The sequence below is a fragment of the Choloepus didactylus genome, chromosome 10 (assembly GCF_015220235.1).
Source record: "Choloepus didactylus isolate mChoDid1 chromosome 10, mChoDid1.pri, whole genome shotgun sequence".
Lineage (NCBI taxonomy): Eukaryota > Metazoa > Chordata > Mammalia > Pilosa > Megalonychidae > Choloepus > Choloepus didactylus.
The window spans coordinates 61,130,530-61,202,618 of NC_051316.1; the positions used below are offsets into that span (position 1 = coordinate 61,130,530).

Consider the following 72,089-nt stretch of genomic DNA (forward strand, 5'->3'; position numbering starts at 1 on the left):
TGTTGTTTTTTTAAAAAAATTCTTTTTGTATTATGGTTCACTTTAGGAGTTTCTTTACAACTTGATGAACTTTGTAACCTGATTTCAACCACATTTAGAAGGTGTTTGATGACCAAAATAAATCAAAGTGAATTATTTCCACTAAAAACCAGTAGGATGTCTTCTAAGTGTGTTTCATATTTACATAGCAGCTTTCTGCCAAAACTTGAAGGGAAAAATCTTATTTTCAAGGTAAATCTCTTTTCTCTGTTCTGAGTCCAGAACAGCAAATGCAGCCATATTTTCAGAATTTTCTTCTATTCATGTTAACATAACAGGGTTGTCCAATTAAAGAAAAAAAAATAAAAAGGTAAAAAATGCATTTTGAAAGAAAAAGAGCTATGCTAAGTTAATAGCACTATATATCCAAGTTTATATACTTCCAAGTGGAACTGTGCAAATAGATATGCAAACAGGAGTGCAGCGTGATTTTTTGCATAGGTATCAGAGAAAATAGATTGAGCTACATATTGAAAACAGACTAACTTTGTGGAAACATATTTATAGCATCCTATTAAGAAATATAATACAAAAGAAAAATATTTGAATAATAACTGATTTTTATAGGAGAAAATTAGCTGTCCATGATATCCTGTTTATAATACATATCATTAAACAATGATACATAATAAGCATAATTTTATATATAATCACAATGAAGTTTTTAAAGACTGATGTAACCTTAACAAAATATATGCTTCTAATAGTTTTAGGAAGGTAGAAACATTCAATATATTTTTCCAAAATGTAATGATTCTTACCTTGAAGCAGCCTCATGTAGCCAGCTGACAGGTAAAGATATCACCAGTACAGTTACTCATTATTGGCTGTGTCCTCTTTCCTGTCTGCTATAATAAATACTGCACAATGGGCTGGCTTAAAAATAGAAATTAATTGGCTCACAGTTTAGAGGCTAGAAGGCTTGCTTTTTTGTGGATAGGTAGCATCCCAGCTGTCAAGCAACACTTCTGTTCCTTGGCTTTCCCATGACATGGAGGTGTCCTTTCCTTTCTCTTCCATTCCAGGTTTCCTTGACTTCCAGCTTCTGTTTCCTCCCAGTGATGGTCTTTTTTTTTTTTTAGTAATTTTTTTTTTTCCAAGAGAATTTGTAGCTTTACAGAAAAATTATACATAAAATAGAGGTCCCACATATTGACTCCTTGCATTAATGTGGTATATTTGTTGCAATCCATGAAGGAACACTTTTATAATTGTACGATTAATGATAGTCCATTGTTTACTATAGGGTTCACTGTGTTGTATAGTCTTGTGTTTTTGGTGTTTTTACATTTTTATTCCAGTGATAGGATTAAGACCAATCCTGATTCAGTTGACCACACTTTAACTAAAAATAGCATCTTCAGAAAGTACTATTTAAAAGGGGTTAATACATGTAGGAATGGATTAAGTTAAAAATGATTTTTTGGTCATTAAAAAAGTAACAGAAAGAATGTGCTTATCTCTGGAAAAAAAAAATATCTTGTTTGGTACTTTTGGGTGCCCTCCATCAGAACTTCTCAGTTGCAGTTTTGTGGTTTGCATAGTTTGTTTCCTTTCCCAAAGACCTCTACCTTTTCCCATTTACCTATTTCTCAGATTCATGCCTATTATTTGCTAATGTGATAATAGGTAAAAATTGGTGCAAAAAAAAACACAAGTCTTCCCTTTAAAGCCATGTATTCACATTTTAGTTGACAAATTAGCTCACATACTAACTGTGGCTCTGTGACAATCCAGAGAATGGGAATCAATTTTGGATCTTTTAAGCCATACCATATAGTTGGCTGAATACTTTACTTCAGCGAGGTCCAGAATATCAGGTTTATGACAGGTCTCATTACTGGTTAAGTCTAAATGAGAAAAACTTATGACAATGTATACCCAATATCAAGGATTAGTATTGAGTATACCAACAGGGATATTTAAAAGTAAATAAATCTAAAAAAATTGTCTTAAAAAGCCAAAAAGTAAATAAATCTCCCTGACCTCTTTTCTAGCTATTAATCTGACCCAACTATCAAATATACCATTTCTTTATTTTTCTGGTGAATTGTAGGGTAACTTGCATTCTTTTTATCACAAATGAGCAGTAACAGAAAAAGCAACCAATGATTTTTAAGTCTGAAGATTGAGCCAGGTGACTTAGGATCACATTTTATGATTATAGAACCACCTGCTAAAGATATTGGTATTTCCCTAGTCCATATCCTCCTGGGAATAGAGCCATATTGTAATACAGTAATAAAACTCCCAGTTTTTGTGGGGTTTTTTGGTGGTGTTGCTTGTTTTTTTCTTTGTTTTTTTAATGAATCCAATAAAATCCATGCCCAGGCTGCTGACTGAGAAGGCATAGGTAGGCCATATTCCTTTAGGCTCAGAAGTCACAGAAGTAGCTTTGATTGTTCATGGTAGACCTGAGTATTTATCACCTTTCTGGAAGGTAATTAAACAATGTATCAGTTCTGGAGGCAAAACAGTTGGATGTAAGAATCCATGGCCAAGTGATTTTATTTCAGAATATAGGATAATTATTTGAAAAAAGAAATTTAGATTTCTACCCAGTATTATATGGCACATGGATTTCCAGTGGGTTAAACACTTAGTGGATGACAAAAATAAAAATAAAAAAGAAAATATATTTTAATAAGAAGGATCTTTCTAAGCAAAAGTTTATGAGAAGACATAGTGAAGTAAATTCCTAGTAGTTGTGACTATTTAAAATGCACATACAAATACCACAAAGAAATCATAAACAGAAAATTACAAACTGGGAATTATATTTGAAGCATAAAAGACAGGTATATCTTTACTATCCTTACCATACAATGAGTGCTAATAAATTGATTACAAATGATAAGGATCCCATTAGAATATTGAACCAAGAGCTTGAATAGACAATTCACAAATGGTAAAACAAAAATGACCTTCATAAAGAAACCATCTTATTCAACTTGGCTAAGGCAATGAAAACCACAAAGGTTTCTAGTTGACTTCAGGTAACATCAACTGACTGCTATGTGAAAACTTTAAAATATTCAATAACTTACACGTGTCTTCCAAAAGAAGCCTTTAATCTCATTGATTTGTAAAACAAAATATAAAAGACAGGTTAAGAGATATGGAGTATAGATGAGAACATCCAGCATATGTCCAATCATAGTCCCAGAAGAAGTAAACAGCATATAGAGATAAGGCAAAATTTGGAGACAAAATGGCTGATTAATTTCCCAGAAGTGACAAAACTCATGAATTCAAAAATACATGAAGCAAAAAAGTAGATTAAGTATAATAAACAAACATAAATTCATTCCTGAACATATTCTATAAAAACAGAATATGTTTTTATTCTTTAAAACATGTTTTATTTCTTTAAAAGAAAAGACATCACTTGCAGAGGAACAACAGGTAGAATGACAGCTGGCTTCTGAACAGCCACAATGAAAACCAAAAGACAGCACAGAAAATAACTCTCACCCTAGAACTGTCACCTCTGACAGTCCTCACCCTAGAACTTAGTATTAAGTAGAACTATCACTCAGGAGCTAAAATGAAATAAATAATTTAGAAATGAATAAAAAATGAGAGAATTTACCACAGGGATTTACTATGGAGAGACACACACTAAAGAAATTTCTAAAGGATATTGGTTCAGGAAGAAAGAAAATGATACCAGAAAGATCTGAACTGTAAGAAGAAATGATGAGAAAAAAATCATTGGTAGTCATGTTGCAAATATAAGGAAACATTTTTAAAAATGTGATTAGCAATGTATAACTTGTGGATTGATTTTTAAAAGGACAGAATTAAAATACTGAAAAAAAATTACTTAGGTCAGGGTAGGGTTAGTGTTCAGAGCTAAAAATTCTAATTCGCAGGAGAGTAAATAGGTATTAAATTTAGAGTTCTTTCAGTAGTGTTGTAATGGAAATCTATAAAATAATTAATATAAGAAATGTAATTTAACTCATACAAGTAAAACAAAAACTGAAATGAACAACAAATAAACAAGCATATTTCATATAAACAAAAAAAAAGAAAAAAGGATTAAAATGACACAGAGAAAAATATATCAGTAATCTAAATTAAGCATAATGTAATCAGACTAATCACTTAAAGTCAGAGATAGTGATATTGGATTAAAATAAAATCTAATTATACGCTTTTGGTAGGTTGAATTATGTACCCCAGAAAAAAAAAACATGTTCTTAATCCATTCCTGTGGGTGTGTAACCATTGTAAGTAGAACCTTCTGAATATATTATTTTTGGATAAAATGTGGCTCAACTGAATGACGTTAGGCCTTAAACTTACTACTGGAGGCCTTAGGAAGAGATAACCACATGAAGTAGAAGCAGGAGATAAGGGAACCCAGAAGAGAAAGGAGACAATATCAACCTGTGTCTGGAAAGCCAAGGAACTCCAAAGATGGCCAGTCAGCCAGAACGCCACTAACCCTGAGGAGCTCTCCATAGCCTCTGAAACCATGAGACAATAAATCCCTTTTGATTAGTCAACCCATTGTGTGGTATTTATCATAACATCTGGGAAACTAAGACAATGCTATTTACAAGATACTTTCCTGAAACATAAGGCATAAAAGTTTAAAAGTAAAGTAATTGGGGGGAGGGGGGCGGGGAGATACCATTGAGCTATTAATCAAAAGAAAGCTGGTAATTGTAACAATTTCAGATAAGTTTCAAGATTAAAAAACATTATAGAGATAAAGAAGGTTCACTATATCAGGGAAAAAATGTCTAATTCATAGGAAGACATAAAAATCATAAATGTATTTGCAAATAATAAAATAGCCTAAACGTGGATAAAGCAGCAATCAGTAGAATTAAAGAAAGAAATTGAGAAATTTATCAACATGGTGAGGAATTTTGGCACCTATCTCTGACCTACTGATAGGTCAAACAGGTGAAAAAGTAGTAAAATTTAAAAGATTTTAGAAATACATTTAGCAAGTGTGATTGAACGCACATTTAATCCAATAGTTAGAGACTACGTATGTTCTCCAGCATACAAAGATCATGTTTTTGTTTGTCATGTACTAATCCATCAAGCAAGATTTGGTACGTATCAAAGAATTAGTATAAGTAAACAAAACTGAAACATTCTGAGGATTTGAAAAATTCCGGTAAAATGTATTAAATATGACTCAAGAAAAAATATAAAGCAGAATCGTCATATAGTATTGAATATATTGAATCCGTAATTAAAAATTTTTGCACAAAGAAAGTTACATACCTGTGCTGGTTTGGATGTATTATGTCCCCCAAAATGCCATGTTCTTTAATGCAATCTTGTGTGGGCAGATATATTAGTGTTGATTAGGTTGGAATCCTTTGATTGGGTGTTTCCATGGAGATGTGACCCAATCAACTGTGGGTGAGAACTTTGACTGGATTATTTCCGTGGAAGTGTTAACCAGTCCATTAATGGTGGGTCTTGATCAAATCACTGGAGTCCTATAAAAAAAACAGAAGGGACCTCAGAGCAGCTGACAGTGACATTTTGGAGAGCAGCTCAGAGAGACATTTTGGAGACAGCTGCTAAAAGCAGACTTTTGCTGCCACCTTGAAGATGTTAGGCCAGTATTTGCTCTGGAGAAGCTAAGAGAGGGACAAAATACCCCAAGAGCAATATTTTGAAGAAAGCACAGGAGCTGAGAGAGGGGCTGGAACACAACCTGGGATCAGCAGTTCCCAGCCACGTGCCTTCTCAGCTAACAGAGGTTTTGTGGATGCCATTGGCCTTCCTTAAGTGAAGTATATACTCATGTTGATGCTTTAATTTGGACATTTTTATAGCCTTCAGACTGTAAATTTGTAACCAAATAAACCCCCGTTATAAAAGCCAATCCATTTCTGGAATTTTGCATAAGGACAACATTAACAAACTGGAACAATACCCAAATGATTTCATGAGTATTTTTTGATGAAATTTACAAGGAACAAATTCTTCCATTATCACCCAAACACCTAAATAGATAAGAAAAAGTGGAAACACTCCACAATTTATTCAATGAGTCCAGGATAATTAATGCCAAATACAGGCAAAGACAGTACTAGAAGGAAACTTAAAGCAAATCTCACTCATGAACATACCTGCAAAAAAATTCCTAAACAGAAAATATTGTGAAAGTTGCAGAACAATTTGAGAAAACTTTCCCTACCACAGTAAAATCTATTATAAATGTTAATAATCAAGAATGTGTATTATTGACACAGGGATAGTCAAATCACTAATAGAACAGAATAACTCTGGAAATGAATCCTTTCCTTCATGAAATTTTGAAAATGTGACATTGCTGATGACTTGGAAAAGAAGGACCTCTCTGCAAATGGTGCTGGAACAATTGGTTGTTGATATGGAATAAAAAATGTAATTGAATTCATATCTCATATCAGGCATGATACTATATTCCATTGAAAGATATACATGTGAAAGGCAATATTTAAAATACTTAAAGACAATATAAGAAGAGATCTTTATTCTTGCAGAAAAGGAAAAGATTTCTTAGCTAATGTCTTAGTTAGCCTGAACAACTAACACAAATACCACACAATGGGTTAGATTAGACAGTGAGGATTTATTGTCCCAGTTTCTAAAGCAGAAGACTTGCTTCTTCCCAGGGTCAGTTGCATTTTGGTGCTGGCTTGCCATAATCCTTGGGGTTCCTAGCCCTGCATTTCTGCTGCCTGTCACAAGGGAGATGTCCTCTCCTTTTTGGGCTTCTTCTGGTGGCTTTCTCATTATAAAGTCTCTAGCAATCTGGATTAAGGTCCACCCTGCTTCAGTTGGCCAGAGTTTAACTAAAAATATCTTCAAAAGGCCCTATTTACAATAGGTTCACATCCACAGGGAGGTAGATTAAGATTAAGAACATGTCTTCAATGTGGGATACAATTCAACCTGCCACACCAAGACGTGACAACTACTAACTGTAAAATAAAAGGTTGACACAGTGGCATTAGCCATTCATTAAAAGAATGGATAAAGAATGTGAAAATTAAGTCATAAATCAGAGTAAGAAATTTTCAGTACACTCGTAAGAGATTGGAATTCAGACTATAAAAAGAACTCGTATATATCAAGAAGAAGAAAAACAACAAAATAGAAAAATGGGTAATAGGAAAAATATTTTACTATAAAGGAAATAGAAGAGATAAAAGAATGGGAATATTATTAGTTATCATAATAACTACTATTATCAGTTATCAAAATAAATGCAATACCATGTTACGTAATATATAATTGGCAAAAATAAAGAAGTCTATTGATACGAAGTGCTAGCAAGCATGTGATCCATAAGAAATTTTAAGCATTGCTGCCAGTGGGAATTTAAATTGATACAACCACTTTGGAAAATGATTTAGAATTATCTTGTAGATATTTACAAACCCTATGACTAGATCTTATGTATAAATTCACCAGGAGACATATAAAAGATGGTTTATAGCAGCATGTTCGTAAGAGACAAAAAGAAAAACAATTCCGAAAAGTAACTGAAATGTCTACTAAAAGGAGAATGAGTAAGTGTATTGTGATATATTCTTTCAATGAGGTATCAAACTGCCATAAAAAACATATGAAATACTGTTACATGCAACAACCTGGATAAATTTTAAAGACATAATATTTGAGGAAAAAAAGATCAAGTCACTAAAATCTACTTATATAATAATGATACCATTTTTGTGATTCTAATACACAAGCCTAAGCCTAGAGATCCAGGGGTGGGCATGGGGGAAGAAGTTTTGCTCTTATATATAAGGGATAGATCATAATCAGAATTTTTTCTATTTTTTAAAGCATTTTAAGAAATATACTAACGTGTATTCACATTAATGGATCATCATGTAAAAAACAGACCAAAAAATAAAAAAATAAAAATAAAAATACAATAAAAGAAAAAATAGTCCTTTGGATTCACAAACACATATTTTAATAACCCTGGTTTGATACGGTTTTAATAAACTTGTTGATGTCACAGGCAATGGGTTCAGATACAGGAAATATTTTTTTTATTCTTTCTATTACCTTAGTTTATAAACATAGCCTTAGTCACCTTTCTCATTTTTCACCCTACATGCTATTCCTTTCTATAATTTTTTGGAAAATTTTTTGGCTGAAAATCCAATAGAAGAGCTAACCCTGATCATGAATTCTGATAGCCTTTGTACAGGAATTTTGTATTCCACAGTAAAGCTTAGATGTGAAGGTTAGCTTCGTATACAGGGACTCTCACCTCTGGAAGAAACTTCCTCTTGAAATATTTGATTCGATTACACTCCGTTCTTTTGGCTTAAAACTTCTTGCAAAGGAAGTAGGAAGTAAGAGGCCATTCAGTGGATAGCTTCTCAACAACAGAAGCAGCAGTGAGCCTGTGATGCTTTGTCACAGATATGGAGACCCAAGTGGATGGAGGAAATGGAGTTGGAGTACCCAAATCTGTCGATACCAGCAGGCATCATGACAGCCAACATCATGTAACTTGCAGTAATTATATCTGATGCCTTTGCTGCTGCCAATTATTCTCTCTACAAATTGTAAGAATGACAGTATCTGTTGTTGAAACAGAGCTCAACCCAAAAGCTACCATCAGGTGCAAGCATCTCCTGGTCTTATCATAAGCTAAATTAATTAACCTAAATTCATCCTCTAAAGATACACTGTTAAAGGAAAAAATTAAAATCTCTAAAATGAAAACAAAAGCTCTCTCAGTTTCTTTCAGTTGTATTCTTAATTAGTGCCTCTGACCTTTTCTTAAAACTTTAGGCATCACAAGGAGAATCAGCAGGAAAGGAATCATGTGCTGAGCAAGTACTTAAAGGGCAGAAACACTCAGTGAAGTAAAAGAGGATTAGTAAAGGGTGGAGAAGAAAACTAGTGCCTCCCAGTTTGGGGGACCAGATGTGGGATTAGTTATCAAGCAGAATCTGACATGCAATTAACAGCTCTATGATCAGAGGACAAGCAAATATAAAACATTCAGCTCTAAGAGAGGCTCTGCTGAGAAGCCCCTCAGGACTTTAAGGTACTCGAGAGAAGCCCTATGGGGGAATGGGTGGATTCCCACCAAAACTCCATTAGGATGGGGGACTTGAAATCACAGAAGTTGCCTTGCTGGAAATCTGCTCCCAACTCTTCTTACAGTTCCATGGTTAAATGTAATTAATGATAATAAGCTGCTACTGAATGCTATTGATAAACGACATCCAGGTTAAGTTTGAGAAAGAGATATTTAAAATAAAGAAAATTGAATTATTAGAATAGTGGAATTATTTGTGTATGTATTACACATGTCAAATTTTTAAAGGTAAATTTATTAATTTTAGTAATCGTTTGAAATGTCCTTTCACATATATTTGAAAGCAAATTGAAGGTAAGTTGGGAAGGGATCATGCCATTTATGAGATTTTGTATAATTCCATTTTGCTTTCTCTTTTTTCAGCTGGATTTTTATCTACGCACTTCTGTCTTCTCTACCCAAAGGTCTGGAAACTAGAGGCTTGTCTTGCACTCTTCCTTCAAGCAGAATGAAAGCTCATAAACTCCTTTCTCTGGGTTACATTTCCTTCCCCCTACTGCTTCTTCAGCAGGCCTCTGCTCAGTTCCCAAGACAGTGTGCCACTGTTGAGGCTCTGAGAAGTGGTGTGTGTTGCCCAGACCTGTCCCTCCTGTCTGGCCCTGGGACAGACCCCTGTGGCGCATCACTGGGGAGGGGCAGGTGTGAGGCCGTGAATGCAGATTCCAGACCCCACAGTCCCCAGTACCCACACGATGGTACAGATGATCGGGAGCGCTGGCCCACGCAGTTCTTCAATAATACATGCCACTGCAATGGCAATTTCTCAGGACACAACTGTGGGTCTTGCCGTCCTGGATGGAGAGGAGCTGCTTGTGACCAAAGGGTTCTCACTGGTAAGTGGGGATGTGAACTGGGAACACAGTTCTGCATGAGGCTTAAGGTTCTTAACAGAATCCTAAATCATTTGAGCTGCAGGAACACCTGGAAATCAAATAGCTGAATATTCTCTCTTCACAGTGAAGGAAACTAGGGCTTAGAAAGATTAGGGGCTTATGCAGGTTTAAAGGGTTGGGTTGGAGCTCAGTCCTTCTGACTAATAATATTTCCTTTCACAAACATTTATGGAGCAACCACTCTGCTTGGTACTGTGCTATGTGTTTATGAATAACCCAAGAGAGTTGTTTTAGTTGTCATAGATGAGGTTTGGAATGGTCAAATCCACACAGCTGGTTATTCACAATGAGATCTGTCTACATCTGATACTTGCTTCTTCCACTACTCTTGCTGACACACAAAGGAATTTCTCACTGCAATGATCAAATTGAAGAATTTTAGATGATGAGCCTGGCTTGCATTCTAAATAGCACTAAATACCAAAGCATTAAATAACAATAGTGAACAATACTTGATTTTTTTCCTACATACCAGACACTGGACCATGGGTTTTAACAAAACATGATTGTTTATTATGAGCCAGGTCCTAATCTAATTGCTTTTTATCTGTGTCTTCTTTAAACTTTACAACTCCTCTGTAAAGCAGATATTATTTTCATCTACCCTTTACAGATGAAAAACTGAGGCTTAGAGAAATGTGTCCAAAGTCTTAGCAACTATGCAATACCACCTGCTTTGTTTCTGCAAGATTTATGGTATTAGAAAGGTAGAAAATCCCAAGAGGAATGCTAATAATGTGCAGAAATAAATATAAAAGGATCACAGTATCATAAAAACCACATGTAAAATTAAAGAAAGTTAATAGAAATCCTAGAGTAAGTTGGAGGGGGCGGGGTGAGAGAGAATAAAGGAAGAGAAAGCAGGTCCGGAGAAGGGATTTTATTGAGGGGTATTTTTAAAAGTGTAAAGTAATTTAAAACATACTTGAAAATATATACAGATAATCATTAATGGGTAAATGGGACATGGTGTGATATGAGATGAGCATGCTCATCTATCCCAGCAAGGCAGATGGTCTCATGTTTGAATTTTGCTGTCTTTAAAGTCAGGAGAAACCTTCTGGACTTAAGTATAGAAGAAAAGAACCGCTTTGTCCAGGCCCTGGATATGGCAAAGCGCACAACCCACCCTCAGTTTGTCATTGCCACCAGAAGATCAGAAGAAATACTGGGACCAGATGGCAACACGCCTCAATTTGAGAACATTTCCATTTATAACTACTTTGTTTGGGCACACTATTATTCAGTCAAAAAGACTTTCCTTGGGGCAGGGCAGGAGAGCTTTGGCCAAGTGGATTTCTCTCACGAAGGACCAGCTTTCCTGACATGGCACAGATACCACCTGCTGCAATTGGAGAAAGACATACAGGTATACATGAAACATCTCAATTTTCAGGCCCTTGCAGACAAGGTACCTTGTTTTTAAGCCATTTTAATTCACTGTTGTTACCAAAAATGAAAATGTGATGACAAAGCATTTTAGAGTTGTTAATCTGCCTTTGACATTGCCTTAAACTTTCTCTCTGTACTAATTACATACTTAATTAATTAATCCTTAACTCTCGTAAAGTGAAAAGGAAGCAATATCAATGATAAGGAGGCCAGCTGAGACATTTGTAGGTATGAGTTAAAGCTTTGGGAATATTCTATAGCTTTGTAATTGAAAAATGACTCCTTGTGAGATTTGAAACAAAAGACTCTCACTTGACAAGCCTCCCTCCTCTCTAAGTGTAAAGAGATGCTCCCTCACAGTCTGGGTGAAGCAAATGGGTATATAACTCTCAGTCTTCCCTGTCCCAGATGCATTGCTCATCCTTCCAGATGATGACTCTTTCAAATATGGAATAGGGTTTCAATGCTGAAAAAAGTTCCTTTCCTTTTGGATTATCATATTTTCATCAAACTCCATTTTTTTGCCATGCTCCCTAACACTTTGGGCTTAAAGAAGAAGTCTATTAAAAATGCCACATCTGTCAGACATTATTTTTAAATAAAAGGCATCAGATTTCTTTGTCATAAAGTGAATCTCAACACAAGCACAATTATTCCCTGCTTATTTTTTTAAGCAGAAAGGCTCAAAACATCTTGAAGTATTTCTTAGCGTAAATACATTATTGATGTTTCTTTTACCAATTGTTCTCTTTCTTGAGAAAAGGACTGAAATTTTTAAATGAATTGTAAATTATTAGGTATCAACTAGAAAATCCACAAATTAAAGCTGTTTCCTATGGAAAATCAACAGCAACTAATCTCTCCCGACAAGTTAAAATCTTAAAGTTAACCTAAAATGTCTGAAAGTAGAAAAGATGATTGGATTCAGTTCTTGATTGGCAGGATGCTTGTGCCCAGAAAAAATTTTTCCTTTTTCCAAGAAAAAATGAATAGTTAGATTGGGGAGAATAAATTCACTAAAATATGGAATAAACTAATCTTATGAAAGTAGTCTATTCATATGCAGTTTGATAGTGATTAAACAAATTCATCTGATAGTCTGAACTTCACATTTTATAGCTCTGATTACAAGTGAGGTATTCAGTAAATTATTGAGTAGATAATCTGTCATTTGTCATTGACTTCAGATCTTCATGCCTTCAAGTTATTTTCCCATGGGTGCACTGTAATGAAAGGGCAGGTAGAAAGTATCTAAAAGCTTCATTTTGCCTGCATAAACTTCAACCTTTATAACTTAAACTTTTAAAATCCAGCAGCACTTGGATCCAAAAAATTACAATTTAAATGTAATGCACAGAGTTGAAATGCCATGTTTATATGCTCTGACTCCTGAATGTCAGTTGCTGAAACACACAAATTGCCTCTTAATGATCCCATGGAAGCTGTCACCAACTTTTTTGAACCAGAACAATGACTCCTAAATTAGAATTTTAAACCCCTGGAGACCAATAACTAAGAATGTCTTTGAAAGCTTTTGGCCCCCTCAAAGATTCTGAGGACAAGGAATTACTTCCTAAAATAATGTGAAGAAGCAAAAATATGCTATGAGCTTAAGAGGTGAGAAAAAACAATGGCAATTCCTACATTTAAATCCAGCAATCTAAATATAACTCCCAAAAGGCCAAAAGAAATGAGAAATCACAGTAAAGTAAATAAACATTTTAAAGACCCCAATAAAATAAGCATGAGATCTTAGGCTTTGCATTTTTAAAAAATGTGAGCTCAGCTCTAAATGGAAACTAGGGCTCTGGTCTAAAGAACAATAGGTACAAAGAAATACTCTGCTTCTGTTTAGCATTTCCTATATGCATGAGTTTCAGGCAGACATGAGTCTTATCTGTTTAGACTCTGAAGCAGTGTCCAAATAAAACATCTGTAGTGTCCAGGCAGACAATGTAAAGTATGAAAGAGCCCACATGGCCTGTGGCCAAACCACAATCTAAATGCCTAAAGTTGTTCAAATTAAATTTAAAAGCAAAATGAAATAAAAAGCACTGTCCGCAAACATATTTCAAAGATAGGTATGGCCCCCAGACTAAGAGTTATTGACACTTGAATTTCAGATAGGAAAAATAGAAGAAGGTAGAAATGTCTAGGAATGGAAGTTATTATTGATAATTTTTGGTACAACCAATGGCAATGTAATTGCATACCTATAAAGGAAAAGGAAGACTTTTCTTGGTTCAAAATAATTTTTTGAAACTTCTGTATAAGACTGAGTTTATTCCCTCTAGTGTCTAGATGATTTGTTTTAGTAAATTAGAAGCTTTGTTAAAACTAGTATTTAACTCCTCCAGACCCCTCAGACATCCCTGGTACACTAACTGGTCCCTAAGTAGGTGAAGAGAGCTAAGGAGTAAACTGAGACAGGGAGTCAACTCCTTGCCAGGGAGTAAACCAAGCAAAATAGAGAATTTTAAAACAGAATACTAACAGCGATTCTGTGATCTAGGAAATGTTGCAGGATCCTTCCTTCTCCCTTCCTTACTGGAATTTTGCGACTGGGAAGAATGTCTGTGATATCTGCACTGATGACTTGATGGGATCGAGAAGCAACTTTGATTCCACTCTTATAAGCCCGAACTCGGTTTTTTCTCAATGGCGAGTGGTCTGTGAATCTCTGGAGGATTATGATACCCTCGGAACCCTGTGTAACAGTAAGTTACAAATGACATCCAGGAGTCAAAATCCCTTATAGATAAAGAGATTAAATATGCTGGCTGGAAGGCCTTTCAGTCTACCAGGGACCTCAGACTAAAATCTACTTTTGTAATGGAAAATCAGTGTACAGATAGTCATTGAGCACATGAATTCTCAAGACAATTTTCCAATGCAAACACAGAATGCCTGTGTGTTTTTACATTGCTTTTCTTGAGGAATACAGTGTTAACTTCCTTATTTTGGAAATGTCTGGTTGTAGAAATTAATCCTCTTAAAACACTCAGCACTACTGAGTAGTCGTGTGTCTTCTCTTGGAATTTCACAGAAAATACTTCTGTAGGAAACTTGAAATATGTGAAAAGTGTTGGAAGTGCTCTGAGAGTTAAAAAAAAAAAAATAATTATGCCTATGAGGTCTGAGGATTAAAAAGCCAAAAGGTGATATGGGCACTATCTTTAAGAAAAGGAAGATACTGCACAGAATACAGATACTGTATCTACCAGCTAATGCTTCCCAGCTCTCCAAAAGGGAAAACAAAAGAAAATGCCTCACCAGTTGTCCTAATATCCTTTCTCTAGTGATGTGAATGCCTTCTCTGCCATAGGTCAAATTTCTGTAATATGTGAATCTGTTCCTGGTTTTCTGATTCTCTTCCTTGAATTGTATGTATTATCTATCTCTTTGCTAATACACAAGGTCTTAATTATTAGCCTCCCTACCCCATCTTGTTTTCTTTCTAGTGTGTCTTGGCTATTTTGAACTTTTGCTTTTCAACATATAAACTAGAATAATGGGGATCCATTTTACTATTATATTCATAACTTATATATATTCTATATATTCTTTCATGTATCAAATATTGAATTATTCTTTAAAACTTAAAAAGAGAATATTCTAAAGGCAGCAAAAGGAGTTGGTAGATTTTTCTCCCTATTAGGTAATTTAGCTGTGTAGAGGAATAAAAGAAAGGATAGTGTACAAAATTTCCCTCTATAGAAATTTTAAAACTAGGGTGAATTTTTATTTTTTTGGCAGACCAAATGAATGGTCCCACCTTATGGCAGAGAAATGAAATTGAGGGTCAGGACACCATAACATTCATCTCTTTCTAACTAGGCTATTGTATTTTGGCCTGGAAGTTTTCTTGACACTTTCCAATCATCCAGATTATGGATACCAAAGTATAGTATAATTTAAACATATAAATAAAATTATAATAGAGGAGGGAAGAAAGGGGAGAAGATTTTCTTTTCATCAGAGTTTTTCTTGTCAGTTAATATAACAAGTCATAACACAGAGACATAGTTTCATGGCAAACTGAAAAGTATATATTTAGGTTAAAGGATTCTAGATAATCTCTTGCCTTGGTTCAAGATATAAATATCAAACATTCTGTTTATTAGGCAAGGGAAAGAAGAAAGGAACTAACATTATACTGAATGTGTATTATTGGGGCTATTATGATGCCAAATGCTCTAAGTTGTTACCTTATTTAATCCTCATAGCAATTCTTTTCTCTGTCTACACTTCTTCTGGATGATCTTATCCATTCTTGTGGCATCATCTTTTACAGAAGACCATACATGTACATCCTGAGTTCAAACATTCCTTATTCCATACCTATATCTTCATGTTTGCTGCACAGTATCTCTTTAACTTTCCGTTAATGCACCAAACTTGGTATATTGAAAAAGTGAATTATTGACACCCAAAATTCTTCCAGTCACTAAAACATCATCTTTGATTCATCATATGAAAAACTTTCTTAAATTATTTCCTCACAATATTTCACATATCCATATTTTCCTTTAAACACTCAGAACTTTTTCTTCAGATCAGCATTTTCTACATGGTAATTCCACCAGACTCAGATTCATAGTATGTTACTAAGAGCAGTAGCAGATGTTCAACGTGCAAACAAATTTGAAAATCCCTGGGTTAAAATTAAACCACTTTAACCAGTTTCTTTACTACCAGAATTCTTCACTATGAAGTTCCAGTGAGGATGCAGTGTTTTCAAAACCCATGTAATCAATATCTTTTTCTTGGAATTTATGGGTAGCTCCCTGAACAATCATCCCTATCATCAGCCTGAATAGATAGTTTAGCTAGTAGTCTCTGAAAGTTTATGACAATTATATATACCTAAAAATTACACATGCACGTCCCAATCTCAATATAGGCAAATGTTTTATTTATAAGCTATATGCATAAAATTCATTATGCTAATTAATTATGACTAGTCATTATGTTAAATATAAAGCATACAAAATAAGAAGCTTTATGAAATCAAATAAATATGAGTAGAAATTGTAATAGCTTCTTTCCCACCCAGTGGATTATTCTGAATGCACCCTTTAGGACATGCCTACTCATCTCAAGACCACTGGAATAAACTAATGCAAAATGCTACTAACCAATCTTGTCTCTTCCCACCTATCCAAGGTTTCAATTTCTCCCCACTTCCTAATTAATTAAACATAATTTGCTCATCCTGGTATTTGATTTCTTTGCTATATGGCTCTGGTCTAGCTCCCATCTTTTCCAACATCCACCTACTCCACTGCATTGTCAGGTACCCCAGGTAAGCTGTTCCCCAAACAGGCCCTCTTTTACAGTCAACATGATCTTTCTCATAACAACATGCACTAAACAATTTTCAAGCACCTATTATGTGCCAGATACAGTGCCAAGAGTGTGGGGTATACTGGTGAAGAAAAAGAAAATGAGTTCCTGCTCTGTTGGGCTTAACCTAATTATCTCTTATTATTACCTTGGTCTAACATGTTTGACCTGTAAAATTTCTCCTATTCACCTATGGAGGCTCTCAATCATCTTTGCACAGATCTCTCTTCTTCACAAAGCCTTTCTGTAGTCACCCAACTGTGTGATCTTGCTTTTGCTCTTTCTCTGTCTCCACCCCCCAGCCCTCAAAACCCCCACCCCCACCACCACCCCACCACCCCCGCGATCTTGCTCTGGCAGTCCCCCTTAAGCACCTATCATTTTATCCCTAGAATCATGGTTCCTTGTTTACTTGTTTCTCTTCCCTACAAATTATTAATAATTTAATCACTTCTCACATTAATTGCTAAACAACCACATGTTGATTGAAATAAGTACCCCCTTCCAAAGTGATATCTTAAGTTTCCACCTGCCCCCTCCGCCCTCATTTCTCCGAAGACTTGAGGCAGACAGCATCTGGGTGCAAACTCTTTGATGTTGAACTTTTATGTTTTGTTCTAATACTTTGTTACTGAGGACATTACTGGATAACTACATTTCTACCAAACACTTTTGAAACATTATGGAAAAGGTCTCCATATTTAAAGGGATTTGGGATCTGGGAGCTTCAGTATAAAATTTAGGTCTGTGAGGTTACTTTAGCAAAATTCAATTTTCTATGGAATTTTCCTCTTAACACACAATCCCATGAGAGATGCATTATGTTGACTTAAATACCAGAAACTGTATGTATTAGTGTGATCATTTTTTGCCTGAGATGATTTATGTATCACATGTCTATTAGACTCACAAAGTAGGAATTGTTATTTGAGATTTTCTCACTTTAATTACACTAAATTTGCATTTTTAATTTTCTCTTCTACAAGGAGAAACCCTATTTCAGTGTTCATTGATGTGTAAATAGTTTTAAAGAGCAGATAAGATAAATATTATAAAAATGTTCACATACCCCATCTTTTCTCCAGGCACCGAGGGTGGGCCAATTAGGAGGAATCCAGCTGGCAATGTGGCTAGACCTATGGTGCAACGTCTTCCGGATCCACAGGATGTCACTAAGTGCTTGGAAGTGGCTTTATTCGACACACCTCCTTTCTATTCCAATTCTACAAACAGTTTCCGAAACACAGTGGAAGGCGAGTAAACAAAGTTGGTGCTTCAAATTGATCTAATTTTCAGGGTAAACAGAAGTATTATAATTCAGTTCTCTTTGAAAGGCTTTGAGTGCCATTTGATCCTGTGAGTTTATGTGATTGGGATTGCCTATTATGATTTGGTCACAATTCTCTGTTCAAAAAAATAAAAGCTTTTTTAATGAAAAGTGTTGGACCATGAAACTCTTTTTAATTATCACAGAAGCAGCCTTGGAAATTATTTTCCATTCTTTTAAATACTGAAAAATCAATTAAACCCAAATTTCTGGTTAGCTAGCTGGCCAATGTGTCTAACTATACAAAATTCTAGAATTGGCAAATAATATTCAAGACCTTGAGGGCTTATGAAACACTTTTCTTTTACAATAAAGAGAAGAAGAGAAATATTCTAAACAACTAGTTTACATGTATTAAAGCCTGGTTGTTTGGGCATATGTTTTATTTAGGTTGTGTGTCCTCCTATAACTTTTTTTAAAAGATCTATAAATATTCTATTGAGGTTTAATTTGATTTGCCTTATTTAATACAAAGTATTTTAAAGCTATAGAAACTGAGATCCAAAGAGGTGAAATGACTTTCCCAAGATTTTCAGCTAGTTAGTAACAGAACACAGATTCAAATCCAGGTTTTCCAGCTCCTAATCCAGTGTCTTTTATATAATAAATTCTGATGCCTCTAAACCATGTCTGATATATGTTTTGTTTTAAAAGGTATAGAATAATATTTAAGGTATTTATAAAAATACCTTAAATAAATTAACTATATATATTTAATTGATTTAAAAAGAATAGAACTGCATTTTGCCTTGTTATAAACTTGTTAATGTCAAAATTTACCTTAATATAGCATTGCACATGTTAAGCCCTACTCCCAAACTGGAAAGAGATCCCTCAGACCCTATGATCTGAGATACTAGATGTATAAACCTGGCAATTACTTTCACTTCTCTCCCCTTTTATCATCAAATTGTATGCCATTCTTTTTATCTTTATGTTTATTTTAACAGCCATAGGAAAGTGCTGATTTGGAGATTATTCAATAAATAATCAATACATTTTGCCTAAACTGGTATATATAAATTAAGGCTATGAGTACTGATTTCCAAAAGAATGTGCAGATTGTGTCTTATTGCTGCCCACTCAAAAGACAAATTGTGCTGACTTCCTGAGAGAATGTTTGGAAAAACTATTGCCTGGCTACATGCTCTGTACATAATAGGTGGTCTTGAAAGTTTTTTAATAAAAAAATAATGGAATAAATAAATTAATGATTGAGAGACTATATATAACCATGCAATTAGCCTTAGAATAAGAGAAAACATGCTAAACTTATTTTAAATTATAATTTTGTAACATGCAATGTTCTCTGTTCTCCTGCCTCTAGTCCTAAAAGTCACACTGTCCCATGTTTACTGAATGTGGACCCTCCATTTCAATTTGTCACCTGTCCTGACTCTATATCCTCATCTCCTACCTAACTTAAGTCTTCTGAAAACAGAGTGCCATCAGTCATTTTGACAGGTTCTGCCTCACTGAAATACAATAGTGATTTTTAGAAGTGAATATTTAACATAAATCATCAAGTATTCTGCCAGTTTTCTAATGCTTACCTAAAAACCATAAAGGCTGAGCAAAAGTGGTTATATAATACACACACACACACACACACACACACACACACACACACACACACACTTATTTAGCCTCTTTACAAATAATATACATTATATATATATTTCAACCACTTTATATAAAATAGAAAATAAAGATAATTGGAAAAGTTCAATGAGTGTTTTCATGGTCGGTTTTCCAGATGGTTAAAGCTAGTACAGAGATCATGAAAAAGCTCTGAGAAACTCCAACTTCCCCACAATAAGGTGATTTTCCAAAAATAAACAAACAGGAAGTCATTGAATTGAAGTAAGGTAGGAGACTAAAGTAACATCTGGCAATTTAAGTACCAGGACAATCAGAGTGGTGTTCTTCCATTTGTATCAGCACAATTTTTAGTAGAAGCTGGAGATTTCCACTATCGTTATTTCTACATAGATCGATGTCTGCCTTGTCAAAGAGTGTGTTCTATATATTTTGACTGGTATCCTTTGCAGGTCATTATTTTTAACCTCCAGGCTACATTTAGAATGTCATGCCACTAGCTTAAAAATAACCTAGCTCAGGGGAAAGCAAGCAAATGTCACCAACCATAAGTACATAGCGGCATTACTATTATCTTAAGGCACAAAGTGGCCTGACAAGCTTTAGAACCATCGCTTGCCATACAGTCACTGCTGTATTGTTTTAATTTTCTTATCTTTATTTTTATATCCAGGTTATAGTGATCCCACAGGAAGGTACGACCCTGCCGTTCGCAGCCTTCACAATTTGGCTCATCTATTTCTGAATGGAACAGGAGGACAAACCCATTTATCTCCAAATGACCCTATTTTTGTCCTCCTGCATACTTTCACTGATGCAATCTTTGATGAATGGCTGAGGAGATATAATGCTGGTGAGAAACTTTCACGTATTTTTTGCAGGCGCAGCAAAGGAGATTGTTCAGATGGCAAGTTTAGGCTAAGCATTTGATACACAGGAAATACCCTTCAAAATAAGAGTCAAGTAGCCATAATTTCCAGCACTTTCAAAATATTCAAAACCTCTGGAAATGTAGGCAAGAAGTCTCTCAGAATAGTTATCAAGATGGCACTTATTATCGTTTGCTAGGACTAAGCATGTTATCCCTTCTCATTTTTACTCTGAGAAGATGATTGCCATGTTCCCTAATTTTTCTTCCCCATATCTTCCAATGAACATTTTTATTCTTAAAAAAAAATATGGTAAAACCTTACAGACTTCTTCTTTGATACCCCCCAGAGGACTGAGAAAATTAAACTAATAGCCCACACTGCTGATTTTCTTTACTCTATAGACTCTAACAAATGGAAATTGTGTTGAACTTGGAAAGATCGTGCTGGTTTTCATATCACACCATAAGTAACTGCTTTTAATCCATTTTAAATGCATTCTTTAAAGTATTGTTTAAAAGCCCTTTTTTCTCTTCACTTTTGCACAGAATGAAAGTGCATCTACTGGTTAAAATAGCATGCATTTTCATATTTTGAAGTATTCTAGATTTTGACTTCAATGCACTTATTCATCATGCACATAAACATAACACTGGAGTGGACCTGTCTTTCTGTCTATCCAGCAGCCAGCCATTCAGTCATTTTCTTATTTCCCTTTGTGTGAGAGAGAGTGTGTGTGTGTGTACAGCAGAAGCCTGCAATCCAACCAGATTAGGACACTAATTGATGAGCTAGCCAAAATAGTTGTTCTACCAGAAAATATTTAAGAAAAAAATACACATAACTAAATTTTCACTTGACAGTCTGCTAATGCAGCATGAAGGACCAGTCTTTGAGAATGAATTTACTGACTGGAGTTCCATCTCATTTTTCATGTTTATTTACATACATACAGACAGACATAATGAATTATCTACAGTTTACAGTATCCATTTCTTTAAAACGAAACAAGAATTTAACCATTCTTATGATGTATTCTAAATGCATTATTATTCTAGATTTTTATATTTCCCTAATCCTTTACATTAATCTTACCCAGTCCTGATTCAATAGCATTGTATCAGTCATTTCCCTTTAACAAATCTTTCCAGAGCATTCAACTCAGTTAATTTAGGAACAACATCTCTCTCTTTTGCAATTAAAATTTATCATTTTGTTTATGTTTAATTCAGTACAATAACAAGTACAACTAGAATTAATAGGTTTTGGAACAAACAAAAGCCAACTTTTGATAAACATACACTTCTGGGAACTAGAAAGCAGCACACAAGCTGTAGTCATTCAGCCATTCTCAATGCTTGCTAGTAAGTATGTTTTTCAGAGGAAATGGAGAATGTTAGTTAATCTTACAAGTGTCTTAAGTGGAATTTTCTTTAAAATATTTCAACTGTGAAAATACTCCTTTGCTTTGATATCTTTTTTGAAAATATAATTATTTCATATTCATAGCAGTTTATTAAATGTTCTCCACATTTAATCTAATGGTCATTGAAGAACCAGAAAAATATCTTTGTTCTTAGTTATTTTCCTCCTGCTCCCTTTGTTTATGCTATCAGTAAGTAGTATAAGGTCTTTCAGTCACCTGAATATTAAAAAGGAAAGGAAAAGTATTAAATGAAAAAGTAAAGCACTAACTTGCCATGTATTTCTCATAAAATGAAGCCACAAAATCATAGAAAAAAGTCACTGTAAACACATAAAGCTGCATGAAAACCAAACTCAAATCATAAACCCCCTTCTTAAATATCCCACATGCCTGCAAATATGGAACCCATGTTATGGAGCAACTATGTTACGGAGAAAGACAAATGAAAAGATTGGAAGAACTTCTAAAACTCTCCAGAAAGCAGAAGTCTTGTTGAAAATAACTCTGGCAGGAGGGTGGGGAGAATGGAATAATATTTCAAAATGTATCAAAAGATTTTATATATATAAAATGCTCTTCAGAAGGTATAGTATTATGGAATTATTAGAGTCAGAATGGAACAAAAGCTACATATTACAGCTGAAGGAAATTATAGTCATTCACCTCCTAGTGTCCTTTACAGAATCCTTTCATTAGACATAAGAGACAGTACAATATAGAGCATGCTATATATATAAATTAATATAATGTTCATTTCTATTCACTAACATTTTGAATCCATGTACATATTTAATTCAATTTCCCCTCCCTTTTTTTTTTGCAACTGAGTCATGTGAGTGAAGTTTAAATTTGGTGGCCTGCTAGTTCAGTGCATTTTACAAAAGAAGCAGTTTACATGCTACTCTACTTATTAGGCCCTTGGAGAAATGAAGCAATCACTCACAAGTGCATGTGTGTGCATGCTCATGTGTGTGTGCACACGTGTGCACGCACACACACACACACACACACGCTTCAGTCCTTTCAACAAATATTGAAACCTGGTTTCCCAGGCAGAATTCTAGGTACTGGGCATACAAAGCACACAAAAATATATTCCCTTCTGGAACTTTCCTCAAGTTGACAGATATGACTATAAACATATGTAAATAAATGTGTACTATGTCAGATAGTGAAAAGTCCTTTGTAGAGTGATAAAATCAGGAAAGGGGATAGCAAGTTCTGTGTAGATACCCAAGACAAAGGAACAGAAAAGAGCTCACCTGGTAGAAGTGGAGTCAAGGTGGAAAGAGAAAGGGGTGAGATGATAAGATCTAAGAGATAGCAGGGGGCAGATCCTGAAGGATCTTGGAATTAACTCAAAGTGAGAAGGGGAGCCATTGAAGGTCTTGCACATAGACAACACCAATTGTTGTTATTGCCATCATCCCTCCACTCATTTTTATGAACATAACTCTCACACAGCTGAAGCTGAACTGACTCAAGTCTAATCAAGTTAGAATTAAGTAGGAAGGTGAATTGGGAAGTTAAAAATTTATCTAGATTATTAACTTTAATAAGTAATTAACAATGATAGACTAGAATGTGGGTTTCTGGAGGCAAGATTGTGTCTGTTTTATTCAATGCCAGTGCCTGTCACTAGTAGGCACCCAATAGATTTTAAAGAATAAATACTTAACTAGCTTTAATTCCTAATAAACTTAAAGGCACAAAAATATAAACACTACCTGCCATTGTCATGATTAGCTGTTCTTCAAAATAAATGTAAAAACATCCTCTGCTTCAGAAAAGCACAGTTTGGATAATGTACCTCCTGCAAGCTGAAATTCTAACACCTCACTAGCCTTCTCACATATTCCAGTTCTTCTATATTTATTCCCATTAATGCCCTGTCCAGGCTCACTTCCAACTCTTGTTTTATGACATCCCCTTTGGTATTTGTACCAACATAAAAATAAAGTAAAAAATATCTCCTGCCACAAAGAGCATATCACTCCTTTTTTCCCTGATAGAAAGTCACTAATAATACAAATGCCCATGGCTCTAGCTGTACCACTTCTAGGCGGCAGGATGCCAATGGGATTACAGTGCCTTAATTCAAAGTGTTAAGCATTTTTTTGGTAATAGAGTAAAACCCTGAAAATAAGGTTAATATTTAGTTCACTGTAAAAATAAACAGAAAAAAAATGAAAAACCCTAAACAGAAATATTCACAGTCAAGGACAAACCTCCAATAGTTGCACCAACTCCCTGATTTAAATTACAGAAGATGTTATAGCAAACTACCAGTCTATCCTTTCTTTGGCTTTGAAAAATAAGTTTAACGAATTTTATTCAAATTAGTTTCTGTAATCAAAAATAAAACAATTGAGGATCATCATAGATAATAAAATGCTAAAACTTCCCTGCTTTTGAATTTCTTGTTCTCTTGGGTGATATGTTGATGCTGTATTAAAGGTTCTGAACTTGTTTCATGTAATTCCCTGTTCTCTTTTAGTGAAAAAAATTTTTATATCTTTATTCATGGTAAAATTTGAAAGAACATTTTTCATGCTCTCCTTGAATACTTCTGGATAAATTCAAAGTATAATAATGTCATTAAATTAAATTTAATTTTGTTTATTAACAAATTGTACTTAACATATTGTAGATATATCCACATTTCCATTGGAAAATGCCCCTATTGGACATAACAGGCAATACAATATGGTGCCATTCTGGCCTCCAGTTGCCAACACAGAAATGTTTGTTTCTGCTCCAGACAACCTGGGATATGTTTATGAAGTTCAGTGGCCAGGTGAGTATTGAAAATTTATTTTCACTGTGGAAATTTCCAAAAGCAAATGAATTACATTTAATGTAAAGTAATTGTGATTGCCAAAGCTTATGTTTTTTTTAAATTAAAGAAGTTGTAAATTTACAGAAAAATCGTACAGAAAGTACAGTTCCCATTTATACCCCCCTCACACCCACAGTTTTCCCTATTATTAATACTTTGCATAGTGGGGTACCTTTTTGCAATTGATGAAACACTGTTACTATAATTATGCTATTAAGTATAGGCCATAGTTTACATTAGGGTTCATTGTTTATGTTGTACAGTTCTATGGTTTTGTAAAAAAAATTTTCTGGTAACATATCTACAACCTAAAATTTCCCCTTTTTAACCACTGTTAAATATACAATTCAGTGGTGTTAATTACATTCACAATGTCATGCAACCATCACCATCATCCGTTACAAAAACTTTTCCACCACTCCAAACAAACTATACCAATTAGCATTTACCCACCATTCTCTACCCCAACCCTGTTCCCTGGAAACCTGTATTTTAGTTTCTGACTCAATGAATTTGCTTATTCTAATTATTTCATACCATAAAAATTTGAGATCATACAATATTTGTACTCTTGTGTCCAACTTATTTCATTCAACATGATGTCTTCAAGGTTCATCCATGCAGTCACATGTATCAGAAGTTCATTCCTTTTTATGGCTGAATAATATTCCATTGTATGGATATACCATAATTCATTGATACATTCATCTGTTGATGGACATTTGGGTTGCTTCCATCTTTTGGCAACTGTGAATAACGCTCCTATGAACATCACTGTGCAAGTATCTGTTTGAGTCTATGCTTCCAATTCTTTGGAGTATATAATGAGAAGTGGGATTGCTGGGTCATATGGTAGTTCTATACTTAACTTCCTGAGGAACTACCAAACTGCTTTTCACAGTGGCTGCACCATTTTAAATTCCCACCAAGAATGAACATGTGATCCTATTTCTCCACATCTTCTCCTACACTTGTAATTTTCTGCTTTTTAAAAAACAGTATCTGAGGCTTACATTTTCCCCTTGAATTTAGAAGCTTTCATTTAGATTTTTATGTGGAGATGAAGAAAGGGAATTTAACAAGATGTCTGTCCTAATATTGAACTGGTTGATAGCATTCTGTCTCATTTAATCCTTATAATCCTTTGAGCTAAGTATTATTGTCCTCATTCTACAAGTAAGGAAACTAAGGCTTAGAGAGATGAGTTGTCAAAGATCACATTTCTAGTAAGGGAAGAGAATGAGTTTTGAGCTCATACCCATGTAATATGCCCCAATGTTACCTCCATTTATTTATCCTAAATGAAGAGGGTGTGAGTCATTCTGAGCTATTTTTTTCTGAGATTTTGAAATCCAGAATTTTCTTGTTTGATTCTAATCTCTTTCTTAAAAGAGGACATAGTGGAAGTATATAAGATTTGGACTATGACAGACCTGGACTCCAAAACCAACTCTACTGCCTACTAGCCAAGTGGCCTTGGACAAGTGACTTAAAATCTCTGAGCTGTCATTTCCTTACCTTTGAAATGGAAATAATAGCTACTCTACTAGGGTCTATTAATTAAAATAAATTAAGGAAGTAACATTAAGTTGACAAATGATGCCTGTGAAAAGCAATGGTCTCTGATAAAAATTAAATGGGCAAAAGACTTGACTGGACATTTCTCCAAAGAAGATATACAAATGATCAATAAGCACATGAAAAGATGCTCAAAATCATTAGACGTTAGGGAAATGTAAATGAAACCCACAATGAGGTACCATTTCATACCCACTAGGATGGCTATTATTTTAAAAAATGCGTAAATAACAAGGATGGAGAGGTTGTAAAGAAATTGATTGGAACTCTGGTGCATTGCTGGTGGGAATGTAAAATGGTACAGTCACTGTGGAAAACAGTTTGAGGATTCCTCAAAAAGTTAAACATGGAATTACCATGACCCAACAATTCTACCCTTCATTATATACCCCAAAGAATTGAAAGCAGAAATTCAAAAAGATACCCACACACCAATGTTTATAACAGCATTATTCACCATAGCCAAAAGGTAGAAACAAAAAGTGTCATTGACATATGAATGAATAAACATGTGGGATATTCATACTGTGGAATATTATTCAGCTATGAAAGGGATAAAGTTTTCATACATGCTACAGCACAGATGAACCTTGTAAACATTATGCTAAGTGAAATAAGACTGACACAAGGACAGATATTGTATGATTCTACTTACTTGAAATGACTAAGATAAGCAAATTCATAGAGACAGAAAGCAGATTAGAGGTGACCAAGGGCTGGGGAGTGGGGTAATGGGAATTATTACATAATGAGTACAGAGTTTCTGTTTTGGATGAAGAAAACATTTTGGTAATGGATGGTGGTGATGGTAGCACAAACTGTAAATGTAATTAATGCCATTGAATTGTGCACTTGAAAATATAAAAATGGAAAAATTCATAGTGTAAATATATCTTTCCTTAATAAAAAAATAATAAATTTATTAAGCAAATTGAATGTCAAGATTTCTTAAAAGTGCTTGGAGGCATTCTTAAATTTAGGGGTTCCATTTTTGGTGATAACTATTGATTATTTACTTTTTAACTCTAATTTTCTTTTTCAAATAGGTCGGGTTTTTAGTATTTCAGAGATCATTTCCATTGCAGTCGTTGCTGCTTTAATACTGGTTGCAGTTATTTTTGCGGGTGCTTCTTGTCTGATCCGTGCCAAAAGCAACATGGATGAAGCAAATCAGCCCCTCCTCACTGATCAATATCGAAACTATGATGAAGAATATGAACAAATAAGAAATCCTAATCAGTCTGTGGTCTGAAGATAAGTGATCTCCTTTCTTATAGGTTTGTACAGCAAGTCATTAGTATCACAAAACCACCTGGTTGAAAATAATATATTCTGTCACTATCTGTATTTTATTTTACTCTGTTACTTTCTTATACTTGGGTATGTTGCGTTAAAGCTCCAGAAGTTACTTACCAGAACTGGGAAGAATCTTTTATATGCTTTTCAATGAGTTCTATTTTTCAGCTCTATGTAGAATAGTGGTTTGCATCAATTCCATGGTGTTTCAGTAGATAGTGTGATGACTTTGACAAGTTTTAAAGCTTGACTATATGATGATTTAAATAAGCAACTGCTTTAAGTTTATGTGCAAAGGAAAATTTTGACTGATATTAAGTCCCTGTTTAAAATACACAAGTATGCATTTCTATAATGTTAAAATGTAATACATTTCCATTCATTGGCGCTGGCAAACAGATATATGGGAAGGCACATTTATTAGTTAAAATAAATTATTTAGAGTTGTAAAGGGGATCCCAATTAATATTTTTTTTTTCAGATAGGTCTTCTCTTTTGGATATCAGTATATATTATTTAGTCTAAGTGTCAAGTCCACAACAGAACCACACTGTCATACTTTGTACAGATTAAAGCTTCGCTTGGGTTAAGAGGCAGTTGATACTACCGATGTTTGTCACTGTGCTGCAGTATCTCTCAATTCACTGAAAAAGGAACTACCCATTCACCATTTCACCCCCCCAACTCCTATTCTAATGTCTTTGAGATCCACAAAGAAGCTATACCTCATAGCGATCTACAAATAGCATTCAGTCCATTTTGTTTAATACACATAACTTTCTCTTATCATTTACCAGCCTTTTATGCATTTTCACATAAAAATTACTTAATACATTGTTTCATTGGCTCCCTTTTTCTTGCAGTTCTGCAAGAAAGCAATCCTTTTTTATCCCCCTATCCTCTAACATAAAGTATTTTTCTCTAATTGGTCTTGTGCTACTGAAACAATATTCCCAAATGAAGAAGTCTACAGCCTGATTGTAAATGAACAAGTATTTTAATTAAAATTTATTATATAAATAATAGCAATAATCATGAACTATAGAAAATGATTAATACAATATTACCAATTTAATAAGCAGAAGCAGAATTAAGGTTATAGATGCCTGGTTGGTTAGTGGAGTTTCTCACATTAAGCAACCTTAAGGCTATGCAGACAAGTTAAACAGACAAAATAGGTTAATGAATGAGCATAAGCATAGCAATTAGGATTTTTTTTAACTTTCAACAGAGCCCCATAGGTTCTCTTGGAATGCATTTTGATTTACTAAAATATTATATACTCACAGCTTTTGAGAGATGTTACTGAATAATACAGATTTCTTTGTATATAGAACATCAGTGAAACTAAGTCCTCCTATTCATATTTTTGGTGATTTACCAGTTATGCATTTCCATTATATTTATTATGCACATACTAGATGTCAGACACAGTTCAAAGCACTGGGGAAAGTCAAGGATGGTAAAATTGAGAGGATCACATTTCACTTGGGCCTCAACGAATGCCAATGGATTTACCAAATATAAGAGTAGAGAAGAGCACTCCATGCAGAAGGGACAGTGTCATGGCCCAAGAGGGCTTTTGTAGCCAAAGGACGAAAGAAAGCACCGGACATGTTCTGAGACATGAGCTTTTATTATAGGGCTTACCTACAGGGTGGGAAAGTTGAGTCAAATTGCCCTGAAATCATGAGATTCTCTGAATGGATTCAGGGCTGCTCTGAATGGCGGCATGTTCAGAAACAATGTGGAAATAGTCCACACTTTGGGGGGCTGAATAAGCCAGTTATAAGGGCTCAACATTCCAGTGGATATGAGAGCATAAGGCAGGGAGTGGGATCATGCAATGTAGGGAGGGGTTGATTGTAATCAACAGGGTGGAGGGGAGGATTATAGATTATCATGACGATAACAGTATCTCAGGGAGTCTCAGGGAGAAGATAGTGTCAGATATAGATTACATTTAGCATCTGATATTACAAGGAGAACAGGTCAAACCTTAACTGTCCTAGGTCAAGCAAACTGCTGTGTGCAGTCTTTAAGACACTTGGGGGCCCAGGGCTCCCACGGACAGCATGAGCACAGGCACGGGAGTTTGAAAGAAGACCATGGAACATGCAAAACTCTAAAATAGGTCAATATGGGTAGAGTACAGTTTTCATGGAGGGGAGTAGGAAAATAGATGGAAATAAAATCATAGTGTGTCCTGTAGGCAATCTTAAGAAATTTGGATTTCAATCTATAGGCAAAGGAGAAAAGGAGAAGGCCATGAATAAACTTGTATTTTATAAAGATAATGGTGATGGTGATATTTCTAATGTTGGAGAGGAATAGTTAGCAATGGATAAAACTGAGGCTAGGAGGCTCATTAATACGTAACAGTTCATGGGAGAAAGAAAAGAGCCTCTCACAAAATATAAACATTAATTCTAAAAAAAATCATAACTAATACTCATCATCTTAGAAACACGGGTTTTGGTAATTTCTCCCTGAAGTTATTGCTTTCTTTTCCCTGCATTGTGCGACTTGGGTTTTCTTTGTACTTATTGCACTGCTCTGCAAGATCTTACGCATTATCTTGATCAGGTGACCATTACTCTTCCCATATTTTGCTATATTATTCATTGCAAATAATATTCATTTGCAATTTAGAGATTTTACATTTTCAGACTTCCAGTTCACTTATAAAACTTAAAAAATGAAGTTATTATGCAGTCACTGAAAAAGCAAATTCCACACCACTTTAACACATTCTTTCCTGTTGCATAAGTACCCATTGTATACCAATGCCACAAACTGAATTGAACTTTGTAGTCTAAGTAGATTGAGTAAAAAATGCCTGACTGGACCTTTGTATACAATCAAGAATAAAGATCTATTACTTTTGTGGCCCTCCAAAGTTAAATCTTGTCTTCATTCCCGGTAACAGATTGCAGGTAGTTCCCCATTACAACTCTACACAATCTTGAGAATTGAATGTAAGGAATGAGAAGTTTTTGAGTATTATAATTACTGTTCTAAGGGTTGGTTATAACACATTGTTCCGAGCTCAGTCCATGGATATTCAATAATGTAATCTATTTTGTCCTTTGCCGTACCCTAGTCAAAATTTTTATCAGCCAATCAATGGAAGATCAAGTAGGGCAGACATCTAACAGGAAAAAGAAAAACATGATTAAAAAACTATATTAATAAATTGATAATAGGGCCTGATATGAAAGAGACAAAAGTTAATAAGGAGAAATGAAAAATCTGGTACTTCAGAAGCTCAGTTGCAAATTACAGGATAGAGGAAGACAGGAACTAACAGGATATTTTACAAAATTATTTGGGGATTTTAGCGGATTTCAAGTTCAGTATGAGCCAAAAGTGTAATGCAACTGATAAAGGTGGAAAATGTTATAGGACTGATAAAGGGAGAAGAAAATGTCATGCAAATGATAGAGGGCAATGCTTAATGTATTGGGATTCATAAATTCAGCAACAGAAATCTGTGCTGGTCAAGTCTCCTCTGAAGTATTTAGGACCACAGTTTAAGGAAGTATTGACAAATTAGAATGTGCCCACTTCATCTTTACCTCTTATTTCAGGGGTTTAAGTATATAATGATGCCATGATTCTCTCTCCAAGAGAGGGACTTGGAAGTCACTCTTGAATTCTCTTATGCCTTTCAATACTCACATGACTTAAATAATAATTTTGTTAATATAGTCAATATTCATTGAGCAGATACTATATTCTAAACACTGAGCCTAACATCTAAGGCAGTGGTTCTCAACTGGAGGTTGGGAAGGGATTTTACCCCCAAGTGGATGTTTAGTCATATCTGGAAACACTTTTATCACAACTGGGAGTGGGGGTGCTACTGACATCTAGTGGATAAGAGGCCAGAGATGCTGCTAAACATCTTAACAGTGCACAGGACTGTCCCATAAAAAAAAAAAAAAAAAAAAAAAAAAAAGAATTATCTGGTCCAAATGTCAACAATGCTGAGGTTGAGAAAACCTGATCTAAAGCTACAGGGATAAATAAGTTCAATAGTGCCCCTGGCTGCAGAGAACTTAGTATCTAATTGGAGAAAACAACAAAAACCTATCTAATAGGAATGCGTTAACCTGTAAATAACAAAAAGCTTAACAAAAAGAGGCTTAAACAATGAGCAGTTTATTTTTCTCATGCAATAGGATATTTGGAGGATACAGAGTCCAAGGTAGGTAAGGGAATACAATGATGTCTTCAGGGTCCAGGCCCTCTCTAACATTTCTCTGAAAACTTTAGTGTGTAGCTATTTGCTTCTACTGTTAGGCATACAAAAGGGCTGCTGTTTTTCCATCCCAGGCAGAAATTTTCCTTTTTATTCAGAAATGGATATCCATGCAAGAATTCTGCCTATATCTCATCAGAAGTTTATCACATGACAAGGTAGCATAGAAAATTGAGAGTATTGTGTTTGTTACTTTACTACTGAATACAATCAAAATCTAATAGTGGAGAACCTAAGACAGCAGCTAGGAGAGACAGGGCAAAAAAATACTTTCGTGAAAAATACTAGATAAAAGCCAGAAAGTGACCCAGAACACCAATTCCAGTGATGCACCAGCTGGACAAGGTCTGCTAAATTCACAGGGACTGTGCACTTAGTGAAACTGGGAGTCTGCATTCTGAAATGAGTGAGTAAGCCACTGAACATCCGGTAGCCATGCTGCAGTGTGGGGAAACTGAGGGTTGGCATTTGGAGGGTGACTAGTTCTTTTTAAAAAAAACCCAAAAGCAGCTGCAGATACGGCAGCAAGAACCGCACAGTGAAGCGCAGCAGGAATGGGCTGTGCGAACACCTCAATATCTGGCATGAAAGATAGCCTTTCGTGCACCCACTGCTAATTGTCTCAGTGCAAGGAAGGCAGAGGTTAGCCAAAAGAGGAATAAACCATGCCCCTTGCAGTCATCTTCCCAGCGGGCTGGGAATGCTCCTGCCCGGCGCCGGGGTCACAGCCCAGAGCTGCGCCAAGAAACCCAGTGTGATGGGGGGTGTTTCCAGCAGCACATGCACATGCCACAGTGTTGGGCATGCACAATAGCCTTTCACACACCCACAGCTAATTGTCCCGGAGCTGGGGAGGTGGAGCTGTGGAAAAAAGGGGGAAATTGGCACACCCCATACAGCCATCCATACAGCAGGCTGGGAATGCCCCTGCACGGCCTGGCGGCCCAGAACTTCCCTTGAGGGACAGCGCACACTTGTGACGTAGCACAACCTTCCCTCAGCAGAGGCCCTAGAAGGACATGACTTGGAAGAGGGACCCACTTGGAAATTCCAGGGACCATATGCCAATACCAAGGACTTGTGGGTCAGCAACAGAGACAATCTGTGGCGAGATTGAAATGAAGGTTTAGACTCTCGCAACAGCCTTAAATCTCCAGGAACACCTGGGAGGTTTGATTATTAAAGCTGCCCTCCCTCCCTAACTGCTCAGACACACGCCCCACATTCAGGGCAGACACCACCAACAACACACCCAAACTTTGTGCACCAATTGAACCCCACAAGAATCAGACCCCCACACACCACAAAGACAAAGTTGGAACTGACTTGAGGGGAATAGGTGACTCGTGGATGCCATCTGCTGGTTAGTTAGAGAAAGTGTATGCCACCAAGCTGTAGATCTGACAAATTAGAGATTTGTCATTGAATAATCCTACATATCCTAAAAGAACCCTATCAAGTAAAGCAAATGCCAATAGGCCAAAAACAACAGAAAATTTTAAAGCCTATGATAAAACCAGACAATATGGATAACCCAAACCAAAACACCCAAACAAAAGATGAGAGGAGACACAGTACTTGGAGCAATTAATCAAAGAACTAAAGACAAACAGTGAGAGGATATAAAGGACATGAAGAAGACCCTAGAAGAGCATAAAGGAGAAATTGGAAGAGTAAATAAAAAAAAAATTGATGATCTTATGGAAATAAAAGAAACTGTTGACCAAATTAAAAAGATTCTGGATACTCATAGTATAAGACTAGTGGAAGCTGAACAACAAATCAGCGATCTTGAGGACCACAGAATGGAAAATGAAAGAACAAAAGAAAGAATGGTGAAAAAATCAAAAAAATAAAAATGGACCTCAGGGATATGATAGATAAAATAAAATGTCCAAATATAAGACTCATTGGTGTTCCAGAAGGGGAAGAAAAGGGTAGGGTCCAGAAAGAATATTCAAAGAAATTGTTGGGGAAAACTTCCCCAACCTTCTACACAATATAAATACACAAAGCATAAATGCACAGTGAACTCCAAATAGAATAAATCCAAATAAACCCACTCCAAGACATATTCCGATCAGACTGTAAAATACTGAAGAGAAGGAGCAAATTCTGAAAGCAGCAAGAGAAAAGCAATTCACCATATACAAAGGAAACAACATAAGACTAAGTAGTGACTACTCAGTGGCCACCATTGGAGGTGACAAGGCAGTGGCATGACATATTTAAAATACTGAGAGAGAAAAATTTCCAACCAAGAATACTTTATCTAGCAAAGCTCTCCTTCAAATTTGAGGGAGAGCTTAAATTTTTCACAGACAAACAAATGCTGGGAGATTTTGCTAATAAAAGTCCTGCCCTACTTCAGATATTAAAGGGAGCCCTACTGACAGAAAAACAAAGAAATAAGAGAGAGATATGGAGAAAGGTTCAGTACTAAAGAGATTCAATATTGGTTCAATAAAGGACATTAAGAGAGAGAGGGGAAAAATATATCTGACAAACATAAACCAAAGGATAGGATGGCTGATTCAAGAAATGTCTTCACAGTAATAGCATTAAATGTAAATGGATTAAACTCCCCAATTAAAAGATATAGACTGGCAGAATGGATCAAAAAATATGAGCCATCAATATGTTGCATACAAGAGACTCATCTTAGACACAGAGACACAAAGACATTGAAAGTGAACGGATGGAAAAAATATTTCATGCAAGCTACAGCCAGAGGAAAGCAGGAGTAGCTGTATTAATCTCAGATAAAACAGATTTTAAATGCAAGGATGTTAGGAGAGACAAGAAGGCTACTACATACTAATAAAAGGGTCAATTAAACAAGAAGAAACAACAATCATAAATGTTTATGCACCCAATCTTGGTGCCACAAAGTACATGAGACAAACACTGGCAAAACTAAAGGATACAATGGATGTTTCCACAATAATTGTGGGAGACTTCAACACATCACTCTCTTCTATAGATAGATCAACCAGACAAAAGACTAATAAGGAAATTGAAAACCTAAACAATCTGGAAAATGAATTTGATTTAACAGACATATATAGAGCATCACATCCCAAATCACTAGGATACACATTCTTCTCTAGTGATCAGGGAACTTTCTCCAGAATACACTTTATGCTGGGACATAAAACAAGCCTCAATAAATATAAAATATTGAAATTATTCAAAGCACATTCTCTGACCACAATGGAACACATTTAGAAGTCAATAACCATCAGAGACTTAGAAAATTCACAAACACCTGGAGGTTAAACAACACACTCCTAAAATAAATGGTTTATAATGTAGAATGTAGGAGTACTAGAGAAAGAGAGCAATTAATGAAGGGGAAACCATAACCCAATAAGAACAGATAAGCTATCGTGGGTAAATTTAACGTTCTGGGAATGCCCAGGAATGACTATAGTCTGTTAATTTCTGATGAGTATGATAGGAACAAGTTCACAGAAATGTTGCTGTATTAGGTTATTTTCTCGGGGTAGAGTACGAACATGTTGGAAGTAAAGTGGTTATTTTAGGTTGGCTGTCCTTTTCTTACTCCCTTGTTAAGGTTTGTTTGAAATGGTTTTTTTTTTTTTTTTTGTATATCTTTGTAAAAATTTTTTTTATATAGTTAATTTAAAAAAAAGAGTTAAGAGTTAATGACAATCAATGCAATATATGATACTGGAGTGGATCTAAGAATGGAGGAGAAAAGCTCAAAGGGGGCTTAAGGAAAAATTGGAACATAGAATTTAAGCTTTATATCCATATTAATTTTCTTGAATTAACTGCAGTTAAGTTAATGACATAAGTGAATATCCTTGCTCATAGGAAATGTACATGGAATTGTTATGAGTTCAAGGAGTATGATATATTCAACCTTCTCTCAAATGTTCAGAAGATGATAAATGGGTAGATAGATAATTGATAGAAAGATAATAGATATAGTTGAAAGAAGGGGGGGTGAGGGAGGGAGGGAGAAGGGAGGGAGGGAGGGAGGAAGGAAGGAAGGAAGGAGAAAGAAAGGTACTGCAAAGGTAGCAAAATGTAAAGTTGGTAGATACGGATATCTGGGGGTGGGGGGGATGTTGGAGTTCTCTGTATGGGGTTTGTATTGTATTTGCAACTGTCCTCTATGTTTGAAATTATTTCAAAATAAAAATTAAAAAAAAAATCTAATAGTAAGGGGATGGGAAAAATGAATTCGGGATTGTAGAAGTTTTGCCACAACAAATAGACAAGTAAATACCACAATAAATAAGCAAGCAATCAATATAATTAAAATTATAGTGGTATTAAGGAAACATGTAGGGTGCTGACATCAAAAAATATCTGTTGGGAAAATCTATTTCAGATGGGTGCTTAGGGATGATTAGCTGAAGAATTGACAGTTAAGCTGAAAGCTAGAGGATGAGACTGAGAAAACTATAAGAAAATTTGGCAGAACATGTTCTAGGCTTCTAGGCAAAGACTAGAGCACGTGAGATAACTCCAATTTGAAAATGAGTTTTTTTTTTAGCTTTCTGTTTTGCTTTTTTCTTTGGAAATGAATACTGGAAAAGGCCTGTGTCCCAATAATAGGGGCACACAGAACCAGGTCGAGTCCATGAAGAGAGGCAGGGAGAGATGGTGGCATAGGGATGTGTGGCATTTAATTCTTCTCCTAGAGCAACTAGTAAATAGCCAGGAATAACTAGAAAATAGTCTGGACAACTGATGGGGGACCATCTGTGACTGAATATACATTATACACCAGTCTGGAATGGGTGGAATGGCTGAGATCACAGCATATAACTGTAAGTAAAGGTCCCTGTGCTAGTTTGAATGCATTATGTCCCCCAAAATGCCATTATCTTTGATGCAATCTTGTGTGGCCTACGTATCAGTGTTGATTAAATTGTAATTCTTTGTTTCTGTGGAGATGCACCCCACCCAACTGTGGGTGATGACTCTGATTGGATAATTTCCATGGCGGTGTTATCCCACCCATTCAGGATGGGTCTAAATTAAATCACTGGAGCCACATAAATGAGCTGACAAACAGAAGGAACTCAGTACAGCTGAGAGTGACATTTTGAAGAGGAGCTACAGCCAAGAGAGACACTTTGAGGAATGCACAGGAGTTGAAAGAGAAGCTGCAGATGAGAGACAGTTTGAAGACAGCTGTTGAAAGCAGACTCTTGCTCCAGAGAAGCTAAGAGAGGACAAATGCCCCAAGAGCAACTACAAGTGACATTTTGAAGAGGAGCTGTGGCCTAGAGAGGAACATCCAGGGAGAAAGCCATTTTGAAACCAGAACTTGGAACAGACACCAGCTACAGGCCTTTCCAGCTAACAGAGGTCTTCCAGAAGCCATTGGCCATCCTCCAGTGAAGGTACCCTATTGTTGATGCATTACCTTGGACACTTTATGGCCTTAAGACTGTTACTGTGTAACCAAATAAACCCCCTTTATAAAAGCCTATCCATTTCTGGTGTTTTGCATTCCAGCAGCATTAGCAACTGGAACAGTCCCCAAACTGCAGAGCTGCCCACCTCCTCCCACCCCCCGCAACCGGCATGGCAGGCTGAGTTGGAAAACTTCACTGTGGGAAAATGAAGCAGTTCCTGCTGGGAGCAAGGGAATGTAGCTCAACTAAACTCCAATTGTGATTTTGATTAACAAATTTGAACTACTGAATACATGCTGTGAGCACAGATAAACCTGAAGCAAGCAGGAAAGAAACCTGGAGCTTTCTCCTGGCAGAGAGGGGGCAGGGCTGACAAAAAATATATATATAAATAAATAAAAACAGAGGCTTTTGGAGTCTGCTAAGCTCAGAATACTGGAAAAGGCCTGTGTCCCAAGAAAAGGCACACAGAACTGGATACCAACTCTGGTTCTTGCCTGGTGAACTGGAGGGCTGGGGGCTGGGGGCTGGCTCTGAAAAGGGGACATCTTTTTTTCCTTTTTTTTTCCCTCTCATTCTAAGTAGCTCATTAGAGAAAGCCTCAGGTATTTTCAATTATCAGCAATGACCCAGGCAGGGGTGGAGTTAAGATAGTCAGAGAGTCAAAGGAAAAATTCAAGTGTAGAAGATAATTCCCTAAAGTGTGTATCTTCCTTAAGAAAAGGGAGGCAGGGCCCAGCTGAAGTGGCTGTCCTCCCTCAAAGAACTCAGACCCCAAGGCCCATTGGGTGGGCCTTGATCAGTGGAGCCATATAAATGAGCTGACAGGCAGAGGGAACTCAGTGCAGCTGTGAGTGATATTTTGAAGAGGAACTACAGCCAAGAGAGACACTTTGAAGAAAGCACAGGAGCTGCACATGAGACACATTTTGAAGATGGCTGTTGGAAGCAGACTCTTGCTCTGGAGAAGCTAAGAGAGGACGACAAATACCCCAAGTGCATCTAAGAGTGATATTTTCGAGGAACTGTAGCCTAGAGAGGAATGTCCTGAGAGAAAGCCATTTTGAAACCAGAACTTGGGAGCAGACGCCAGCCACGTGCCTTCCCAGCTGACAAAGGCTTTCTGGACACCATTGGCCAACCTCCAGTGAAGGTACCCAATTGCTGATGTGTTACCTTGGACACTTTATGGCCTTAAGGCTGTAACTGTGTAACCAAATAAACCCCCTTTTATAAAAGCCAATCCATCTCTGGTGTTTTGCATTCTGGCAGCATTAGCAAACTAGAACATATAGGAAGATGGGAAAAGACGGTAGAGAGAGGTTTGGAGAAGAGTGTAGAAATGAAGACTATCAGTAAGGGAATAAGGGTACTGTATGGTTTCACTAATATGGACTAACTGATGAGTGAAATCTGAGAATTGAGAACACAGGTTATCAGGAGATAGAAAGAGGTTAGAGATTGGGTATTTGATGCTGAAGGAGTACAGAAGGTTCAACAGGATTGATTGCATAGATCCAGAAATGGAATGGATAGCAGAATAGTGTGCAATGGTAGCACAATGTTGTAAGTACTCTGAACAAGGATGAGCATGAGTATGTTTGAAAGAGGAAAGCTAAGGGCTTGCATGACACCAGAAAGAATGATAGAAGATAAAGACTGAGATTGTATAACTAGAGAAACCTAGAGTGGTCATTGATGTTGATTAAATGTACAAATGTAAGAATGTTTTTAAATGAGGGAGAACAGATGAATGTCAACATTGCAAGGTGTTGAAAATTGGATAGTATAGAGGGAAAATACAATCAAAGCAAACTAGAGTCTCTATTAACAGTAACATAAAAGATGTTTCCATTAATTGTAACAAAGGCAATATATCTAACCCAAATGTCTATAAGAGAAGGATATGAGAGTGATTTTTGGTGGTGGTGGTGTTGTCTGACCCTTTCATTGTATTTTATTATTATTTTTCTTCTATCTTTTATATTCTCATTCTTCATTTTTTCCTTCTTTTCCTCTTTCTTTGGGAAGAAATGGAAATGTCCTCATATAGATTGTGGTGAAGAATGCATAATTATGTGATTATACTGGAATCATTGGTTGTGTACTTAGGGTGGACTGTATGGTGTATGAATAAAACTGTTTAAAAAATAAACAGGGTTATACCAGCACTGGAGAAAATGTAAAGAGAGGGATATACCTATTCTCTGTTATTAGTGAGGTAGAATGCACAGCCCAGATGGGAGAACAGTGTGGTGGTTCCACAGGAAGCTAACTATGGGGTTGCCGTATGGTCCTGCAACCCTGTTACTGTGAATATATTTGGAAGAACTGAGAGCAGGGACATGAGTGGATGCTGTACATTGGTGTTTATGGCAGCAGAATTCACGATTCACAATGGATGGAGGTGGCCTAATGATACATCGACTGATAAACAGAATGGTGAACTGTGGTGGATACATACAATGGAATACTGAGCAGCGGCAAGAAGAAATGAAGTTGTGAGGTATGCAACTAAGTGAATGGACCTTGAGGACGGAATGTTGAGTGAAATAAGCCAGGATCAAAAAGACAAACATTATAATACCTCACTAATATGGACTAACCGTAATGTGCAAACTCTGAGAATTGAATCTCAGAGCATAGATTATTGGGGCAAGGCTTATGATAAAGGTTTCTAGATTGTAAGCTCTTACAGCAGTCACATTTATTCCTTACTTGTAATGGTTATTTATAAATTCTGAGATGTTGAGCTCTTTGTGTATAACCTGGTTGGGCTCTGGAACTTCGGGTATCTGTGTGACACGTGAGACTCAGAGCCAGAGTTCAGCAGCTATGAATGTCAGCATTACCCCATACAGCAAATGCTAAAAAAGCTGAAAAAGAGATCAGACTTCAAATAGAGATATGAATAAAATGGGCTTAAAACTAAGGTGAACCAGACTAAAGGGAAAAGGATGATATGACTGTTTTAAAACATCAACTTCTGTGTGAGACCAAAGGAAGAGATGTTTATTTGGTGCAAAATCTATATTTTCTGTAGCACACTATGTAAGTCAACTTGAATGGTCAGTTTATTCAAACAACATAATTACATGGAACCTTGAATAGGGGGTGAGATCTGGTTGGTTTGTACAGGCTAGTGTGAAACCCCAATACATCCCAGAATTAATTTGGGCAGAGTATAAAAAGTATTTGCAAAGCCCCTTTGAGGGCCTGGGGGAAAGTGTGGAAACATTAAACTTTCCCACCTGTGGAATTCCTGATATTTTTCACAAGCATTGGGGACTACCATTGTAGTAGGCAAAGTCCTCAAACTTGGGGCTTGCTCTTATAAAACTTGTTACTGCAAAGGAGAGGCTAAGCCTACTTATAATTGTGCCTAGGAGTCACCCCCAGAGAAGTTCTTTTGTTGCTCAGATGTGGCCTCTCTCTCTAAGCCCACTCAGCAGGTAAACTCACTGCTCTCCCCACAACATGGGACATGACTCCCAGAGGTGTAAATCTCCCTGGCAACTTGGGACATGACTCCTGGAGATGAGCCTGGACCTGGCACTGTGAGATTGAGAAAGCTTTCCTGACCAAAAGGGGAAAGAGAAATTAAACAAAATAAAGTTACAGTGGCTGAGAGATCTCAAATGGTGTCAAGAGGTCATTCTGGAGGTTATTCTTATGCGCTATATAGATATCCCTTTTTAGTTTATAGTGTATTAGAATAGCTAGAAGGAAATACCTGAAACTGTTGAATTGCAAGCCAGTATCCTTGATTCTTGAAGATGATCATATAACTATATATCTTATACAGTGTGACTGTGTGATCATGAAAACCTTGTGGCTCACACTCCCTTTGTCCAGTGCATGGGCAGATGAGTAGAAAAAACGGGAAAAAAGTAAGTGAATAATAAGGGGGAAAAGGAGTATGAGATGTTTTGGGTGCTCTTTTTAATTTTTATTCTTATTTTTAGTTTTATTTTTTGGAGTAATGAAAATGTTAAAAAAAAATTGATTTTGGTGATGAATGCACAACTAAATGATGATACTGTGAACCACTGATTGATTGTACACTTTGGATGACTGTATAGTGTGTGAATATATCTCAATAAAATTGCATTTAGAAAAATAAAAAAAGAGTCCTTGAAAAAAAAAAAAGAGTCCAAAAGTGCAATGGGGAGCCAATGAAGAGCTTTAAAAAGGAAGTGGCAAAAATCTTATATATTAAAAGTACATTCTGGCTGCTATGTGGAGAATGAATTCAATGAGTATATTGGAGGGGAAGAACCAGAAAGACCAGTCAGATATTGTTTTCATCACACTTAAGATTTTTTTCTTGGTATCTTCAGGATAAAATTGAAACTCTTTAATAGAACATCTAGGGTCTTCATGATTTGGTCTGCTCTTAACTCACCAGGATTCTTCCTTTGGATGTCCTATTTCTTATCCATTCCATCATTCATTCATCCATTAGTTCATTCAACAAATAACTTTTGTGTAATGCACAATAATGCACTATGCTACACTAGAAAAGAATCACTGGTGTAAAAAAAGAAATGAGTTGTCTATTTTAAATGAGTTTATTTTCTACTGTGGAGTCAATTAAACATGATTACAAGCAACAACTCTACTTAGTGGCATGGGGGCCCATGATGGGGCAGGTATCTCTCACTCTAGCCAGATCATTCTCATAATTTCCAGGAAACACCATTTTCTAATATTTCCATGGTTTTCATGCGCTGTCTATAAAATCATTTCCATTGCCCCCTTCTACATTTAAAACCTGCTTGCCCTCAATATCCTGAATAACATCATTTGAAGCTTTCTTGAAAATTCCCAAAGCTAAAATAGGTAGTTTTCCTCTGGATGCCTCCCAGACCCCATGTACACATTCAATATGGAAATTGTAATCCAATATGATTGTAAATTTTATTTTTCTTTTTGATCAGTCCTGCTTGGCTACAAGCACCTTGACAGTGAAAATGTCTTGTTCATCTTTATATTCCAAACCTAGCATTGTGCTTGGATAGATCACACCAATAAATTTTTGTTCTTGGAATAAATACATGAATGAGTATCCATAAAGGTATCACCAGGATGATGAGCACTTTGGAAATTATTTCATATGAGGAAAATTTTAAGGAACCAGGGATACTTAACCTGTAAAAGAGAACTCCAGAGAGATGTGATAACATGGTTAAGTATTTGAGTGGATTAAACTATGGATTTTTAACCAGGCAAGGATGGTATAACATAAGAAAGTCAACCAACGTAATACTCTACATTAATAGAACAAAGGAAAAAATACGCATGACCCTCTCAATTGATGCAGAAAAGATGTTTGACAAAATCCAAATTCCCCCTGGGAAATCCAAAATTAAGCAGCAAGGGATCTGGGAAATTATATGTGAAATCCTGTGTATGAATGTAAATGTGTACATGTTTGGGGGAGAGGGTCCATAAATATATCAGATTCTTAATAGGGTACAAAATAAAAGTAAAATACAAAAATTATCTATGCTGTGTTTTATCAGAAGGTGAAACTGGAATAAATGGGTGTAAGATATGGGATGCAACAATTGGCTCAAAATAAGGAAGAATTTACCCACAGTTCTTGCATTCAAAAATGTCATAGGCCACCTTGAAATGAAGTAAGTTCCCATTGGTTAAAAAGTTTAGATGACCATCTAAGAAGATTCTTGTATTGGATCAGAGTTTGGATCTCATCACAACAAAAGACCCTTGAACTCAGAGATCCTGTGATACTGGAGGTGCTATGAACCATTCTAAATTTCTCCAAGGCTGTAAGCCAGATATAAAGTATAACTAGTCATGTGTTCACCTACCTAGCTTCCATGAGTAAGGAAAAAATTTATATGTCACACTGCTAACATGCTAAGGCAAAAACCTTGGGATCATGCCATCTGCATTTTCAATTTGGATGCCTTTTATTGCTGTCCCTTGTCTGATTCTTTGGCTAGAACTTCCAGTACAATGTTGAATAAGAATGGTGATAATGGGCATCTTTATCTTGTTCCTGATTTTAGGGGGAAAGTTTTCAGTCTTTCACCATTGGATGTGATATTTGCTAATGGTTTTTCATAAATTCCCTTTATCATGTTGAGAAAGTTCCCTTCTATTCTGAGTCTTCTGAGTGTTTTTATCATGAAAGGAAGTTGGATTTTGTCAAATATCTTTTCTGCATCAATTAAGAGGGTCATGTGTGTTTTTTCTTTTGTTCTATTAATGTAGATTATTACTTTGGTTGACTTTCTTATGTTATACCATCCTTGCATTCCTGGAATAAATTCTGCTTGATCATGGTGTATAATCACTTTTAATTACTGTTAGATTTGTTTTGCCAGTATTTTCTTCAGAACCTATAACATGACATGATCCTATATACAGTATATATAGAAAATCCCAAAGAACCAACATAAAAGAGCTAATCAATGAATTCAGCAAAGTTGCAGGATACAAGATAGATATGAAGAAGTCAGCTGAATTTCTCTATACTAGAAAATGAATAATCTAAAAGGAAATCAAGAAAACAATTTTATTTACAGGAACATTTAAAAGAGTAAAAATACCTAGAAATAAGTGTAACCAAAGAGGTGAAAGACTTTTTCACTGAAAACTACAAAACATTGCTGAAAGAAATTAAAGAAAACCTAAACAAATGGAAAGACAGACCATGTTCATGGATTGAAAAATGTAATATTTTTGAGATGTCAATACTGCCTAAAGTGATCTACAAATTCAAAGCACCCTTATCAAAATCCCAGCAACCTTTTTTTGCAGAAATGGAAAAGCTGACCCTCAAATTCTTCTGGAATTGCAAAGGGTTCTGAATAACCAAAACACTCTGAAGAAGAACAAAGTTTGCAGATTCACACTCCTGACTTGAAATCTCACAACCCAACTACAGTAGAGTAATTAAACAGAGTGATATTGGCCTAAGGATACACATACAGAGAAATGGAATAAAATTGAGAGTCGAGATAAATCCACACATCTCTAGCCAGGAATTTTGACAAGTGTGCCAAGTCCATTCAATGATTTTGCTGTGACAACTGGAAATCCACACTTACTGCTCACCACATACACAAATTGATTAAACATTCATCAATTACCCAAACATAAGAGCCAATCTTACAAAACTCTTACAACAATATATTGGGAAATTTCTTCAGGACTTTACAGTAGGCAATGAATTTTTAGATTTTACACCAAGAACACAAGCAACAAAAAAAAAAGTCGATAAAATGGACTTCATCAAAATTAAAAAGTTCTGAGCATCAAATGACATTATCAAGAAAGTGAAAAGAAAACCTAAGAAATAGGAGAAAATATTTGGAAACCATATATCTGAAAACAGTTTAATATCAAGAATATAAAGAGCTCCTTCAACTCAACAACAAAAAGACAAACAACTCAATTAAAAAATGTGCCAAGGATCTGAACAGACATATCTCCAAAGAAGATATTCAAATGGCCAATAAGTATATATGAAAAGGTGTTCAATATCATTATCGTTAAAGAAAAGCAAATTAAAATTACAGGAAGATACCACTTCATACCCACTAGGATAGCTATCATTTTTAAAAAAGGAAAATAAGTGCTGGTGAGGATGTGGAGAAATAGGAACTCTCATACATTGTTAGTTGGAATGTAAAATGATGCAGTCACCGTGGAAGCGGTTTGGTGTTTCCTCAGAAAGTAAAACAAAGTTACCATATGACTTGGCAATCCTACTTCCAGGTATATACCCAAAAGAATTGAAAGCAGGAACTCAGACAGATATTTGTACACCAGTGTTCATTGTAGCATTGTTCACAGCAGCCAACAGGTAGAAGCAACCCAAGTGTCCATCAAAAGATGAATGGAAAAGCAAAAAATGATTTATGCATAAATGGAATATTATTCATTCATAAAAAGAAATGAGGTGCTGGCACATGTTACCACATGGATAAACCTTGAAGACATCTGTTGAGTGAAATAAGCCAGACACAAAAAGACAAATATGGTATGAGTTCTCTTACATGAAGTACTTAGAATAAGTAAACTCATAAGGATAGAAAACAGAATAGTGGTTACCAAGAGTCAGGGGAAGAAGGGAATGGGGAGTTATTACTAAATGAATGGGTTTTATTTGGTATGATGAAAATAGTCCGGAAATGGAGAGTGGTAAAAGTTTCACGGTTTTGTCAATGTACTTAATGTTAAAGAATTGTCCACTTAGAATGGTTAAAATTATTATGTTATGTACATTTTACCCCAATTAAAAATAAATAAATAAAAATGTTTTTAAAAACCTCAGGAAGTATTTCCGGTACATGAATTGTTGTTTCCACTCTGGTTAGAGTGAGAATAGCCTGGATATTTTAAGTTGAAACAGTAACATTTGAGGGAGTGCATGATTTCTCCTGGAAGTGCTCAAAGAAGTAAGTCAAGACAGTATAAAATCCATCATGACACCTTCACAAAGCAGAAAGCCTGTAGCTAGGCCTAAATGACTATCCGAAGCCGGGGAGGGAGGAAAAAAAAAACATTTTAGGAGTCATTGATATAATTATTAATTGCAACAACATATTTCAAAATCACTTGATTGACAAGCATTTGATTACTTTCCTCTTATTCCCTATTACAATTTTTCTCCAAATATGATTCTCCTAATTCCCTCAGTAGAATCACCAAGTTTAGAGTTAAAATAGAGATTCCTAGGTCTTAGTCCAGTCAGATTGAAGCAGAATTTCCAAGTGATTCCTTATGCATCCTAAAGTGTGACAACTATTATTGATTCACTTTTCACCTTCCCAGGTGAAACAACCATGACACACCTAACCTCTTGAGAGGGGGCATTTTGGCCTTTTTAAAGGTAGTCTGAACACATACAAAAAAACCTTGAATAGACTACACAGAAGCACTTCTGCTGGTTCATGGTAACCAGTCTAAATGAATACCAGTAGTTCAGCCTTCTCTTCCACCAAAGGTAGACCCAATTCCCCTCTTGACAGCTATTGTCACCCACACTCATCAACGCACCACTTACCCATGTCCCCCAATTCCACTGCACTAAAGTCAGCTTTCTTAAAGAATTTTGTCCCTAGAGGATTTTAAATTTTTTGCAATGCTATGAAGATATTATTCTATAAATGTCATTTATCCTATGTTCCCATTGGTTTGGTGGTTTCTAATGTATAGCTGTGGGTAGTAAAAGTACTACAGAATTTAAATGAACTAGGAATTTATATGCGTTTAACCCAAAGTCACTAATCTTTCAACATAGCACATTTCCCAATTTTCCTCTACTGGAATTTATGAATCTAGAAGGAATCTTAGAACTATCTAATCTGGCTTTTTCATTATCCAGATGAGAAAACTGCATTCCATGGAGGAATGTGCAAACCTGTACAAGGCAACACAACTAGCAAGCAGATAATCAAACTAGAATCCAAGCCTACCAATTTCCGGAGAAAGCACAGTGGCTTCTCAAGCATTTATTTTTTAGTGCCCTAGGAGTTATTGTTATTAATACAAAACTGTTAAAGAGAAATGTCTTAAGTCATTTTCCTGTTAACTCACTTACTTTCTTATACCTATAGCACACACTTCATTTGGAAAGAGTGTAGACAGGAGAATGCAGACATCCTAAGACAAGGTGAGAATGTAAACAGGACAGAAACATAATCTTTACTGAATGGGTGGTTGTTCCCACGAACACAGAGATCATGACTAGGCTAATATTGTTTCACTAATTCCTGGATCAGTGAAGAATAAATGTTTACAGAGCGTAAAATGAATAGACACTTTCAGAAATGATCAGAAATGTATATGGATGTGAAAGATGAATGAAGCCACTACAGTTATTAGAAAGGGGAAATGATCAGGCAGATAAGATCCTAGAGAATGAAGTGACTTTAATCAATACTATAAAATTAACGCACTTAGAAAGGATTAACTATCTCTTAGAAAGTTTTCCAGAAATAATTTGTCTCAAAAAACAAACAAACAAAAAAAACTAGAAACATGCAACCTTATAGAAAAGGCACCATACTGAGTGTTCCCCAAATGTAGATAATGCGAATATTAATTTGAATAAAATAAGCATTAATAGTATAATGTATTTTCTCAATGTATTTTAAGTTTTTGGAACACAGAGCTAAATCTTTGTATCTTCCTCTCTCCTCATTCCTAGTAGAATGCCTTGCATATAATAAATTTTAGGTAAACGTTTATTAAACACAATGATAATGGCTTAAAAAGGGAAGAACGATGCCACAGTCAATACAAATGTAAGGATAATTTTATCATGATGTTGGAGTGAGAAGGGGGGATTAAACAATCAGAATTTGTCAAAACTGATTATCCAGAAGGCAAAATTTTGGGAATGCAAATGTTTCTATTGATAGAAAATCATAGCCCATCATCAGGAAAGTAGTTCAATAATTTCTAAATCCTGGATGAATTACTACTACAATTATACTGGTTTCATTTTCCACTGTTCCATGCTTAAATAAGAAAATCTAATAATACATGTGGTTTTTACAAGAGAAGAAAAAAAGGTATATTCATGAACATTCTGCAAAATAAGAACTGTATTTTAAATCAGTAAATTGCTTCTTCATACACTTAGATATCAATAATGTAGACCTTTATTTTAGGACCCACTTCATATCCCCAAGAGACTTGCATAAAAAAATTCTAACTCTAACTTTTGTGCAGAGAAATGAGCTTAAATAACACCTGCCACTCCAAAAAATGTTATCCATTACTTAGGAATGATCAAACACAAATCCTCATTTTACATTAGGTGAAGGAAGAAAGAAATATACAAAAGGCATATTTCTATTGCAAACAAAACCCAATAGAATAGTTTTATTGAGAGGATATTTTCAGCTCCATCAGAATTAGGGGGATTAATTCATGTAAGTACATAAAACAATAAGCACATTTAAAAAAGAGATAAAATTATTCATTGTAAGGAAACAGCAATTTGTGTCAGAAATAAAATATAATTGTAGTATAGCACAAAATTATCATCAATTATCATAAATCACATAGTCAATAAATACTGATTTAGGAAAAGATGTGAAATAGATAAATTAGAAAATGGAGGCAGTGATTAATTGAGATATTTTGTGGGGCAGAGCAATGATAAAAAAACAGTCCTCATTGTCAACAGTAGAATGTCAGAAGATAATATCTAAAATTTGAAAATGATAGGTAAGAAATAGAAGTTGAGAGACAAAAAAGCAAAATCAGAATAAGCATCTTGAAGAGCTGAAAATAATTATATCCAAAAAGTGTGATTCGGGGGGTGGTGTGTGGTGGTTGGAGCAGGGAACCTTTATAATTCCACATAAACCTTGACTTTTCAAAAGGAAATTTTAAAAAGGATAATTTTTCTGGGAACGTCAGTAAAATATGATCATTTCAGAAATTATAAATCCAAGCCAAAGTTTAATCTTAATTTTTTCTTCTCCATGGCATATGAAATTTCAGACCTTTAATTTTGGGAAGAGAGGAACAAAAAACAATGAAGAAAATTTTCCATAGAAATGGTGAGCAAATGGGTAAGACCAATTATTACTCAATTGGATTAAATAAGCAAATTATACATGGGAAAACACTCTGACATTCTTTTTATTTAGCCTGCAAAATACAGTTTTCTGACATGTTCTAAAATATATTTCTTCAATTTTGTTTCCTGCAATAGTCTTCAGATTTAGCCAGCTACTTATCAATAGCTGTGTTGAAAATTGAGTAGAATATTACCACAAGATGGCAGCTTTGAACGTGTTTCAAAATGTTGATTATGAACATCAAATGCCTCCAACTGAAGTGAACAGTGAAGACATCTGCTATTTCTCTTCTGGTTTAAAAAATGTTCATGTGATCCTTGAAAACAGAAGGAATGCAGTTTTCATTTTGGTGGAAAATGTCTTGTGGGATTAGTAATCTCCACATGGCTGAAATTCTCAACCAAATAATAGCAAAAATGTGTCTTCTTTTATTGACTAAAACTCTCTCGTGTACATTATCCCCTTCATCATGATCACTGAACATCAGACCTTTCTAGGACACAAAATGAAGAGTGAGTGGCATATCACCCAAATGGTTTCACATACAGTAGATGATTATACCAGTAACAAAGACACTGATGACTTGTGACAAGGGTGAAAGTGCTAGCCAGTTAGGGGAAACAACACCATTCAGCTGTTGAGAATACAAATAATGAAACTCATGGTTAACCTTCTACATGTAGACTTAAAACATTCAAAGAACTGGCCTGACATGATGTTAAAAAAAATACCAATTCTTTTTTAACTTACTGTGAAAAACATTCTAATTTTAGGAAAGTTGCATGAAGAATAGAATGAACTCCCATATATATACACTGCACCTAGATTTACCAGTTGTTAATATTTTGCCTCATTTGCTTTATCATTCTATTTCCATTATACCTAGGTACACTTTATTACTATTTTTTCTGAACAAGTATAACAGTAAATAGCAGATATCATACTCTTTATCCCTATTTCAGTGTGTATCTCAAGATTACAGACATTCTTTTTCACAACCACAGTGCAACTGTCAAAATCAGGAAATTTAACATGTGTAAAATACTATTGTGTATATTCAAATTTCCCCAATCATTCCAGTAATGTCCTTTACAGAAATTTTTCTTTTAAATAACCAATTCAATACTTTGAAGAAGAAATAATAATAATAATAACATCTGAATATCAAAAACGTAAGAGAAAATTGCTTAACTCAAGATGGGTAAGCCAGGTAAACCCAAAGAGTAATGACAAGAGGGTGGGAGGGAGTCTACTGAATTTCCTTAAAAAAAAAAAAAAAAAAAGTCAACATCTTTTTGTGGCAGGCTATATTATAGGATCGACTTTATATCCAAACAGCCCCGTGTTGGCTTCCTATCTCTTATACTTCTTAGTAATGTGTTCCTGATCAAGTTGCATTAACTCTAAGTCTTAGTTTCCTTTTCTCTAAAGTAAGAACAGTTCTTGTAAAATAGGGATTTTGGGAGCATTAAAAGATATGCATGGAAATATATCCCCGAATGCCTAGAATGTAGTAAGTGCTTAAGAAATCTTAACTTTCATTCCTGGAGTCATAAAAACTTAACTCTTTTCAACCATCTCTTTAAAAAAAGATAGTTTGGAAAAAAAAAAAACCATGCTCGGAAGTTAAGTCTTGTGGTTCATGCTGCCATGTTGCATACCGGTTTCCAAATGAACGCTCTCATCCCACCGCCGTTGAGGGGCATGTCACAGCTAATTATCTGTCATCACGCCCTGTTGCATAGAGGGTACCTTGCCGGCTGCTGCTGGGACCCTGGTGCTGTCTGTTGATTAATTTGCATTGCTTCTTGAGTGTCCCGGCTGTGTATGGATCATACCGAATGAAGCCCAGGGGCCAAATGGCAGGCCCATCTGAATTGTGGAACATATCTGAGGCCCCTCCTCATTATTTAGTGAGTAATGTGGGCGATGTTCGCTGGTTCACACACTCTGGCAACGTAAACGGTCATCTGCTGCCTCATCTGCTTTTCCACGTCTGGGGTGCTGGGACCAGATCGGCTGAGGAACTTCGCTAGCATTTATGCAAATAGCTATGGGAGCTCCTGGGTTTGGCAGATTTCCTTTCAGAAGTCCCATTCGTGGCTGCACCGTCTGCCTCTTTTGTGCTCTCCTAGCTTTGTGAGGCAACCTCAAAATAGATCTCTCCTGTACGCAAGTTACACTCAAGTCCCTTTACAATGGGAAGACTAAAACCCTTCCTAGTGTGGTAAACATGCCCCGTTCAATGTCTGAGTGACTATAATGATGTTTTAATTTAAACTCTAAAAGAATATATATTTGAGACAGAATCAGACCATACATGTTTAGATTTTCCAAATTAAGGGGGAAATGCATTTACTTTACTGATTTGAAATACACAAATTTTTTAAGCATGTAGACTACATAGAACAAGTCATAAACTATTAGACATACATGCATAATATTACAATTTTATTCCAATACATAGTTTATTCTTCCAAATAAACTTCATAGAACATATTTTTAAAAATAAAATGAATTTTATTTGACTTTTTAAAAAAAGCTATGCCACTCCTTCAAATTACTGACTTCACTAAGCAACTATGGTATATGTAAAGGCCCATTATTTAGTGATAAAGAAACAGTTTAATCTTGGCATAAAATGTTATCCCATTAATGCATGAAGTTTCTTAATTTTTCCTTCTCTTTCTCTACATTTTTCTACATTTTTAGAATTACATACTCCTATCGAAAATAAGTTCAAATCTGCTTAGAAAAGAAGGAAAGAAATACTGCATTATAAATAAACCCCAATGGGATTTATTTATAAATAAATGGGAAATTGATCTTTAAGGGGCTGTGAAATTGATCTTTAAGGGGCTGTGAAAACCACTGGAAATAAGCTATACTTGATATTTCCTCTAGGTGTCAGTATAGTCCTAGAACTTATAAACAGACCAAATGAAAAATTAAGAGCACAGTAAAATAAACATGTATTACCATCCCATACTATTTATACAGTTGAAAGATTTTTCTCTTGAATACCGAGCTAAATTTGCAACTGTGAACGTTTGTCTTCAAATGACAGAGTGCATTTTGTCCTAGAAAGAGCAAAATGTAGCTATGATACATTTCTGCAAACATACATTGTTTTCCACATCTCTTTTGGCATTGTAAGACCTTATCATTCATTGCTGGGTTACTATACCGCCCTTTACAGAGAAACCAACCTTTTAAGAACTCAGTAAATTTTAAGAACTCACTAAATTTCATCTGAATTATTGACAACCATTACAATAATTGGATTTAACTTGACATGCCCAATAATGGAGTCTTGAAATATACCTTTAGCACCAGCACAGATTTGTTTAATCAGACTAGCATTCAATTTAAAAAGCCATACAACAATGATTCTAATGAGAGCATACTTGATATGTATCACAACATGTACTCTGTTAAAAACACTGGAAGCTCCATTCCTCCAGTCATAGAGAACCCTTGAAATGTTACCCTTCTCTTTCTTGCCTTTAAATTAAGTTTCCTGAGTAGGCTATGCAGCAACTGAATGTCTCCCCATGATCAGTTTAGGAAAATAATAATAACATTTCTCAGCCTATAGATTTAGTGCATTTCAGAAACTCAATACATGCTCCCTCTTGATTTTTTCCTCCAGATTTTATTTTGAAAAGCATCAAACCCCCAGAAAATTGAAAGAGTAAAACAATGAATACTCACATATATTTTATCTAGATCCATCAGTTGTTAACAATTTTTGACATATTTTCTGTATCTCTAAATAAATACTTTGACATAATTTCAAGTAGAACATATTTCTGAGGAGATAACAGAAAATTGTTGATAATCGTAAACTTGGGTAATATAAATGGTTTGATCATAAATAACTTTGCAAGTTTCCTGTGATGTCCACAGTCTAATTCTTGTATTATATCTCACTTATGGAGCCCATGTATGTATGCATGTATGTACATAAACTGCATCTAATTGCCTACTGTACATGTGAGTTGGAATCCCCCAAAAAGTGATAAAAGACTGGAGATCTAGTTCAGGCAGATGATCACATACAGAGCAATCAGGAAGCACATTAAGATGATAGGCTCTTTGGAGCTCACACTCTAAAGTCAGCACGACCGCTGCCTCCTCTGAACAACCATAGCACCTCCTCTCATATCACTAACACTACTCTGTTATCTTAATATCTCATGCGTATTGGATGAATGAACAAGTAGATAAATGAATAATCACCTTCGTCCTCTCAGATTGAGGAAGGAGCAAATTATGGAGAAGACTAGACAACCTGGGTTATCAATCCATAAGGGTCTAGAAGACATAGCTGGAAAATTCAGAAATTTGAATTTTCTAATGACTTCAAGGACAACTCCTTCCATGCCTGGCAAATATAAAGTGATCCCTCTCTGGTCAAAGGAGACAGAAACTTCAAATGAAATACAAAATTAAACCAAACTTAACTCCATGATGGAAATGACTCTCTCTACTTTATTTATTCATTTATCACTTTGAATGGGATATAAATTATTAACCTGTCCTGGGCACCACCAAATCATAGTCTACCCAACTTGTTTCCATAGTCCCATGGCCAACCTTACTGATTATGTCACTATCATAGTTGAAGATTAAAATTCACCTATTAAAGTTCCCCAGAGAATGAAATTAGAAATGAAGAAAAGGGAGAGAGAAAACAGAGATGAAAAATCACAGCGAAAAAGAAATAGACATATTGGGGAATAGGAAAACTGAAAGTTGTGGTTAATAAAACTTCAGAGTTTACTTTAGAACCAGTTCCTTACTTAATATAAAAAATAATTGTAATAGCACTCCCTTTATCCAGTGTATGGATGGATGAGTAGAAAAATGGGGACAAAACCTAAATGAAAAATAGAGTGGGATGGGGGGATGATTTGGGTGTTCTTTTTTCATTTTTATTTTTTATTCTGATTCTGATTCTTTCTGGTGTAAGGAAAATGTTCAAAAATAGATTGGGGTGATGAATGCACAACTATAAAATGTTACTGTGAACAGTTGATTGTACACCATGGGTGATTGTGCGGTATGTGAATATATCTCAATAAAAAAGAATTAAAAAAAAAATTGTGACTTGATTAGCCACACATCTAATTTAGTAGGTGGAGCTGCTTCCAGAACAACTGCAAACTGAAGCTCTCCCACCCATCTGTACCTTTATGCTGCAAAAGCATTGCTTAGTGGCTACTTTAGTCAAGCTACCTGCCCTTGTCCACACACTCATCAAGCCTGCTCTCAGAAACACTACTGAGTGACAGTCTCTTTGTCATGGGCAACTGATGCAGCAGGGGAAGGGATGGGAAATGGGACATCTGTTAAAAAAAATAAGCCTAGATTCTTTCTTAGAATAAATGGGAGTCAGAATCTTTAATCAGCATCTTCTGGGTAGTAGGAGTGGGAAGTAAGGTCAAGTCATGACAAGAGCCTCACTGTTGGGTTGTTCTACAAGTGAAAGAGAGAAAGTTAAAAGAGTAACAGAATTAATTAAGAAAATAAATTAGGCATGCATAGGAAGCAAAGATAAGAGGCCCTGGGTTCCTGAGACAGACACAGGGAGAGTAGATGTGTAGTCCTGACAGCTTTGAAGTCTAAAGCTCCATTTCCTGTGCCTGGGTTCCTGTGCTTGAGAGACCCTCATGGAGCCTTCCAGTATGATCTCCTATCTGATCACACTAGCTTGAGCATTTTTCTCTCCTTGTAGCAAATACTTCCTCATTATGACAAATATTTTTCACATCAAGAGAGTCAGTAAAGGGAGCACTAATTTGATAGGTTAGGTACAGTTAAAATATAGAGCGCATGCTTTAAAAATAAAAGGTCTGAACTCAGTTATTTTCAAACATCAATGCCACCTCTTTTGAGGCATTATTTTGAGCTCTGTCAAAACATATTGGATTATTTTTTACTCCACTTAAGTAAATGCTTTTTTTTTCAGAATATCTTGGAAGAGCTATAGAGCTATTATTTTATAAATTTAAATTCCGTGTTCTTTTCCTATTGTTTCTGTAACAAATTACCACAAATTTGATGACTTAAAATAAATTTAGTGGCTGAAGATTTATTCTCTTACAATTCTGGAGGCCAGAACTCCCAAATCAGCTTCACTGGGCAGAAATTAAGATGCAGGCTGCACTCCCTCAGGAGGCTCCAGGGGGAGAATCCACTTCTTTGCTTATTCCTCTTTCTAGATCTGCAGACTTTGCATACTGAAGGCTCAGGGTCCCTTTCGCCATCTTCAAAGCCAGCAACATTTCATCTTCTCTCTGCTTCCCTCTGCTGCTTCCAACCCTTCTTCTCTTCTGTCAAATCTCTTCCTCTTTCCTTATAAGGAAACTTGTGGTTGCATTTAGGGTACTTCCACCTGGATAATCCAAGATGATCCCCCATCTCAAGTTCCTTAACTTAATCACATCTGCAAAATCCATTTTGCCATATAAGGTAACATTCAAAGGTTCCAGGGCTTAGGATCTGGATATCTTTTGAGTCCAGTACTCAGCCTTCCACAAATACTTTCTTAGTGTGCCAATTTTGAGAAATTGGCTCAGTTGTTCACCAACAGAGAAAAAAAGAAAGTCAGTTCCAAGTTCTTCATTTTTCTTCATTGAACTGCCATTAAAACTTTATCCTTAGCCTCTATTCTGGAAGTGATAGAACACACTGAATCAAACCATAATAACACTGACTGAGGGATTCTGTTACATTTCCTTATCAATCTTGCATGAAATTTCCTGCTCTCCAGTTATTTCTTCTTCTCTCTGTCTGAAATCCCTATTTTCTGCTGTTTCTGTTCAAACTACTTCTATGATAAACATCTTGGTTTTGCCATTTAACAGAATTTCTAATTCTTCCTTTTAACCCTAGTTTTTTTTCCCTTTTCTTTAAACGTTCATGTAATCAAGAGGGCCTTATCTGAAACAGTTTTCACAAGAAAAGTAACCCACTTGCCCTTGTACAATTATCTTACAAATGTCCCAAGGAGGTACCTTCAGTGACCTGCTCTTTATAGTCTTCAAGTTCTCCTCAGGTGATCTCAGCCATTCTTACTGTTCGAATCCCCTCTCCAAGTTGATAATCCTCAAATCTCTACATTTAGCTTTAGCCACTGTCCTGAGTTTCAGGTTCATGTATTTTAAATCTATTTGACTAGCTCGCAAGAACTTAAAATCCAGTATAACAAAATGGAACAAATTATTTCCCCTACATAAAAATGCCTCATCCTTCTTCACTCAGTTCTTTGGTTAAAAGGGTTACCACCTGTGGGGCACTTAGGCAGAAGAAACTTGGGACTTATTTTGTATTCCTCCTTTCTCCTTCATTTGCTAGTTGGCCACTCCATCTTTATAACTACTCAATGTCAATTTGCTCATTTGTCATCCAAAATATGTTTAAATTCTCTTCCTTTTCTCTAATCCTCTTACCACTGCCTAGCTGAACCTCCCCAGAGCTTGAAAGAGACCTGAGACAGTAATTTTGAGACTTTCAGTATATTAACAAGGGAAAAAAAAATGCCAAATCAGTTACTGAAAATATAGTATATATTATATACTTAAATTGAATGAATTAATGCTTTTCATACAGGCAAAACTGTGCTATTCATAAGATAGTTAAAAGACATAAAAAAATTCAGAGTGGGTTACAGGAAATATGGCTGGTATTGGAACACAAGATTAAAATTCATGGCATCTTCTTACAAACCTGTCAGGGTTTTTCTAAGACTGCATACATAAGTTCATTTGCGGGTGATATCAAAGGTCTATAGTTGTGGTTCTTTGTGAATGTGAGTCTAATACCAAATGGCCTTCCTGTAACTCCACCCCTGGCCCATCAGTCCCTCTTTATAGATCCTGAAGCCTGATCCACCTCTGCCTCCTTCCTTCTCTCAAATCTATCCTCCTGTCTGCCAACAGACTGATCTTTTAAATCTAGCTACCTCTCTTCCCTGCTTAAGAAGTCAGTAAAGTACAATCTCCTTAGCATATCATCTTAGGCCTTCTATGCCCAGCTTGCATTACATTTGCAGGTTCATGTTTGTCTCTTCCTCTTCCCAAATTTTATCTAGGACTACAAACTGCTTGCTTTCCTTGGCGGGGGTGGGGGGCTGGAGAACCATCAATTTCTTACTTCCGTACTGTTTTCTGCTTCTAGACCCCAGGTCCACCACTGCTGCACCTGACTACTTCTCAGGAGTCTGCTCAGGCAAGAGTCATAAACTCCAGATAGCCGTCCCCAAAGCTCTGCCTTGTGCTTGGTTGTCCTCTGCACAGCCCAAGGCATGTACACCACAGTTTCCTCCCAGCCTCCCCAAGAGCAGAAACCACATCTTAGACATCTCTGTTACAAAACACCCTGCAGGCCACCTAGCACAGGGTAGGAGCTAAATAGATACTTATCAATTTGAACAAAATTGAGGTGAGTGAACTTAAAGGAGCCATTTTTATGTCTGTTCATCTCCACCAGGTGGCACAATTTTTATTTTCAATAGAAACCAAATCACAAAGATGAAAAGATGTGCAAAGATGGTGTTCAGAGTAATTACATATACCAATACTCCTGTATATGTGTGCATAACTTCTCACAGCTTCCCATTTATACGAATGCAAAATAGATACTGTGTCTGGTTGGTGTATCTTTTATGATCATTGCAAAAGCAAAGATGAAAAAATATTAAATAACTGTGCATTACTATAAATTTTCATTCTTAATGTTATCACCCAGAGATTTTCAAGAGTAGAGATGATAGTGAATTTCCATTCTTGGGATGATTTAAGTATATTCCCACATAGAAAAGATGATGGGACGATTTAGGGGCTTACAGGATAGGAGCTTGTTAGTTTTCCAGGATCCTATTACAAATACCACACAATGGGTTGGCTTAAACAATGGGAACTTATTGGCTTACAGTTTTGAGACTAGGAGAAGTACAAAATCGAGACATCAGCAAGGTGACGCTTTCTCTCCAAGGTCTGTAATATTCTGGCACTGGTTGCCAGCAATTCTTAGGGTACTTTGGCTTTCTCATCACATGGCAATGTTCTTTCCTCTTTCTTCAGGGTTCGTTGACTTCAGGCTTCTGGCTCCTGCCCATAGCTTTCTTTTTATAAGGCCTCCAGAAATCCCATTAAGACCCAAGCTTGTTCAGTTGGGCCACACCTTAATTTAAAATAACCTCTTCAAGAGACCGTATTTACAACAAGTTCAGCCCCCAGAGGAATGGAACATGTCTAAATTGGGGTACATAATTCAATCTATCACAGAGCTCCTGCTAGTTACATTTTTTAAATCATATAGTTTATTGTAGAGTATAACATATATACATAAAAGTGATAAGTTTCCAAGTGCGATTTAACAAGTATGAGAGAGCAAATTTCAAAGAATATTATAGGTTACAATTCCACAGTTTCAGTTATTTCCTTGTTATGAAACATAACATATATACAAACAGGTACTATCTTTCAAAACATTATTTAACTATGTAGATATACAGAAAATTTCCAAAGTTATTATGAGTTATAGTACCATAGTTTCAGTCATTTTCATATTGTGAAATCAAACACATATATAAAAAGGTATAGCTTTCAACTTACAGTTTAACAAGTAGCTATAGAACAAATTTCAAAGGATGCTATGGGTTACAGTTCCACTATTTCAATTCTTTCCTTCTAGCTATTCCAACACCCCAGCAACTAAGGAAAAGAAAATTATATAAGGATTCAGTATTCATAATCCTTTGTAAATTCCATCCTGTCTGTTACTACCACTTCCTCTAGTTTAATCACTTTCCTGATCAACAGGGATGTCTAGGCAGTGACCACCCTAACCTGTTCATGTTGAAAAGGGGTGTCAACTTTATAAGCAAAGGGGGTATATCTAGTTGATGTTCTTGAAGAGGCTATTGCCTCGGGGTCTCAGAACTTAGCTGGAATAGGGGCACTCTGAAGGATTTAAGTTTCTGATGAATAAACTTAATGAGTGAAACTTTATAGAGTATGGTACTCCTATTAATTATAGTCCCTAGCACACAATGTGTAGATTTTTCCTATGTACCCTTCTGTTGTCAACTCTCTGTGCCAGTGTCATACCTTCAAAGTATTTCATGCAAGCACCAATCTGTATTTGTGGTGCTGAAATGTGGAAAACATGCCTTTAAACAACCCCTTTCATCCTTATTCACCTTCAATACAGTTCTGATACTTATAATGCCATTAACAAACAATCGTCACCCCTATCCATTACCAAACCTTTGAATTCACCATCATTAACATATCTGAACATATTAGACTATCATTACCCCTCACTAGCCACTGTCTATCACTGGGTCCCCAATAATCTTATATAATAAGACATTGATTTTACATTGTTCAGTTAGATCATAGAAGTGGTAACATACAGTATCTCTCCTTTTTCATCTGAGTTACTTCACTCAGGTTCATCCATGTTGCCATATGTTTCAAGACCTTGTTGCTTCTTACTGCTGCATAGTATTCCATCAAATGTGTATGCCACATTTTGTTTATACACTCAGTTAGGTCTCGAGTGTTGTTTCCATCTCTTGGCAATTGTAAACAATGCTGCAAACAATAACCTTGGGAAGGTTTTCAGCCTCTCATCATTGAGTACTATGCTGGCTGTGGGTTTTTCATATATGCCCTTTATCATATTGGGGAAGTTTCCCTCAATTCCTAACTCTTGAAGTGTTTTTATGAAAAAGGATGTTGAATTTTGTCGAATGCTTTTTCAGCATCTATTGGGATGATCATTTAATTTTTCCCTTTTGATTTGTTAATGTGTTAAATTACATTAATTGATTTTCTTATGTTGAACCACCATTGCATGCCAGGAATGAACCCCATTTGGTCGTGGTGTATAATTCTTTTAATGTGTCTTTGGATTCGATTTGCAAGTATTTTGTTGAGAATTTTTGCATCTATATTCATTAGGGAGATTGGCCTATAGTTTTCCTTTTTTGTAGTGTTTTTATCTGGTTTTGATATCAGAGTGATATTAGCTTCATAAAATGAGTTAGGTAGTGTTCCTTTCCCTTCAAATTTTTGGAAGAGTTTGAGCAGGAATGGTGTGAATTCTTTTTGGAAAGTTTGGTAAAATTCCCCTGTGAAGCCATCTGGCCCTGGGCTTTTATTTGCAGGTAGAGTTTTGATAACTGATTGTATCTCTTTGCTTGTGATTGATTTGTTGAGGTCTTCTATTTCTTCTTGGGTCAGTCTAGGTTGTTCATGGGTTTCTGGGAAATTGTCCATTTTCTCTTGTCCAGCCTGTTGGCATACAGTTGTTCATAGTATCCTCTTATGACTTTTTTTTTTTTAATTTCTTTGGGATCTATAGTAATTATCCCCTTCTCATTTCTGACTCTGTTTTTTTGGGTCTTCTCTCTTTTTGACTTGTGAGTCTAGCTAAGGGTCTGTCAATCTTGTTGATCTTCTCAATGAACCAACTTTTGGTTTTATTTATTCTCTCTATTGTTTTTGTTTGCTTTTTGTTTTGTTTTGTTTTCCAGCTCATTTATTTCTGCTTTAATCTTTGTTATTTATTTTTGTCTAGTTGCTTTAGGGTTAGTTTGCTGATCATTCTCTAGCTTCTTTAGTTTTTCAGTTAGGTCTTTAGTTTTAGCTCTTTCTTGTTTTTTGATATATGCATTTAAAGCTATAAAATTTACCTCTCAGCACTATCTTTGCTGCATCCTACAGGTTTTGATATGTTGTGTTCTCATTTTCATTTGTCTCTGGATATTTACCAATTTCTCTTGCAATTTCTTCTTTGACCCACTGATTGTTTAGGAGTGTGTTGTTAAACCCCCATATATTTGTGGAAGATCTGGTTCCTTGGTGGTTGTTTATTTCAAGTTGCATTCCATTGTGGTCAGAGAATGTGCTTTGAGTAATTTCAATCATTTTACATTTATTAAGACTTGTTTTGTGCCCCAACATATGATCTATCCTGGGAAATATTCCATGGGCACTAGAGAAGAATGTGTATCCTGGTACTTTGTAATGTAGCGATCTATATATGTCAATTAAGTCTAATTCATTTATCTTATTGTTCAGGTTCTCAATTTCCTTATTGGTCCTCTGTCTAGTTCTATCTATAGAAGACAGTAGTGTATTGAAGTCTCTCACAATTATTGTAGATGTGTCTATTGCTCCCTTCAGTTTCGCTATTGTTTGTCTTATGTATTTTGGAGCTCCTTGATTGGGTGCAAAAACATTTATAATTGTTATTTCTTCTTGGTGAATTATCCCTTTTATTAATACATAGTGTCCTTCTTTATCTCTTATAACATCTTTGCATTTAAAGTCTATTTTGTCCACTATTAGTATAGCTACCACAGCTTTCTTTTGATTGCAGTTTGCATGAAATTTTTTTTCCATCCTTTCACTTTCAGTCTCTTTGTGTCACAGGGTCTAAGATGAGACTCTTGTAAACAGCATATTCCTGGGTTACATTATTTAATCCATTCTACCAGTCCGTATCTTTTAATTGGAGTGTTTAATCCATTCACATTCAAAGTTATTACTGTGATGGGAGTTCTTGAACCAGCCATCTTATCCTTCAGTTTTTAGTTGGTAGATCTATTTTTTTCCCCTCTCTCTTTTTTTCCCTTAAGTTATCCTTACTTATAACTCTTCAGTCTGGTGCTCTTCTCCAGCCCTCTTTCCTTTCTTTTTTTCTCAGCTGGTAGAGCTCCCTTTAGTATTTCTTGTGGGGCAGGTTTCTTCTTAACAAACTCTCTCAGCATTTGTTCTTCTGTGAAAATTTTAAACTCTCCTTCAATTTTGAAGTAGAGCTTTGCTGGATAAAGAATTCTTGGCTGGTAATTTTTCTCTTTTAGAAACTGAAATAAGTCATACTACTGCCTTTTGCTTCCATGGCGCCTGCTGAGTAGTCAGTACTTAGTCTTATGTTGTTTCCCTTGTATTTGGTGAACCACTTCTCTTGCTTTCAAAAACCTCTCCTTCTTTTCAGGGTTTGACAATCTAATCAGTATATGTCTCAGAGTAGGTTTATTTGGATTTGTTCTTTTTGGAGTTCGTTGGGCAACTTTATTTTGGATATTTATGTCATTTAGGAGGGTTGGTAAGTTTTCCCCAACAATTCCTTCCAATATGCTTCCTAGCTCTTTACTCTTCTTTTCCCCTCTGGAACACAGATGATTCTTATATTTGTGTGCTTCATGTCGTCCATAATTTCCCTGAGATCCATTTCAAATTTTTTCACCATTCATTCTTTTGTGCTTTCACCCTATGTTTGAGGGTGTTAATGCATTCCTCTACTTCTTCACATCTGGTGCTATGTGTCTGAAGAATATTTTTAATTTGATTAAAAGTATCTTTTATTTCCATAAGATCTGCTACTTTTTTTATTTACTCTTTCAAATTCTTCTTTATGCTCTTCTAGGGTCTTCTTCATATCCTTTATATCCTGAGCCATAATATTGATATTTGTGAGTACATGTTTGATTAATTGCTCCAAATTTTGTGTCTCTTCCAACTTTTTAATTTGTTCATTTGGTTTGTCCATATCTTCTCTATCCTTTGAGTGTGTTGTAATTTTTTGCTGGCTTTGGGGTATTTGCTTGTCTTGGTAGGGTTATTTTGAGAAGTGCAGGATTAGTTGAGTATTTATATATTATTTGGTTTGCTGAAGTTTCCCAAGTCTACTAGCAGGTGGCACTCTTGTGGCACAGCTTGCTGGAGTGCAGTTTCCCTAAGCTACCAGCAGGCAGAGCCCTCAAGTAGATCTTCCCTGAACTTCTCCTGTGGGGTGGGCAAAGTCCAAACTGGGTGGAGAACCAATCAGTGCACCAGATCTCCATGTACTCTGGGAAATCCCAGTCTTGGGGCTATTACCTGGGCCCCCAGCAGGTAGGCAGGGAGCCTGATCAAGGGCATCTGGCAGGTGGGACATGGGTCCTGCCTGCTGATTCTCTTCCTGCCCTGCACCTGCAAATCTCTGGGGTGTGGGAGATGTTCCCAATCACCAATATAGTGCCTCTCCCTTCCCCACTTCTCTCTGTGCAACCTGTGCCACCCCTCCCACCACTGGATTCTCTCATGGGAGCTCCCTGCCATCTAGCTGTGGAGGATCATCCCCAACAAACCATCAAGGTAGGGGAATGGGATTGGAGAGCTGCTGCTCATTCCCTTGCTTGGCAGTGGTTTTGCTACTGCCTTCTTGGGTGTGGGGTGAGCAGTCCGGTTCAGAACTTGAGCTGCTGTCTCTCCTCCATTTTTGTCAAGTGCCCCCTCCACATACTGTGGGGGACACTTTATGGCCAGTCAAACCCCAGAACAACTGTTCTTGGTGTCCTCTGGCCCCTTTCTGGTTACTCTGATGGAGGAAGAGCCCTTCTGTCTCACCTACTCTGCCACCTTAGATACATTTTTAACTCTCTAAGACTCATCATTTTAACCATGAATAACAATGCTTAAATGTATATGTTTAAGCTATGATGTGAAGGATTAAACATTATGCAACCTATAATGCATGTAAAGTACCCAACACAATGAAGGAACTCAAGATCTGGCAGTTATTATTATTAGAGGCAGTTGGGTGGACCAGGAAACTTTTAGGAATTTCATCTGGCCTTAAAGATTAAAGAATTCAAATCGCTTTTTTTGTTTTAACAGATTATCTGGGCTGGAATTGTTTTCAAACACTTTTTTGATGTGTATCTCTGGGCAAGCCACCTAGAGTAATTTTTTTTCCCAGCTGTAAAATGGCCCTAGTAACAGTCCCTACCTCATCATGTTGTTCGGACGGTTAACTTAAATATTAGCTAATGATCTAATGGTAATAGTGGAGCAAGAGTAGAAGTGTAAGATGTGGTAAAGTTATCTACCCGAAGCTCTGTCCACCAGGCTCTAATCAAGGCCCATGCCTGGTATTTCAGTTCAGAATGCTAATCCCACTAATGGCAACTGGGTTCAGAGAACATATGTTTAGAAATTTCAGTGGGGTTTAAAATTTGAACTTAATTTATATTTTGTGACCTCTCTTTCTTGTAAGAAGGTGTTTTTTCCCTTTAGGGAAACAAAGCCCTTTAACCTGATCTGTATTTCTATGTGGCAAATGTAACCCTACAGGTGCTGGCTTAATTCCTATACTTGTGCCTTCCCTAGTGGAGCTGCAAATATTTGGGGGGAGTTCTGCCCTTCCAAAGTAGAGATTAGCTATTTCTTAAATTTTTAAAATTCAAATTAAAAATATGACCCCCTAGAAAATTATCCCTTTTTAATAGTTCTTATTAGTTGTCAGTGCTTATATAGGTGTTTGCTGGCCTAAGTATGAATACTGTTTTCCCTAGTTGGGACATAAAAGCATGGGGATGTGAATATTTGAGTAAGGAATATCTTTCTCAGTAACTCTTTAATTCCTAAAATTCCACAGATAAAGATTCATTCTTTTGACTTAAAACCTTTGACCCCTGGTAAAAACATGCAAAGATAGGTGACACTTGAAATCTTATCAGTTATTTGCATCTAAATATGAGCAATTTTACCAGATCTTATCAAATCTATTCCCCTGTAAGCAAGTTTTGAAAAGGGAAGAGTGAAGAAAGCACAATGTCACTGAAACTTGGAGGATAAGGAGGAGGCTGTTTGGAATACACTAATTCCATCATTTTATATATAAACCTTACAACCAGGCTATGAAGATCATATTTCAATATACTGATTCTCATTTCATAGATAAGGAAAGTGATTTCATAGATAAGGAAAGTGAAGTGCAGAGAAACCAAGTAGCACAAGTGACAGAACTTGTATTCAGATGAAAATCTGTATCTTCAAGTTATATATCCCTAAAGTTTAGATGGTGAGGCCAAGTCAAGACTCACTTTATCTAAGCCATAGTTCTGTGTTGGATGCTCTGCCTCTCCCTTGTCATATAGTCACGAGGCTGCCACTTGATGAACAAGGAAGGGAAAAGGAGCTCTCTATATAGGGAATCCTTGTTAAAATGGCAACCCTAACTTTACAGCCCCTATCCATGCACCTAGATCTTTTTCCCTCATCAGTCCACACATGTTAATAAGTTTATGTTAATATACTGTTGAAAAGTGTGTTTCAAATTCTTGGTTATCTTATGAACATTCACAACAAATACCACAACTAAGAGTTACTTTATGAACTTTTCTCAGCAACCAAAAATTATTTCACTTGTGATCCCAGCTGTTTTTCCCCCACTTAAAGTAAAGCAACTAAAATTATAGGAAAGGAGGCAAAGAAACTTAAAATGATATTATACTACCTTCCCTCCCCAAATTAAATATAGCTGGAACTGACCTCTGTTAAGATTCTTGCCAACATTTCACCATCACAATTTGACATAACTAATAGTATTCTGCAAAAGTAATGGCTCCATCAGGAGATTTTCAGCATTTCTGTCACTGCTTTGTTTGACAGTTGGTAAAACACAGATTTCAACCAGTGAAAGGATGAAAGTGAATACAACACAATTATTTGTAAGCAAATATTTGTCAGTGCAATGTTAGGCAGATCTCATATATCACTTTTAAAAACAACCACATTGTTGAAATTCAACTATGATACGGGGCCTGTTCAGTAATCACAATCCATGGGGTAACTTTCTTATTTGTCTACAAATGTAATTTTCTAAAGTGCTTCTTCAGTTGACTAATCAAAGTAACAATAAAAAAACATTTTCAACTAAAGAATTTAGAGGAAGCTACAAGGGTTTCATTTATTTATTCATTAGTTCAATTAATTCAACAAATAATATAAGTTTATTGTGCACAGGATGATCTGAATATACCATGTATAAGAGACATGGTCCTTGTCCTCAAGGAACTTATAATATGGGAAACCCACATATGAAAAGCAAGCATGGAAAGCAGTATATAATAAGCAAGTGCCCAGGTAACCTTGCTGCGATCGTAGGAATGGTAGGAATACAATGTCTATAGGGGCCAGCAGATAATATAAATGAATGAAATGCACCTGGAAGCATATGTTCTCCAAAAAGAGTAGCTGCCACCCAATCTAAGCTAACTGATGTCATGCAGAATTCAAGTCCAGTGTTCTCAGGTTTTCTGAGTTTTCAAAAGAAAATCCAGATTTTTATTTGGAAGTCTTCCAGTATTTATTTTGGAGCAGCTATAAAATTTTTTGATACTGTGTGTGCCCATTTAGATATATTATGCCCCTCCAAAAGACATGTTTTAATCCAATCTTGTGGGATATTTGCATTAGGTTGTTTCCATGGAGATGTGACTCACCCAATTGTAGGTGATAATTTTAATTAGATTATTTCCATGGAGTGCGGCCCCACCCATTCAACATGGGTCTTGATTAGTTTACTGGAGTCTTTTAAAAAGAGCCACACAGGCTCAGACACTTGCTGACACTGACGCTTATGGATGCTTGCAGATGCAGACAGAAGGACATTTAGGTAAGAGATAAAGCCCAAGGTTTGCCCCAGGATATGCTAAGACAGGACCCCCAGGCACTTAGAAATGTCCTGGAAGAAAGAACCAAGAACACACAGGAACTGAGAGAGGAGCTGGAACACAACCCGGGATCAGCAGGTGCCAGCCACGTGCCTTCCCAGCTAACAGAGGTTTTCTTCAGTGAAGGTATATTTATGTTTATGCCTTAATTTGGACATTTTCATGGCCTTTGGACTGTAAATTTGTAACCAAATAAAATAAACCCCCGTTATAAAAGCCAATCCATTTCTGGTATTTTGCATAAAAGGCGGCATTAGCAAACCAGAACACTGTGCAAGTAAAAAAAAAAAAAAAAAGGACACATTAACTTGCAAATTCTGTACAGATATGGAGAAAGAAACCATATCTGACTAGCACGACCTAGAAAAGCTGCATGCAAAAACCAGTATTTTAGTTGTCATAAATGGAGATAAAGTTTTCAAAAGACAATAGGAAGGATGGGCATTCAAATGGAGGCAAAGCTTTGAGGAAAGTATATTTAGGAAGCAGGCAAGTATTTTTAAAACACTTCCTTAGAATTATTTATGATGTGATCATAGTGATCTACTGATCCTTTAAAAATTGATGATGAGGATGGAGTAGTAAGTTCAAGTATTTTGAAAAGGCTGCTTTTTCTTATTGTTACAAAATGAAATGCGCTCCTTTAGAAGAGAAAGATATGACAAGATAACAATATAATGTCATCCATTATTTCACAACCTAAATATAACAACTGTCAGTAATTTGTTAAATAAAAATAATAACAGCAAACATTTGCTGTATGTTTACTAAATTATAAGACCTATATTAAGTACCCTTCAAATCTTCTGATCTTTTACCACAAATACAGATTTTTTCAAAAATTGATTATACTATATATTCTGTTTTATAATTCATTTATATGCAAAAATATTATATGATTCTGTCATTATATCTTCTTCTACAGTGTCTTTTTTTTTTTAACTTAGTTGAAAGGCTTTTTTAATGTGTTATCGGTAAATTAAAACAATTACAAATACAATATCAATTAACCAATTTGGCTCTTTTGAGAAAACCCAAGAGTCAGCTTTGAAAATAGTTCATTTTGATACCTGTTCTTCTAAGTTAAGCAAGGAAGGTCCGCGGTTCTGAATTCCTACCACCCCCGGGGCTGAAAGCTGGGTCCATCCTGGGAGGTAACATGAGCCTAGTTCCTATATTGAGGGAAACAAATACCATCAACAGGATTTAGGGGCAGCACTGGGTTTACAACAAAGAAAAGGGACCGTTCGTGACACCAGCGTTTCATGACACCAACTTTTCGCTTATACTGCTAACATTTTTCTTTTTTAAAAAAATGTTATCTACCTCCTCCCACCAGAGTCCACTTCCAAGGTGTTGACTGGGCCTCTTCAAACAGCTTCTTGAAAGGGTTTTTCCACATCTGTTCTGGAATATTCTGCTTTAGCTTTGGGGGATGCTCTAAATTAGTTCACCATGATGAAGTTAGATTTACAGTGAGCTATAAGTTCTGTCACAGGATCATGTTCACCTTCTGTTTTAATGGTGCCTGCAATGCTGTCATTTTCCAAGATTGGGAGGAAAAGCTGCACAAAGTCAGAGGTGTATGGAGGCACGATAACATCCAGTACCTCAGTTACAAAATAGCGAATGAGTGAAATGTCAGTGTCCAGCTTCTCCAGACACTTTCAGATGTAACTGACAACAGGAAGTACATAACCTTGACTCAGCAGGTGAACCACCCTGTCCAGTAGGGTCTTCTTTAACTCAAGCTGCTCCGTCACATCCAGCTGGGAGTGCTCAGACTCAAAGAGCTTAACAAGCAGCTGCAGGACCTGGGGGTGCAGGAGTTGGTGGCAGGTGCTGATCTCATCCAGCAACACCAGGTGTACTGGGGTGTGGTCAGTCTGCAACTGAAAGTACCTGGGTTCTGATACTGTCCAATCCACCCACTTCAGTATACCCATCGTCACTACTGGGAACCTAATACACTGAGAAAGTGTGCTCAGTTCTGCCACTAGTTCAAAGGCCCCTTTGTTCTCATTGCAACACAAATTGTGAACAGTTTCAATGGCTTTCGACGTTGACTCCAGCTCATCTAGATTGATGCTCGCTTGCTTGTTCTTCCAGGTCTCAACCACACTTGCTGCATACACCGGGATGTGGATGTACTTGTGCTTGTGGTCCTGGTTGATCCTGGCCGCTGGCTTGAAGAGGGACTGCATGAACAGGTCCAGGAAGGCCAGCACCCGGATTAATTCAACAGGAGGAGGGTTCATGCTTATGAACATCTTGAACAGGACTATGATGTTGGTGGGTTTCAGTGCCCCCTTGGACAGCATGACCCCAAGGGCCTGACAAGCCCTGGAGTAGGAAGCAGCTGTGCCTAATGCTAGAGTGATCTGACTTGCGTCATGGCCTTTCTCCTGAGCAAAGTGCTGTACTTCCTGGGCAATCTGGTGCAGGGCGGAGCCCCCTTGCTCTTCTTGGGCCAGCATGGACATCATCACTTGGGCAAACAGGTAGATGTGCTCCCCCTGGCAAACCATTTTAGCAAACTCAGGGAGATTTTTTTCAAGGTTTTCCTCTCCTCCATCTAAAAGTGTAGCTAGAGAAGTTCGGAATACTCTAGAAAATACTTCTAACTGCTGGCAAGCTGTGGAGACACTGCTAATCTCCCCTTGATATCCTGCATCAGAGATAAGCTTAACAGATAAGATTGTCTGCATCAGACAATCTGGATGGGCTTCAGCCAGTTTATAAAAAAGATCTCACCATGTGGTATGTGCAATCATTTGTTCAAGCCAAGCTGGGGTCTCTCCTTCTTCAGTAAAAATAGAATCTGCTTGGGGGGGGGGGGGGTCAAAATGTTTGATCAATAAACTCTTCAAGTGATTTTCCACACTTTCTTGAACCTGTACTGCTCAACGCCTGTCTGAATGAGACACTCAGCCAGCAGGTTCACAGTCGGTGCCACAGCAGTATAGTTCTTGGATAAGAGCTGGAGAACATTCTCCGGAGACCCTCCTGCCTGCAAATACCTCTTCAGAGTGTTAAAGATGGAGGGTTCCATTATATAATACCAGGTAGAAAATTTATGTAGGCATTCTTGCTGGACTTCTGCGTCATCTTCTCCCTCTCCATAATAATCTTCTTGCTGGCCGCCATCCGCCTCATCTCCCCATTCAGCCGTGCTCCCGAAGTAGTCCTCATCCATGATGGTGCCCAGCACGGCCCCCGCCCTCTACAGTGTCATTTTAATTCCTGCTCACTATTCCTTTGCATTTACAATTTCTTATTTAACCAATCCTTTATTGGTGGCTACTTATGATGTATAGTGGGTTGGATAATGTCCCTCTAAATTAATATCCATCTGGAACCTCAGAATGTGACCTTATTTGGAAACAGGGCCTTTGCAGATGCAACTAGTTAAGGACAGAGATGAGGTCATACTGGATTAGAATGGGCTGCATTCAATGACTGGTGTCCTTAGAAGAAGAGAGGATGCATAGAGACAGAGAGAAGAGAGAGATGTGAAGATGGAGGCAGAGATTGCTGTGATGTGCCTACACACCAAGGAATGCCAAACATTGCTGGGAGCTACTAGAAGCTAGGAAGAGAAATGTTTTCCTCTGGAGCCTTCAGGGAGAAGCATGGCCCTGCCAACACCTTACTTGTGGACTTCAAGAACTGAAAGAGAATACATTTCAGTTGTTTTAAGCCAACACGTTTGCGGTAATTCATTATGGCAGCCTTAGGAGACTATTACAGCATTTTTGCAGTTTTTTCCCTCTTTAAAGTATCAGTTTTGATGCCTTCAACTAGAAGGACCCAACTGCTTAAAAAAGCATTAAGTGGATTATTGGCTTACATGACTGATTAAAAACAAAGGGTAGGGCACTAGTAGGCCATGGTTCAGTCAGAGCACAGGCTCCTTTTTTCTTCATCCTCTTGGCCTTCTTGGTCCTTAGTCCAGGTAAGAAATAGCAGCAGATCTGGACCTCACATCCAAGCACAGCAACATCCAGAAGAACACACCACCTCTTCTAGTGCCCCCAGCAAATGTCCTTGTTTTGAAAGGATTGCCATCAGTAGATTGACTTGGACATGTGTGTCTGAATTAATACCTAGAAACAGAAAATGGATTCACCTGAAGACCAGTGAGGCTCAATTCCAGGACTGAGAGTAAGAAAAGACTAGCCTTGTAGCAATAGGGGTGGGATAAAAAATTGAATGAACATCCAAAATTGTTGGGAAGGGGAAAATTTGGATAAGCAACCAATGGTGTTCATAACAATAAATGGCAGTGCAACAGACATCTTTGGGAAAGGAGAGGTAAAATGACCATGATGTTATATACAACCATTATTTCCTTAGGATTTATTCTTAGAAGAGGAATTGCTAGAACAAAGAAGATTTAGAGGAGATTATATGTGTGCTATATTTTAAAAATATATAAAATTCACATTTTAAAAATCTCTTTTTAAATGCCAAATTTCTAACCAGAATTTCTATACTACTTTGTATATCTTCCAGCAGTGTCTGTGTACCAGGAATAAAGGGTCTATCTGACTGACACAAAAATATAAATGGCTGATACTTCATAAGACTAGAAACATAAGTTGAATTGAACTATGGGCATCCTTAATTGCCAAAATGATGAATCTGAACTTTAGTAAACATTTAAATATTTTAAATTATATTTTACTTGACATACTACTTTTTCCTAAAAGGGATTTGAAAGGGCTTAGAATAAAGGACATATGTACAAGATTCATTAAACATAAATGAGGCTTCTTTTGCAAAAGAGAATGGCATGTGTTCTGGAAAATTAATCCTGCAGCATTGTTGAGGAAGAACTGAAAGTAAATGAAACCGTTGGAAGGAGACAGATAGAATCCTGTTGTAATTGTCCAGACAAGAAGTCGTAAAACTTTAATGTAAGATTTTGTCAATAGACTAGAATAGAATATACATGGAAAATAGAAGAAACAATAAAATTTTCCAATTGATTGAATGCTCATCTGTTTTGGGCAAGATCTCAATGAATATTCACGAGACTCCAAGGAACCTGGGTCCAACTCCATAATTCTCAAATGGCAGAGTCATTTAGAGTTAATCCTTGTCTACCTTTCTCGTCTCATCTCTTGTAACTTTTCATCTGTCTTTACTCAAGCAATACTGAATTACTTAGCATTGTCTAAATGGTGCCATATTCTTTCATGCCACTGGCCCAATCTATTCCCTTTCACTAAACCACCCTCCTCTGTTAAAAAAAAATACATCATTTATTAGCTATATGATCTTGGGCAAATTCAATTTTGGAGTCTTACTTTCTTTGCCCATAAATTTTAGATAAAATAAAAAATATATGCTTCACAGATGTGTGGAGGGGATTAACTGAGATACCACAAAATACCAAGCAGAGTGCCAGGAACATACTCAATGTACAATACTTTATGTTTTTGTTTTCTTTTCCTTTGCCAGTGATCCTTCAACCTGCTTATACTCACATAGAGTCAGCTTCTAGCAACCTTATTACTCTACCCAACTTCTCTTAGCGCTTGCTATTATGTAAAGACTTGATAAAGTGATTCACATAAAAGGGTAAATAATTGATAACCCTTGAGGTATTTACCAGGTTACATA

At 36.2% G+C, this 72,089-nt stretch overlaps 1 protein-coding gene and 1 pseudogene across 1 annotated transcript; one reads left to right on the plus strand and one right to left on the minus strand.

Moving 5' to 3' along the window:
* The first annotated feature begins 9,581 nt into the window (after positions 1-9,581).
* On the plus strand, positions 9,582-27,657 carry TYRP1 (tyrosinase related protein 1). The gene is made up of 7 exons (XM_037797695.1): positions 9,582-9,969; positions 11,076-11,398; positions 13,934-14,138; positions 17,853-18,020; positions 20,367-20,546; positions 24,639-24,785; positions 27,452-27,657. Exons 1-7 carry the CDS (start codon positions 9,585-9,587, stop codon positions 27,655-27,657), a joined length of 1,614 nt encoding a protein of 537 aa, XP_037653623.1. The 5' UTR covers positions 9,582-9,584.
* Positions 27,658-67,799: 40,142 nt separating this feature from the next.
* LOC119505445 lies at positions 67,800-69,675 on the minus strand (annotated as a pseudogene).
* Positions 69,676-72,089: the final 2,414 nt, after the last annotated feature.

Bases quoted from the DNA above. Each gene is read 5' to 3' on its own strand.
- TYRP1 (XM_037797695.1), top strand. From the start codon at position 9,585: ATGAAAGCTCATAAACTCCTTTCTCTGGGTTACATTTCCTTCCCCCTA. The intron at 11,399-13,933 runs GTATACATGAAA...TCTGTGATCTAG, and splicing joins AATTGGAGAAAGACATACAG to GAAATGTTGCAGGATCCTTC. The intron at 20,547-24,638 runs GTGAGAAACTTT...AACATATTGTAG, and splicing joins GCTGAGGAGATATAATGCTG to ATATATCCACATTTCCATTG.